The 72,089-nt window shown below is 40.7% G+C and overlaps 4 protein-coding genes and 1 pseudogene across 4 annotated transcripts; all 5 read left to right on the top strand.

Annotated features, from left to right (window-relative positions):
* The first annotated feature begins 7,723 nt into the window (after positions 1 to 7,723).
* LOC136747325 (odorant receptor 131-2-like) lies at positions 7,724 to 8,526 on the top strand. The gene has a single exon (XM_066700263.1). The coding sequence runs from the start codon at positions 7,848 to 7,850 to the stop codon at positions 8,346 to 8,348; it is 501 nt and encodes a 166-aa protein (XP_066556360.1). The 5' UTR covers positions 7,724 to 7,847; the 3' UTR covers positions 8,349 to 8,526.
* A 2,383-nt stretch (positions 8,527 to 10,909) lies between these two features.
* Positions 10,910 to 12,319, top strand: LOC136747130 (odorant receptor 131-2-like; annotated as a pseudogene).
* A 16,475-nt stretch (positions 12,320 to 28,794) lies between these two features.
* On the top strand, positions 28,795 to 29,748 carry LOC136747128 (odorant receptor 131-2-like). The gene has a single exon (XM_066700084.1). It carries the CDS (start codon positions 28,795 to 28,797, stop codon positions 29,746 to 29,748), a length of 954 nt encoding a protein of 317 aa, XP_066556181.1.
* A 9,317-nt stretch (positions 29,749 to 39,065) lies between these two features.
* Positions 39,066 to 39,929, top strand: LOC136747127 (odorant receptor 131-2-like). Its single transcript, XM_066700083.1, has one exon. The coding sequence runs from the start codon at positions 39,066 to 39,068 to the stop codon at positions 39,927 to 39,929; it is 864 nt and encodes a 287-aa protein (XP_066556180.1).
* A 22,973-nt stretch (positions 39,930 to 62,902) lies between these two features.
* Positions 62,903 to 63,901, top strand: LOC136747324 (odorant receptor 131-2-like). The gene has a single exon (XM_066700262.1). It carries the CDS (start codon positions 62,907 to 62,909, stop codon positions 63,861 to 63,863), a length of 957 nt encoding a protein of 318 aa, XP_066556359.1. The 5' UTR covers positions 62,903 to 62,906; the 3' UTR covers positions 63,864 to 63,901.
* The last annotated feature ends 8,188 nt before the right edge of the window (positions 63,902 to 72,089 follow it).

Genomic DNA, 72,089 nt, shown 5'->3' with positions numbered 1-72,089 from the left:
TGTCCCCTCGTTGAGTACGCTGAAATGTGTTCAGGCATGGGAACATTGTGTCCGCCACCCAGTGTGCCAGTCGCTGTTTTGAAACCGCCCGCCCTCTGGTGGTGAAACCTTAGCAGACAAACAGCTGGTCGGATTTGCGGCTCTGCGCAGTCCTCTGCATAAAGTATCTCAAAGCCCGGACAGGGCAGAGTGTGTGTAGTCTGCAGTCCTCAACTGATTCGTGTGGAGGGGGATGGAAAGACTCCAGGACAACAGGCTGTTTTTTGTGGAATGCCGACACAAACTTAGGCAGGAAGGCTGGGTTTGTCCTGAGAGTGACTCTGTCGTTGCTTCCCGAGAAGATCAGACAGCCTTAATCCACAGACAAGGGGAAGGCATACAGCAGTTCCTGCAGCCATTGGTGAGCAAAAGCGTCCATGCCCAGCGGGCCACCTCCCATCTTCAGGCAGAACCACAGTGGACAGTGGGTCGTTGCCTGTGTGGTAAAGAGGTCAACCCGAGCTCGTCCCAGCCTCTTCCAGATCTGCTCCACCACCTGAGGATTCAGTCTCCACTCCGAGCTGTCCGGACCTCCCCTGGAGAGAATGTCCGCCGCTGTATTGGACACGCCCGGCAGGTGTATCGACCGTATGGAGCGGAGATTGTCTTGCGCAAACAGGAGAAGTCTGCACGCCACATGATGTAGTCTGGGGGAGTGTAGGCCCACCTGGTGGCTGATATAAGCCACCACCGACGAGTTGTCCATCCGAACCAGGACTTGTCTGTATGCCAGACCATGGTGAAAGTGGTGCAGCGCCAGTCGCACCACTTACAGCTCCTGTATATTGATGTGTGCGACTGACCAGAGGCCACTCCACACTGCTTTGACTCACATCCCATTCCAGACAGCACCCCAGCCTGTTCCGGAGACGTCTGTGATGATGACTTCCTGTCTGTGCGGGCATCCGAGGGGATTGTTCCGGCACGCCGCAGTCACTGTCAGTGGGTGGTATTTGTGTCTCGCTGGGTGTAGCTTCTGGGCGTTTAGGGGAGAATATTCGAGGCGACCGCCATCAGCCCAAACAGTTTTTGAAAGTTGACCAGCCGGAGAGTCAATACCCTTCTGAATTACACCAGGTATTTCTCCAACTACTCGATTCTGTCTCTGGACAGGTAGGCAAGCATTTCTTGAGAGTCCAGTTTCATTCCCAAGACACCCACCATCTGTGCGGGATCAAGGGAGCTTTTCTCTATGTGAACTGTGAGACCCAGAGCAGTCACGTGACATATGACCTCAGCTGTATGTTCCTCTGCCTGAAGCCTGGAGTCTGCGCACACCAGCCAGTCATCCAGGTAGTTCAGAATCCTTATTGTCCTGAGGGGGGCCAAGGCTACGTTCATGCACTTCGAGAATGTGCGGGGAGCCAGTGAAAGGCCGAACAGCAGTACATTGAACTCGTACGCCTGGTCATGGAAGGCAAAGCATAGATATTTCCTGTGCGCCAGGAGGATGGGGACGTGGAAGTAAGCGTCCCTGAGGTCTATTGACGTGAACCCAGTCGCCCAGACGGACTGGAGGATACGCTGCACCGTCAACATGCAGAAGTGTCTTTTCTTCAGAAACATGTTGAGACCCCTCAGATCGAGAATTGGCCGGAAGCCTCTGTTGTTCTTTGGCACCAGGAATTACCCCGAGTAGAAGCCTGCTCGAGAGTCTTCGTCGGCCACTAGTCATATCGCTCGCTTCTCCCGCATCACCGCAATCTCCTGAGAGAGCATGAGCCCTTTCGGGACATCCGACAGTAGTGGGCAGCACCCCTCTGAAGGGGGGGCGGGCAGAGTGGAATTGGAGGGCATATCCGTAGGTCATCGTGGTTCACACCCAGGAGTCCTGGGTGGAGGCTTGCCATTGGTCGAGTCCGGTTGGTCTGCTGGTGGGGGGGTGGTGTTGGCAATGGTGGGCGTGTCCCTTCAGGGATGATCCTGCGGCTTCGCAGGGGGCTGTCGGGTGTCTGTCTTGCCCTTAGGCTTCCAGCTGGGGAACCTGTTTTTCCCCCTCGTCTGCAGCTGGCTTCTGCGGTGTTCAGGCTGCCAGCCACTAGACTGTTGTTGCCTGAGTTGAGGCCTCCCCTGCCTCGGCCATGGCCTGACAGGTTGCTGGGATCCCCAAAGGCGCTGCTGTGGCTGCTGTCTAGCCTGTTGGAGATCAGCATATTTGGACGGTGTCTCCTTTGCCTTTGCTGACTGCTTGATAGAGAGCTCCACTGTCTCCCGAACGTCTAACCTGGGGTGATGGGAGCATCGTGGAGGACGGACTTCTCCTTGTCCTGGAGCTTCACCTGTGTCAGCCACAGATGACGTCTGGCTGCAACCATAGCTGAGAGGGATCTCCCCATGGCCTTCGCCCCTTCTCGCAGCAAGTCAGTCATATAGGCGCTGACTAGTTCCATCTCCTCTACATCTGTCATAGACCGGTGCTCCCTCAGGCGTCCCATCAGGTAACCCATGTATAGGATTAAGATGGCCTGTGCGTTATTGGCCCGGACCGCTGAAGTTTCCGCAGAATACGCTTTCTTCAGCATAGCGTCCGTTGTTCTGCATTGTTTATTAGGGCAAAGCGGTTCTTTGCCTAATATGGCGTTCGCCTGAACCAGCCTGGACACCAAGTCTCCTATTGGAGGAAAAGATCCCAGTCCTTTCGCCTCCGCCTCTGCCCCCGCCGTTGCATACATGGCATCTGCCTGCCTAGAAGTCGTAGGAGCAGATGCCGGCTGGCTCCAAGTGGATTGTACAATGTCCACGTAATCATCAAGGAGGGGAAGGGTCTCCACAGGCTTAGCAGTCTTCTCCCTCATAAACCGGTTTTTCGAAACCTCTTCCTGGGGGCACCAGGGAATGTCCACTGCCATAGCTGCATGTCTCATTAGGGCTTTAAATTCCAAACCCGGCCCTTGAAAATGTTCTGACACGGAACTCGCCACCTCGGTCTCCTCTGTAAAGGATGGAGGATCTGATATGCCCGAGCACCAGTGAAGCTCTGGAGGAAGATGAGCGCCGCCTCCTTGGAGAGACACTCGCTGGGGGTCTGTGCGGAGCTGAGCCCACAGAAGAGCGGTGGGCAGAGCTTCCGCTGCGGCAGCTGGCCGATGGGGAGTTCCTGGCCTTCTTACGGTGCATGGCTTCCGTAAATGCCACGCAATGCATGCAGCCCCCTTTTGCCGTCAGTGTGCTCTGGGCATGCTCCTAACCCAGACGCATGCAAGAGTCGTGTCCATTATCCAAGGGCAGCTTGCCCTGGCACCCGGAACAACGGTGGAAAGCCCCCTTTGGCTTCATCCCGGTTAACAAATCCATGTCTGTGTCTCCTTCATTCAGACTAGGTTACCAGACTAGACTAGGTAAGTAGGTTGACAGCTCTTCTGGCAGATGGACTTTGCCAAACTCCTCAGCTCTGATACTGCCCCCTTCGATGTTAAGTTGAGATTGTCGACGTTGAGGTCCAAGAGTTCGACACGGGCGTCCAGAGGTCAAGAGCAGGTTGTGTTGTTGAGAGGTCGATGGGACACAAAGATCGACGAGGTCGGTCGAGGTCGACATGGGATGGACACAGGGAGGAATTCCACGGTCGATATCGACAGAAGGTCGAGGGATCGACAGGGTAGTCTATATCGACAAGTGAGTTGAGGGATCGACAGTTCATTTTCGACAAGGTGTTCGTCGAGCGTTGCTCAGGACGTATCGAGCGGTTTAAAATCCGCCGACAGAGGTCGAGAGAATCTGGAGGAAATAGCAGGGCGGTCGCCGACCAGCCACAGGGAGGCTGCTCCAGTGGAGTAGTCTTCGTCTCTGTCCTCTCCTATACCACTCGAATCTGTAAGAAGGAAAAATGGTACAAGAAGGTAAAATCCGTGTGATAGACCTCCGTGGAGGGACCGAGGCTGGCTCCGATCGCAACTCCTACCACACACTTACCTCCCAAGAGAAGCAATTAATAATAATAATAATAATAATAATAATAATAATAATAATAATAATAATAATACAATAATAATAAGGAGGACCGTAGTCCAAGCTCCGAAGAGACAGGAATATTATAATACACTCGGAAGAGGAAGCAAGAATTCAACCGCAATCTGAAGAACAGGTGAGCACACTTCTCAAGCCTTAAGGCAATCACAAGTGAATAGCAGTAAAGCACATTTACTGACAGGTGAAAGAAGAAATGCAGTCAGGAGGAGACTTTTCACAGACGCCAGGATCGGGTCTCCCTCCTGCCAGCAGGGCCCCTATTGGGCAGCTTTGGTACATACTTTCACTGATTGACAGGTCAGAAGGCTCTTCCCATTTGGTAATGGCCATTCGGTAATGGCTGTCTTTTGATTTGAAAGGGAAGACGGTCTTACTTGACAATGTTTTATAAATAAAGAAAAGGGGAATCGATACAGTTTCTAAAGATGCATTAAAACATTTGAAAGAACCTTCCACAACATATTTACGGAAATAAGTATGTAAAAGCCGGACACAATAAACAGGCAGAGAGTCTTGATTACCGGCGGTTGGCAATAGTCCAAAACAAAAGAAAACAAAAAGGGAAACCAAGGCAAATGTTTACACACACACACAAAAAAAACAGGGTGCTCCGGGCAGTCCAAAGGTATGGTCTCCAGTGTCCTTCATAACGGTTAGCTCCTACACTCATTGACAGAGAAAGACTAAATAGCCGACGCACAGCTCCCCAGTGCACATTGCCTGCAGCACATCAGCGCCTAATCAGCGAGGGTCAGCAGCAGCCGTGCCGTGACAGACAGCATCCTGTCACCATTTATTTTTAGTTTTTGCATCTTTCTTTTTTTCAGTAAATATATATATTCCATCCATCCATCCATTTTCGAAACCACTTATCCTGGTGAGGGTGAAAATATATATATATACTGTATATTAATTTAAAGAAAACACTATCACATGTTTTTATTAATTTATTTCTCACTTTAAGTGTGTGTATATATATATATATATATATATATATATATATATATATATATATATATATATATATATATATATATATACATATACTGCTGTATATTTGTATTGCTGTTAATTGTAGTGATTGAACTAACTGTCAATTGGGACATAAAGTATAATGTTGTGGTTTGGTTTAAAGCATATTTCCACAGTTTTGTTGAAGTGCTTTTTGTTTTTTGTTTATTTAGCGAGAGTTCACAGTATATCAAATCATAGACTGCTTACAGAATTACCGGTGTCTTGTTTACAATCCAGTGTATAGTTCACCACACATTGAATGTGATTTGTTTGCATCTTTGGAAAGTGAATTAATAAAAAATAATAATAATTTCTAAAATAAATAACTAAAAGCCAGGCCTATTAGCCTACTTCTACAATGAAGCAATGTTTCCAGGCTCTTCTTACCCTGCATGAGTCCACAATGTCTTTATATTTATGATTGTTTAATACAAACACTGGTCTCCTACAATCGCCGGTCTCCAATTGATGCAGGGGCGTTTAATTGAAGTTTTATGGTATATATATATATATATACACTCACCTAAAGGATTATTAGGAACACCATACTAATACTGTGTTTGACCCCCTTTCGCCTTCAGAACTGCCTTAATTCTACGTGGCATTGATTCAACAAGGTGCTGAAAGCATTCTTTAGAAATGTTGGCCCATATTGATAGGATAGCATCTTGCAGTTGATGGAGATTTGTGGGATGCACATCCAGGGCACGAAGCTCCCGTTCCACCACATCCCAAAGATGCTCTATTGGGTTGAGATCTGGTGACTGTGGGGGCCAGTTTAGTACAGTGAACTCATTGTCATGTTCAAGAAACCAATTTGAAATGATTCGACCTTTGTGACATGGTGCATTATCCTGCTGGAAGTAGCCATCAGAGGATGGGTACATGGTGGTCATAAAGGGATGGACATGGTCAGAAACAATGCTCAGGTAGGCCGTGGCATTTAAACGATGCCCAATTGGCACTAAGGGGCCTAAAGTGTGCCAAGAAAACATCCCCCACACCATTACACCACCACCACCAGCCTGCACAGTGGTAACAAGGCATGATGGATCCATGTTCTCATTCTGTTTACGCCAAATTCTGACTCTACCATCTGAATGTCTCCACAGAAATCGAGACTCATCAGACCAGGCAACATTTTTCCAGTCTTCAACTGTCCAATGTTGCTGAGCTTGTGCAAATTGTAGCCTCTTTTTCCTATTTGTAGTGGACATGAGTGGTACCCGGTGGGGTCTTCTGCTGTTATAGCCCATCCGCCTCAAGGTTGTACGTGTTGTGGCTTCACAAATGCTTTGCTGCATACCTCGGTTGTAACGAGTGGTTATTTCAGTCAAAGTTGCTCTTCTATCAGCTTGAATCAGTCGGCCCATTCTCCTCTGACCTCTAGCATCAACAAGGCATTTTCGCCCACAGGACTGCCGCATACTGGATGTTTTTCCCTTTTCACACCATTCTTTGTAAACCCTTGAAATGGTTGTGCGTGAAAATCCCAGTAACTGAGCAGATTGTGAAATACTCAGACCGGCCCGTCTGGCACCAACAACCATGCCACGCTCAAAATTGCTTAAATCACCTTTCTTTCCCATTCAGACATTCAGTTTGGAGTTCAGGAGATTGTCTTGACCAGGACCACACCCCTAAATGCATTGAAGCAACTGCCATGTGATTGGTTGGTTAGATAATTGCATTAATGAGAAATTGAACAGGTGTTCCTAATAATCCTTTAGGTGAGTGTATAAACTTATCACTCAGAGAAATGGTCTGGAACGTCAGTTCAATACAGTATATCAATGTTGGTGCTTCTTTAGCAGGTATATTGTCTCAGAGCATAACAAGAACATTCATTAAAGGTAATGTTTTACATCATTTTACAACATTTGTGGCTGTTTCTACAGAACTTGATTAGCAATAGTCTAGGTTGACCTGCTCTACCTAAAATAATATTTATTAGTCCATGACTACTGCTAATCTGGGTCTATGAAACCAGCCCGTGACTTTAGATTGAAAAGCTCACTAAAACATTAACTTCATTCACTAATATCACTAGCTCTGAATTTTACAAATTACCTTATGCACTCGCAGAATAATAATTTTAAATGGACAAAAATACATTGCCATCGACTATTGTGTTGTGTCATATTCAGTGTATGTGTAGAACAAGTTGCAGTACCAGCCAGTAAAATGTATCTTCTGCATTATCCTTTGAGAAGGTTAATTTTTTCAAATTAACAGTTAATTTTTCATTTGCATTTCACCTGCTGTGTCTATCAAAATTAATATGTTTACATAAATGTATTTTAATTAATCATCTCTTCATATGCCTTTTTTAATACACAAAACAGTAATGTTATCATTCCAGCAAAACAATGCACTGTCAGTCTTAAGTCTATAATGTGGATTCTAAACTTTCCTACTTTTTGTTCAGAAGACCATGCAAAACAATGCATTAGTCAAGAAAAAGGAGTGAGTTCAAGTCTCTCAGTGCTGAATGTGAAGATGGTGATTGTGCAGATCCTGGTTGGAGTCTTCCTCTATGTGGACAGTCTGCAGATTTTCACTTTCTTCAAGGCAGAAGCTTTCCGGACAAACACGCGCTACATTCTGTTCGCCCACACACTGGTTGTTGTCTGCATGGTCCTGATGCTGACTGATTTAGTGCTTCTCTGGACTTACTTCTATGTCCTAGTGCCTGTAGCTCTTGGTATTTGCCTCTGTTTGATTATGAGAATTCTCACTTATGCCACCCCGCTGACTCTCACTGCAATGTGTTTGGAGCATTATGTGGCTATCTGTCTGCCACTGAGTCCACAGCACAGAGGGCAATGTCTTGTATTCTGATTATTTTGGCTCTTGCTTCCATACCTTCTTTAATCAATATTATGATTTTCATGTCTTCAGTACCACTTTGTTTTTATACACAATTACATTTCTGCAATGCTGAGATGCTGATCCGACACCAGTGGCAGGCTTACCTCAGGTCCTCACCGTCTCAGCTCTATTTTCTCTTCATGACAATCATCATTGCATTTACCTATGTTAAGGTATGGGCTGCAGCTAAGGCTGCTTCAATGGATAATACCAAATCTATGTCCAAAGGTCACAGGACAGTGATTCTGCATGCCGTGCAGTTGCTCCTGTGTTTAATTGAGATGTGGTGTCCATTCATAGAGACGGCTGTTTATGAGATCGACATGAACCTGTTTATTCATCTGAGATACTTTGATTACATTGCTTTTATTTTAGCTCCTCAATGTCTAAATCCACTCGTTAATGGTTTAAGAAATGAGACATTCTTCCTTGTTTTAAAAGATTATACGGATTAAATGGATTAAATAAAAAAATCTCCTCAGTTTTAAGACATCTCTGGTGATCAAGTCATGAACTTTGTAATATTTTTAAAGAGTAAAATACAAGATGAAGCAATACTAAAACAAATGTGTTGAAGTTTTGAATCCTTGAAAATGAATGGTATCATTTGTAAAGTATATGACAAATAAAATATGAAATATACAATCAGAACAAGAAAATAATAATCTTGATACAGTAAATGATTTGTTTAATAAATAAACAAACGAATGAATAAATAGCCTACTTTAAACACATATAAGTAACAAATATTGCAATCAAATGTTTGACCTAATACTACCCTTTTATAGTAATTTAGAGCACTTAGGTACACAGAATAGTGAGGGAAATCATGCAGTGTTCCCCTATATATTTATTATAGTCTTGAGTTTTATGATATTATATGTTACTGCACTGTATTGAAATGCATTTCCAATTAAATGAACCTGAAGCCAGTTTGGAGTGTGTATGTGTGTGTAGACATTCCTTGCAATCTCCAGGGTTCTGTTTTGTTTTATTTCATTATTTTTATTCCAGTGCAATTTATTTTCTCTTCGTATTTGTCCTGAAAAGTTATGGATCATATGACTGGCTTTTGAGAGTTTATAATGTTTTGGCTTAAGAATGCAAATGAAGAAATATTTAGGAAAAATAACAGTTTGTAAATGAACTTTCTCCATTTGTCAGAACAACCGATCAACGATCAGCCCCTCTCTGTACAGCTGCCTGAGAGGTGAACATTAGAGCAGCTCTGGGCCCACCAGCCCCTCACCTCCTCTCTCTGTTCCCACAGCACTGTGTCTGCTGCTCTACCATCTCCCACAATAAAGTGTGCTCTTAATGAGCCACAACCTGTCAGGTCTGAGTTAGTTAAACTGAGGTCTGCTCTAAAGGAGAGTACTTTCTGCAAGAGCTGTAACCCTAATTTTAGGCCCACTCCACCAATATGTTATTAAAGTCAACCTAACTAAAGTGCCAGTTTGCTTAAATAAAGGCTTAGTACCATAAATTGATTACAATTTTAAGCTAAATATAAAAACAATAGTGGGGAAGCATTACTAAAAAAGGTAGAATTAAATCATTTATAAATATACTCTGAAAGTTAGATAATACACATCAGTAAGCCTTCTATGAAGCCTTATGAGAAATAAAATAAACTAGCAGAGCTGATTAAGCTAATTGACATTATCCTCAATGGCCACAGCAGGGTTGTTCCCTATGAGCGCTGTACAAGTTTCATTTGGCAATGATCTCACTGTGCACATGCTACTGATGGGGCCGCACTGCTCTCCCTGCCGCAGTGTACCTGATGTGCGCTTCAAAACAAAGCAGCCACTGAAAAACATCGTCTAGATCCAGGAAAACAAACAAGACACCTCAATTAAAGACACAGCTAATGACTCTGTGGTTAATAATTAATGAAACTTAACAGCGTGGCAGGGGCATAGAGGCTTCACTTTGCACAGCACTCTTGGGCCTTCCACCTACATGCAGAAAATCAGTGACTGGTTATGACATCAGGCTGTTGCAATCTTCCCTGGGCTTTTCATCACCCAGGACCAGTGCCAGACACAGCTCTCTGAACCTTTAAGATACTTGATAATAAGAATATGAGTCTAATCTCAGGAACTCCCTACATCGCATTAATTCTCATATTGTTCCAATAGAAAACCACAGATTTTATGCATCAAACACTTGTATGAACTTAAACAATGTAATACATTTATGTGGTCTCTAGATCTACAGAATCAACTTGCCATTTTATTACTTAATCCTCAATCTGATCAGTACACTAGACTGATCGTGCTGATCGTGCTGTACAATGTAGCCTTGCCAGAAGCTGATACCCAGTGTTGAACAGTTTAGCTGCTGTGTTCATATGTGCAGTGAAGTGGAGGGATGCATCTGAGGCAGGCCTCTGGGAAGACACAGGGAGACCCTCCTAGAGCAGCTTTCAACAAGCCAGCGGGTCTTGCTTCATTCTCTGGGAAACATTGTGAAAACGCACTGAATGACAGACCCAGACAAACCTGCTTTACACAGATTAAAGAATTCCCCAAAGGAGAACACACAACTGCACAGTGGAACAGCCCAGTACCTTCACAATAGACAAGGCTCTGCAGATGCTCGTGATCTTTCAGACAATACATCAGTTCCCCTTGAATTGTCCCAGGATCAGAACATTATTCATTCCTTGTATGTGGTCAAAAGTGTCCCCTCCTAATTAAATTATGATATATGTATACAATTGTATAAAATAATGTAAACTGTACAGCACATCTAAAAAGGTGCAATAACCATCCCACTGAGTATTAAAAAAATATATGCTTTAGTGCAAACAGAGTCTCTGAGAGTCAAGACACTAACAAGACATGGAGAGATGAATGCAGTTCACTGCAGAACAGACCTTCATTGTTGCCTCATACACACTGTCTGAGGGGGCTTTCCCCTTGGCCTCCACCAGTAACTCCCTACATTGAAAATGTAAATGACCAGATCATCATAATTCGTCTGACTGCACATACGTTCCTCTGCTACAATGGTAATCACTGCTTTTTGGTCAGTTGCATTGGTCTTATGGTAAAGAATAATAACGGGAAATTGAAATGCTGAAAAAAAGATTTTCAACAAGAAAATTATTACTTCACATGACTTTATAATACAGTGGAGTATAATTATCGTTTTAGGAAAAAAGCTTTTAATGGAACAGAAATCATACATCAAACATTTTAGTTTTCAGTAAAACAAGATTTAAGAAGTTAACAGGGAGCAAGAGCATGCTATAATGATGACTGAGTTATTGTCAATTATGTACTGCAACATGTAGTTATTTTTATCAACCTGAAGTTTAAAAGGACTGTATAATGGAAATATTATTCCTTAAAATTACACATTCAAATGAAGAGCCTATTAAAGATAATATACACAATTACTATGCCTTGATTTTGTTACATTATCTTAAGAATTAAAATATATTAAAATTTTGCTAAATATAATTCTGAAATGTGAATATTTATTTTCAAGTATCTTACTGAAATGCATGCAGATGATAATACATGTTATGGGGATGTGGGAGTGTTGATAGAAGTGGTTCTACACACCCAGTTTAAAGAGCTTTAGAAAATGGACATTTGAACGCCCATAAACTTCTCGCCGGTAGTTCTGGGACAATTCCTTGCTACATCCTGTTCGCCTACATGCTGATCAACGACACTCTCCAGCTGTTGTTCACGGTGCTCCTCTTCCTGTTTACCTGGCCATCGTCTTCTGTGGGCCGCTGTTGTTCATCTCCAGCACCACCTACTAGAACACACCCTTCATCCTGGCCACCATGTCTCTGGAGCGCTACATCGCCATCTGTTACCCCCTGAGGCACAAGGAGATCTGCCGAGTGGACAGGACCTGGGTCGTCATCCTGGCACTGTGGCTGACGAGCTGTATCATTCCCACCATCAATTTTGCTTTGGTGGGCTCTTACTCCATTGATGTGTACTCCACCCCGGTTACTTGCATGACAAAGCTCCTCAACTCCTCCCACATTCAAAAGCTCTTCAAAGTCTCGGTGAATGCCTTGTTTCTTGCTCTGGTCGCCACCGTGATCCTGTCCACCTATGTCAGGATACTGCTCAAGGCCAAGAGGATGCGGTCTGACAAGGCCCCTGTGAACAAAGCCCTGCACACTGTCATTCTGCACGGCGTCCAGCTGCTGCTCTGCATGATGTCTTACACTTATCCAGTCACAGAGGGCCTCATAGTGGTTCAAGTGGGGTGGCTCAGGGAACACATCTCCTTCTTCAACTACTTCTGTTTCATTCTCCTGCCCCGTTTCCTCAGCCCCCTGATCTATGGCCTGCGAGACGAGAACCTGAGAGTTCACATGAAGGGGTCCATACAGTGCTGCTCCACCAAAATTAATCCTAATGCATCTGGGAACAAGTTCATCAAATGATAATGACTGCCAAACTTTTTAATGCTGAATCCTGACAAGACTGAGGTGATGCTGATTGGCTGGACCCATCAGTTAAAATGAAAATCTTAAAGCACTTGTAGATGGTCTTGAGACCCACTGCACTAGTCTAGACTCTATAGAACCTAGTCTAGAGAACCTATGCAAAAATGTGTATCCTCACCTGGCTTTTGATGAGCACATCTGTAATATTACAAAAGTTTCATTTTACCTTCTAGGTAATATTGCTCTCATTCAGTCTGGTCTTACTTAGTAAGATGCAGAAAATGCATACATATACACTCACCTAAAGGATTATTAGGAACACCTGTTCAATTTCTCATTAATGCAATTATCTAACCAACCAATCACATGGCAGTTGCTTCAATGCATTTAGGGGTGTGGTCCTGGTCAAGACAATCTCCTGAACTCCAAACTCAATGTCTGAATGGGAAAGAAAGGTGATTTAAGCAATTTTGAGCGTGGCATGTTTGTTTGTTCCAGACGGGCCGGTCTGAGTATTTCACAATCTGCTCAGTTACTGGGATTTTCACGCACAACCATTTCAAGGGTTTACAAAGAATGGTGTGAAAAGGGAAAAACATCCAGTATGCGGCAGTCCTGTGGGCGAAAATGCCTTGTTGATGCTAGAGGTCAGAGGAGAATGGGCCGACTGATTCAAGCTGATAGAAGAGCAACTTTGACTGAAATAACCACTCGTTACAACCGAGGTATGCAGCAAAGCATTTGTGAAGCCACAACACGTACAACCTTGAGGCGGATGGGCTATAACAGCAGAAGACCCCACCGGGTACCACTCATGTCCACTACAAATAGGAAAAAGAGGCTACAATTTGCACAAGCTCAGCAACATTGGACAGTTGAAGACTGGAAAAATGTTGCCTGGTCTGATGAGTCTCGATTTCTGTTGAGACATTCAGATGGTAGAGTCAGAATTTGGCGTAAACAGAATGAGAACATGGATCCATCATGCCTTGTTACCACTGTGCAGGCTGGTGGTGGTGGTGTAATGGTGTGGGGGATGTTTTCTTGGCACACTTTAGGCCCCTTAGTGCCAATTGGGCATCGTTTAAATGCCACGGCCTACCTGAGCATTGTTTCTGACCATGTCCATCCCTTTATGACCACCATGTACCCATCCTCTGATGGCTACTTCCAGCAGGATAATGCACCATGTCACAAAGGTCGAATCATTTCAAATTGGTTTCTTGAACATGACAATGAGTTCACTGTACTAAACTGGCCCCCACAGTCACTAGATCTCAACCCAATAGAGCATCTTTGGGATGTGGTGGAACGGGAGCTTCGTGCCCTGGATGTGCATCCCACAAATCTCCATCAACTGCAAGATGCTATCCTATCAATATGGGCCAACATTTCTAAAGAATGCTTTCAGCACCTTGTTGAATCAATGCCACGTAGAATTAAGGCAGTTCTGAAGGCGAAAGGGGGTCAAACACAGTATTAGTATGGTGTTCCTAATAATCATTTAGGTGAGTGTAGAATAGGAATGATAATAATTAGGTAAGTCTTCTTCATTCGTTATTTGTGCTGCTGATTTTATGTCTGTGCGACCTTAATTGGAAATTACCTCCTTGTAAAGTATATATATAACAATAAATACCAAGAGCATATTGTCACAGCATGAAATTCCTCTGGCCTTCGGTTTTTCTATCATAAAGGTGCCATAAAATGTGATTCTCCCTGTTTGAAATTCATACAGCAATACTGTGCAAACTACCAGCCAGCTTCAGAAGAGTAATACAGCATTCCCACTCAGACCACTTACTGAGAAAGCAAGCAAACACCAGTTAAGCTGTGAATCTACAGGTGTATGCTTAATCAACTTTTGAATTACATTGCAGGAGAACAAATGCTACCTTTCCAGTAACACGTTTAAGTGTATCTTCATCTCCTAGAAACAAGGACAACACTTTATTCTACAACTGAGTCAATACAATAAAAAGAGATGTGATTCCTCCACATCTTCTTATTTCTGTTTTGTTGTGTAATATGTAGGAGGTGCACTTTTATTTTAGTTGTAGTTTTTCTCTCAAATCCCTTACACAGATGATCATACTTAATCATCCAGACTGGGATCGAAAAAAGCTGAACTGCAGTTTTTCTGCAAAATATCTAAAATACAAATTAACCATTCTGATGCCATGTAATCATAAAACACATATTCAAAGCGGTCTTGCAGTAGGAGTATTTTCAAAGGAACCAATATTTACTTATTTTCAAAAGATTAGTCATTTATCTGAGGCGCTTATATAATTTAATGTGGAGATATATTTTCCTAAGCCAAAAGGAGAAAAAAAAGTCAGGGGAATTACTAGATTTTACAGTTAATTATATTTCCATCTCCCAGGGTGCAGCTTAAGATTCGTCCCAAATAGACTGCTGGCAATTATATAAAAGCTTTGAAGGAACTGGCAATCAGAGATTATAATTATACCCAAAGCACTGAAGTTTAAAGCTCACAGTACTACCACTTGCATACTTTTTGTATTGTAGAGTCACATTTTATCTTAAGTTAAGCAACGTTTGCAAATAGGAAGACAGTAATAATGTACCACCTTGCACCACAAGAGGGCAGTAAATTTTGGGATGAAGTTGGGATATTGGGAGGCTGTAGGGGTTTAGCCTACTACAATTTGGCCATAATTTGTGCATAATTAATCTTAGGATATAAGAGTAACCCCTTTTACAATATAAAATGGTAATTAGGGAAACATGAAGCAAATTGATAAATTACAATTAGCATTCTAGTACTATACCTGAAATCCACCTATGAAAATACATACATTTCACATACATTTATTCTGTGACCAATAAGTATAGTGTCTTGTGTATTTATGCACATTTCAAGGTTATTCCACAGTAATATGTTGGTACCCCATTGCATTCCTCTGCAATGGAAATACTACACACCCTGCATGTGTAATGTTGAGTTAATGCCAACCATCTCGAGGAAAACTTTATTATGTATTTTCAAATATGATAGTGAAGTATGTAAGTTGAAGCTGAACTATTTGGGAAAGAAGTTTAAAAACAAAACAATAACGGGTGGAACTCAGTTTCATTCCTGTCTCTCTCCTTGAGGACAGGTTAGCACACAGGGCTGGATTAACAAATTCTGAGCCCCTGGGCAAGAATGCCTTGGGGCCCCCTCCCACCTGCTAGTTTATATATATGTATGTATATATATATATACATATAAACAGAAACTAAGAGACTGAAAAAAATAATATTTAGAAGCATGTGGCCACTACAGTGTCAGGTTTGCAGAAAGATTGCCTTCCTGGATGAACTCATCTGGGTTACAGTGGGTCGTAACTAGCGACCAGGGGACCTGGGAGCTCTGACAATGGGAGATGTTCCTCTAAGGAAAACCAAGGGAAACTGCCAGTAGGAAAGTCCTGAAATGTTTGTACCTGAATGCCAGGAGTATAAGGAACAAGATGTTAGACTTGGAAGCCACAGTGCTAGCATGTGACTATGATGTTGTAGGAGTGACAGAAACATGGCTTACAGAAAATGATGGGGATGAATACAAGTTGGAAGGATACGCACAGTTTAGGAGAGACAGACAAAATCGAAGAGGGGGTGGGGTAGCATTATATGTGAAAAATGACATTGAGGCAGAAGAACTTGTATTAGATCCCAGTAACGGAACAGAATCTTTGTGGGTGAAACTTTTGAACAAGAGATCTGGAGGATTAGTGGTAGGAGTGTGTTACAGGCCGCCAAACTCAGATATTCAGAAAGATGCTGCATTGTACAGTATAATCAGGACTGCATGTAGTAAGGATGTGGCTGGATTTCAATTTCCCAAACTTAGACTGGGAAAGCCCAGTGGGGACTACAGAAGCAGAAATATAAATGGTTGAGATGGTAAATTACTGTTTTCTAACTCAATTTGTCAGGGAACCAACCAGGGAGAGTGCATGTATTGACTTGATCTTTTCAAATGACCAAGATAGAGTCAGGGGGACAGTAGTTAGTAGACGGGCTACTGGCCAAAGCCGGGGGGAATCCACTGGTCATGGTCCACATTGGAACCAATGACATATGAAAAGGTAAGACAAATTTAAAGAGTTAGGGAAGAAACTAAAGAGCAGAACCTCCATGGTAGTTTTCTCCGAAATATTTCTGGTACCACGTGCATGGCCAGGGAGACAGGCAGAGATTAGAAAGTTTAACACATGATTGAAATCTTGGTGTAGGGAAGAGGGGTTTTGATTTATAAGCACATAAGAAAGTTTACAAGTGAGAGGAGGCCATCCGACCCATCGTGCTTGTTTGGTGTCCATTAGTATCTAAGTGATCCAAGGATCCTATCCAGTCTGATTTTAAATGTTCCCAAATGTTCAGCTTCAACCACATTGCTGAGGAGTTTGTTCCAGATTGTAACAACTAGGTCAGGTTCTTGTGCGCAGATTTTCGCAGTTATGTGCAGAACTACAGAATTCTCCGCTCCCATTGGTGTAGCTGTGCAGAATCACGCAGAACTGCGAATATCTGCACTTCATAAACAAGATGTTAATGTTATGACTGTTTATGCTGCTGTGCTGCACTCTGAGAGCAGGAGGAGGATGGCAAAAACTAAGTCTGTCCTGTTATGATTAATTGTGGTCAGCAATGGACGTGTTTGTTGAACACACGGGGGGATAGCATTTTGTTTACCGTTATCTCCTGTATCAAATGGAAATGGCCACAATCATTCATATTTAAATTTAAAGTTGGCAAAAAAAGCTGTAAAATCTCAAAAATAAATAAATTATACCTACATTACACGATTATACACATTTGTGCACACTCATACTCATGGTAGATTGATACCACTGCATTATTTTTGTCTTAAAACATAAGTGCCACACAATGTATATTAATCTACCAGTTTTAGTTATTTTACAGAATGTAAAGGCAGTAGATATTAAGTAATTATATGTTGAGAAAATGTGCATTTGTAATGACAATGCAAGTGCAAACAAAACACAAACAATATGGAAGGGTTACTAATGCAGCCAAATTAACAACCTTCTACTTCTTGTATGCAACGGCAGGGCAGAATCTGTGGGACTTTTTACATGTATTTTAGCATTATAATCCTCAAACTTAATGCGTGATGAAATGGGATTCATGTATTTTACTGCACTGTAGCAATACTGTAACATTTAAATGATGTATTCATTGTATGATGTACTTATTTATTCTTTAATGGTGTGACATGCTTTAGCATGGTGTTCCACTATATACAATTAAGATTGTTTGATTTGATTTAATTTGAATGAGGATTAAAGATTCTCCTTGTCCAAAATTAAAAGGGACATATTCCAAAAATGATCAAGCTAGTGAAGTGCTATTACTATTGCTCTTTTATATTTGTAAATTGACAATCTGTGAGCAAAAATGGAACCTGCATTATTATATATTTTTGGGGGGAAGAAGATGGGCCTCACTTCATTCAGCTTGATATTATTATTATTATTATTATTATTATTATTATTATTATTATTATTATTATTATTTCTTGGCAGTATACAGTAAGTCCCATTAGCAGACTGGAGCTGCACTTGCTCTCCAGACTACAGAGGGATAAGGAGTTGGGTTCAAGGTGGGGGGAAGTTGGCAGTAGATGTAGGTGGGTGGGTGGGTGGGATGATTCTAACTGTCCATATTTAGGGAAGATTTTAGATTTTTAGATTTTTCTGTATTGTGGTTTGTTTTGTTGGCATGTTTGCTTAATAACTTAATTAAAACATAAATATTGGTAAAAAAATGCAGTTTAGCCCCTGTATAAAAACTTTTATATACCTAATTTATCATTGGCACGCTCTGGCACTTGGCAAGGTATACAAAACCAGACTTTGGGCACTCCATTCAAAAAGGCTCACCATCCTTGGCCTACACTCTCCCTAATTAGGTTCATGTCTCCGACCTTAACAGTTAAATAAAATTAGTAAGAATTGCATTCTTCTAAAGCGCTTGTCCTGCGTCAGACATGAATATAAAGTGTGTTGGTGCTACACACTGGACACGAGCTGCCTGTATTTCAATAGGAGCTCCACACTGCTTTAAGGATAATGGGCAATTAGCATCGTGAAATATAAACTGTTTACTTTCTTGATTATTGCGCCGCAACTGGAAAGAATCTGACCAATCAGAAATGACGTCAACCCACTTGGAAACACGCACACGCCCCATAACAAACCGTGTGGACGACGAGAAGTTAATTAATGAGCTCCAGCAATATCCATTACTGTATCATTGTAAATTAAAAGACATACACATCCATTCAAAAGACAATGCATGGGTGAACATCACAGCAGCTCTACTTTAATGACAGCTGTGCCTAAAAAAAACAATATTAATAAATAATTACATTTGATTTTTATTTTACATATTAACTTTATTATTCACTTTATGATTTAAATAATACAGTTGTATATGAGAAAAGGTCCCAAAATCATGTCCATGGTGATGTTTACACTTTATATAAAACAAAAGTTTTTTAAGATGGCGTACATAACGACATCAAGTTTTATATTTATTATATATCATGAAAAAGTGATTTTGTAGTCGCTTATTAGGTATTTATAGCCCTGATGGAGACACAGTAGTGTCAAAAGGCGTTGTTGCTCAATAAAATGAAACTTTTGTAATACAAGAGTTCTTATTTGGGCCAGCACCTCCTGGGAGGGAAGACGCTGCAGTGCACGGATGCTTTTAAGTTATATTCAGATATAGGGACGTATCGAGGCACCACCCCTTTTCATTCCCCTGTCGTTTTTTCCAATGTGCCCAATTTGTCCCCTCCACAATCCATGCCCAGATCCGCAACTGGGAAGAGTTGGACTGCACTTTGCCAGCACCCCCACCCCCACCCCCCACTGGGACCGAAGACACTCTGGCCAGAGGGTGCAAAAAATTGTTTCAGCCACTGCCCCCCTCGCTAGGCTGTGCATGTTACTGTTCAGAGATATCATTTTGAGTTTTGAGATTCAAACCCAGTCTTCTGCAGCATAGTGCAATAGATTACATTATAACAAATGTGATCACTCCAGAGGTACATATTTTGTGTTGTTTATTTTGTTTTGTGCTTTATTATACAACTGTTTGGGATATATATGTGTGTGTGTGTGTGTGTGTGTGTGAGAACAGTGAGTTTGCTAAGAAAACTCAAAATTATTTATATAAATCCCCCAATGTTACCCTTTGTTAATACTGAATACACATGAAAGTAATATCCAGATATGTGCCTAAACAACATTTAGTCACAGGAACAGACTTAAGAGGTCAAAACACAGGAGGACATAGATAATAATAACAATAAGTGAAGGAAACTGAAGGACATATATACACTCACCTAAAGGATTATTAGGAACACCTGTTCAATTTCTCATTAATGCAATTATCTAACCAACCAATCACATGGCAGTTGCTTCAATGCATTTAGGGGTGTGGTCCTGGTCAAGACAATCTCCTGAACTCCAAACTGAATGTCTGAATGGGAAAGAAAGGTGATTTAAGCAATTTTGAGCGTGGCATGGTTGTTGGTGCCAGACGGGCCGGTCTGAGTATTTCACAATCTGCTCAGTTACTGGGATTTTCACGCACAACCATTTCTAGGGTTTACAAAGAATGGTGTGAAAAGGGAAAAACATCCAGTATGCGGCAGTCCTGTGGGCGAAAATGCCTTGTTGATGCTAGAGGTCAGAGGAAAATGGGCCGACTGATTCAAGCTGATAGAAGAGCAACTTTGACTGAAATAACCACTCGTTACAACCGAGGTATGCAGCAAAGCATTTGTGAAGCCACAACACGTACAACCTTGAGGCGGATGGGCTATAACAGCAGAAGACCCCACCGGGTACCACTCATGTCCACTACAAATAGGAAAAAGAGGCTACAATTTGCACAAGCTCAGCAACATTGGACAGTTGAAGACTGGAAAAATGTTGCCTGGTCTGATGAGTCTCGATTTCTGTTGAGACATTCAGATGGTAGAGTCAGAATTTGGCGTAAACAGAATGAGAACATGGATCCATCATGCCTTGTTACCACTGTGCAGGCTGGTGGTGGTGGTGTAATGGTGTGGGGGATGTTTTCTTGGCACACTTTAGGCCCCTTAGTGCCAATTGGGCATCGTTTAAATGCCACGGCCTACCTGAGCATTGTTTCTGACCATGTCCATCCCTTTATGACCACCATGTACCCATCCTCTGATGGCTACTTCCAGCAGGATAATGCACCATGTCACAAAGGTCGGATCATTTCAAATTGGTTTCTTGAACATGACAATGAGTTCACTGTACTAAACTGGCCCCCACAGTCACCAGATCTCAACCCAATAGAGCATCTTTGGGATGTGGTGGAACGGGAGCTTCGTGCCCTGGATGTGCATCCCACAAATCTCCATCAACTGCAAGATGCTATCCTATCAATATGGGCCAACATTTCTAAAGAATGCTTTCAGCACCTTGTTGAATCAATGCCACGTAGAATTAAGGCAGTTCTGAAGGCGAAAGGGGGTCAAACACAGTATTAGTATGGTGTTCCTAATAATCCTTTAGGTGAGTGTATATGTGGGGTTTCAATTGGTAACACTAACAGTTTTCAACAGTTATGGAAATTCAAGTGGCAGCGATCGACAAGTTTGTACATCATATACATCACAAACCAAGTGTCTACTAACTACAGATCCAGTAACACATATTATAGAGTTTAAATGAGGATAACATAAATGGATACTATTATAGCAGTTTCTACATCTAAGTCAGATTATCAACATTCAGAACAAATTTTAGGCTAGCAATTCCCATAATGGTTATGGAGTCTCATGGTTGTTTGTAAACTATTGCAGCATCAATGACAACCCCCAGGAAACCAACGAGGAACAGCATCATGGTCTCCATTTTCTCTCAGGAACACCTGAAAGATCAAGGGTAGCAGTGATTACTTAACAGTTTTTATCTGATTGATGTGAAACTATTTAAGAGTATCTTTGCCTTTTTCCTGAATTTTGACTTTGTACACTGCTGGACTTAATTTGTCCAGAATGAGGAATGGTCCATACCAATCGGCTTCTAAGGTATGGCGTTTGTGTTTGTAATTTCAAACCGTACATCTGTCACCAATCTGCAGTTCTTCTTCATGAACTTTGGTGTCAAAATATTTCTTAATTTGTCTCTGTTTGTGGCCTAATTGTTTAGCTACAAAGCGTTGCATTTGATCTACAGACACTAGGCAATTTTGTAACCAAGTTACATTAGCAGCTTGCAAAAGAACAGGTTGTTCTTCCAAAGGAAGCAAACAATGTCCTGGGACAGGCATAAGACGTCCAGTCATCGCTTGATGTGGTGTAATTCTGGTAGTGGAGTGTGTTGTTGACCGCATTGCCATTAGGCACAGATGTAAAGCCTCAGTCCACCTTTTTGGATTGTCTTGACACATTTTTTTCAAAAGTGTTTTTAGAGTGCGGTTTCCACGCTCGACTACTCCTGACGATTGAGGGTGGAATGGAATGTGTAATTTCTGAGTGATGCCTAATGCTTGACACATAACTTTCACTACACTGCTTGTGAAATGTGTTCCTCGATCACTATCAGTCACCTTCGGTAGTCCCCACCTAGTGAACACATTTTGTATGAGAGTTTTCGCTACAGTGGCAGCAGTGGCACACCTGCAAGGAAAAGCCTCAATCCACTTTGTGAATTTGTCAAGGATAACCAAAATATACTGGTAACCCTGTGATGTTTTGGCTAAAGGACCAATGAAATCAATTTGAATATGAGTCATGGGACCTTCCGGCGGAGTTGATAGTCTGAGATTGGATTTGTGTGTGAAAGGTGCAGGATTCACCTGTAAGCAGACAAGACAGTGATTACATGCAGTGGTCATGTCAGCTTTCATCGTCGGCCACCAGTAGTACTGTGTAATCTTCTCTAGTGTCTTTTCTACAGAAAAATTACCTCCTACTGGTGAGTTGTGAAATAGGTCAAAAATATCTGGAGCTAACTGTGAGGGAACACAGACTACAGGGTATTCAGATTGTGGAATGTTTACCATGAGGACCTTTTCAGAATCACCCGCACCCACTAGAGTAGTTTTGTGAGACCAAAACGTAGGTTGTGGAAGCGGTTTCTCCTGCAAATGGCAGTGAATATTAGTCTGGATGTCTGAATCTAATTTTTGAATCTCAAAAAGAGACTGTGAGTTAGCCAAGGCAGAGACATTTTCATTGGTAGGCAATGGATCTGGCAAATGCCACGGACCACAGTGTCTAGCAGCAAATTTAGCACACCGATCAGCTTCATCATTTCTGATATGATGTTCACCTCTATGATCCTTTCTCACATGGGCCTTAACTTTCAAAACAGCAATTTCGCCTGGTCTCGACTGAATAGAAGACCAGATATGTTGTAGTAAGGTAGTATGTTTCAAGGGACAATCATCTGATGATCGGAAATTGTTTTTGGCATAGAGAGGTAGCAAGGTACATGCAGTAACAACATAAGCACTATCTGTATAAATATCTGCAGAATCATCAGTTATCCTAAGGGTTTCAAACAAAGCTGCCAATTCAGAATATTGTGACGATTGTCCTGGACAAGAAAATTTAACAGTGTACTCAGGGAACAATACTGCAAAACCTGCTAGCGATCTACCAGAGTTCTTACAAATGTATGTTGATCCATCAATATACACATTCGGAACCTGTGAACGCGGCTCAAAAACAAAAGGATTAGGCAAAATATCAGTGTCAGGCAATGGACACTCATGTGGTTTACCCTGCATATGCAACATTTGTGGAATCAATGTGGTTCATTTACTATCAAGGTCTAAGTCACGTTGCAACATTAACAAAGTCCAATGTGAAAGTCTCTGTGATGAAACTAAAGTATCTGTGGGCTTCAATAACAAGTTCAGTGGAGTATGCGGTGTGTGCAGCACCACTTTGTTCAGTCCTGTAATGTAAGTGAAATGTTTCACTGCCCAAAAAGTCAATAACAAGTGTCTAGTGCACGTATCATACTGTCTCTCAACACCCTGAAGACACCGGGAAGCGAAGGCTACTGGTTTCAGCACACTGTGGCGTTCTTGACAAAGCACGGCAGTCAGTGCTTCTTTGGAGGAGCCCACCTCTAGGTGAAAAGGTAGTTTAGGGTTTGGAGTTAGCAGCACAGTAGCTTGCACCAATGCTTGTTTTAACTGTTCAACAGCTTTAGTGTGATTCTCTGTCCAAGTTTCAGTACTGTAGAAATCTTCAGGCACCTCTTTTCGCAAAAGTTTGTATAGTGGCTTTACAAAAGTAGCAAACTCTGGAATAAAGTCTCTTTGGTATCACATCAAACCTAGGAAAGAACGCAATGCAGTTTTAGTGACAGGCAAAGGCAACTTTGTGATTAGCTGAACCTTGGCATTGTCAGGTGATTTCCCCTCTGGAGTGAGAGTAACACCTAGATATGAAACAGAGTCTCAAAACAATTGCACTGTCTTTGGGTTGATTTTCAAACCTGCTTATAAAAGGAGATTTAAGAGTTCATCAAGGAGCTGAAGATTTTCTTCTTCTGTAGTTGTAGCAATCAGTAGATCATCGACGTATTGGACAAGGCACTCAGGTCTGGAAAAACCTTTTATAGCCTCAGCCATCTGCTTGTGAAAAATGGTTGGAGAATTATGCAAACCTTGCAATAAGCGAGTTCATGTGTATTGCTGATTGTCAAAAGTGAAAGCAAATTTGTATTGGCAATTTTGAGCAAGTGGAATGCTCCAGAAACCATTGGAAATGTCCAGTACTGTGAAGACTTTACTGTCAGTTGGGACACGGGACAGTAGAGTGGCAGTGTCTCTTCCAATCGGTGCACAGGTAGGTGTCACAGCGTTGAGTCGCCTGTAGTCCACAGTCAATCTCCAGGATCCGTCTGGCTTCCGCACAAGCCAAATAGGAGAGTTTGTTGTAGAAGTACAATGTCTTATGACTCTTTGCTGTAACAGACAACTAATAACAGTTGCAACAGATTCGTGAATTTCATTGGGGATCCCATATTGTTTTTGAAATTTATGAGGAGGACCATTGATGTCTTCCTCATGACCCACATTACCACAATCATGCTTATGCCTGGCAAACACATCAGAGTATTTTGCTATTATTTGCCTCACTGCATAATTTTCATTGAATGGAAGTGGTAATTCACCTGGTGACTTAATAGTGCATACTGCATGTGAATCACTAACAGTGTACACAACATTTCTGCCTCTGTTAAACCAAATCTGATTATTAGCGTAATCAAGTATTACACCTTCTCTTCTCAAGACATCCAAACCAATAATTGACTGACCCTCAGGTAAAGGCATTAATATAGGAGACCAAGTTGTTTGACAATCACCTATTTTCAAATTACATTTTATACCCTTCATAGCAGTAGTCATGTCTCCCTTAAACCCAGATACTTTAGCTGTAATACCTGTAGATAATGTGTGTGTGTGTGTGTGTGTGTGGAGATTGAGCATGTAGGACAGATACAGAAGCACCAGTGTCTAAGAGCATGCATTGCTGTGGGCCTCCGTCAACAGCTGCTTTTATGATTGGCCTATTCCATCTGTCCCGGTAGAGCTTCGTTTCTACCTTCAGGGAGGCCACGCACCCCTATGCTTGCTGTGCATGGGCTGCTTTCCCTATGAGATCTGCGTCAGGAAGTGCAACAACTGCGCACTGGAGCTGTAGCTCATTCTGCTGATACAGGGGAGGAGCTGAGTACTGAGGAGGAGCCGGTGCTGCCTTTGACTCATCGTAGATGGGAGGAGTCACGTTAGACTCCGCCCCCTCGGGGTGTCCTGGCCTGTCTGTTTAACTTGGGGTCAGTGTGAGTCTGATCTCCAGCGCGGTCACTTACGATTGTAACCAGAGTTGTGTTTCTTTTCCCAGTGTGGATTATAAGGGGGACAACGCCCATAGTCAGGCTCAGTGTTTAAGAAAACATGAGGCCCCTCGACCTGGAATAATTTTTCACGGGATTCTTTTTCAGTGTTCCCCTTATTATCAATTTTAACACATTTCCAAGCTCCTTGTTTCACTAATTCCTGTGATCTGCAAATTGTAGGAAACAAATTCTCCCAATCCTCGGTTGCATCAGCTGAGATGCCCAGGATTGCTTTCAAATCAGGGTGTAATTCATGTAAAAAGGACTTCTTAAACTGTTCATCATATATATCATCCTCAATTGTATCCAGAAACAAATAGAGAGCTCGTTTTCTCAGAGCATATGCCCTTACATGTTCGCCTTTTCTCTGTGTTGCAGAATAAAATTTACTTCCCCAATCTGCTGCATTCCAGCCACAAGCTTCGCTTATTAACTCTAAGACCTCAGTCCACGAAGTCGCTCTCCCCACTTCATCAACACTTAACAGGGATCTTAAAGTCGGAGAACATGCAGCTAAAACTATTGTTTTCCAATGCAGGTCGTTCAGTTGTGGGTGTAACTGAATAAAAGTTGAATTATTAATTCCTCTAAATCTGTCTCTAGAGTAATTGGACCCAAATCATCTTTGAATGCTCTCAGTTCCAGAGCAGTCAGAGGCTTAGTTGTCTGAGGCTCATTACTGACTTGAGGATCTTCAGAGCTGTCTGTGTTTTCTGAATGACTTCGTCTTCTCGTACTGTCATGTATTGGACTCGGCTCTGTGTCGCTCGTCCTTAACATGCGCTTCACTGCAGCCCGAGTGCGAAGCGCACAGACGGGAGCGGATTCAGGATTGAATTCACAGTCCCACGCCTCTCTCTCTAGCTCTTCCCAATATTCATCATCATCAGAGTCCAGTTCAGGACACGGACCTCCGACAGCTGCAATGATAGCAGTTTTCATGCCTAGTTTGGTTTTTAAGCACATTACTAGCTGTTTACATGCGGTGTGATTACTTTGGGAAACTTTGGTCGCAGTGTGTCTGAGAGCTGCCTGGCAATCATTGAACTTTTGCTGTAAAGTGCGATTCTCTTTTCTCAGACTCTCATTGTCAGATCTGCGCTGCTCTTCATCGAAACAGGCAGCAGCTGCGATCACAGCATTATTACTCACTGTCTGCATCTGAAGTTTCAACTCTGCATTTTGTAAAATCAGGGCACATTTCTCATCGTTAACAAGTTTACATTTAGTTTCTACCTCGGCAGAATGATCAGATAAGATCTTAACACACTGAGCTAACCCATAAAGAGCAGATCATTTCAGTTGTGACTTCTTCACTTTTTCGTTTGTTAACTCCGCTAAACAGGACTCTAAGTTGATATGCATTTCTAAAAATGTGTGTCTCCCACTGAACGATCCCTCTCAGTTTATATGTCCAAAGCAGAGAACACGGGTGCAGGGGAAGGTGATTGGGAGAGATTATGCAGGTAGGTTCAAGTGAGAATGTATCTGGTGGCGTGTACTGGGCCGGACAAACAATAAAACAATTAAAAACCCAATAACCCAATTAAACACAGAAAATAATACACCAAAAATAGGAAGTAAAGAACATACTTCATAAATGAAAATAAACGTAATCAATTTGAAGTGCACACAACAATATAAAAGTGAAAGAAAAATACAATAATTAACTAATCAGTGATTAAATTGCCCGTCACACACCGCATGTGACACTAGCAGTATAGACCTCTTGAGGAAGTCTAACTTACACTTTAAAAACACTGAACATTTTGTCTAAGATGATTCACTTCTATTTCCTTTACGCATTTTTATTATTATTATTATTATTATTCACAAAAGCTGTCTCCTACGATCATATATATGCTGTATTCATACCTGCAATTAAGTGACAGGACAAATCTGAAACAGGGCCCTGGACAGACACAGAAACCAACTTTCAACATGCCAGCTGGTCATGCTCCATTGTGAAACATTGAGAAAGACACCGAGTTATGAAACTAAATACATTAATGCTGTTCTCAGCTTTAAAAATTCCATGGATATCAGATCTCACAAACCTAGTCCATGGAACAATTAAGTAGCTGAATATCTTTCACAATAGAAAGGCTGGGGAGGAGCTAGTGCTTTTTCAAATTACATATCAGTTCACCTTTCATTGGCTTCGATTTTAAAGAACAGTCCTCTTTTGGTGTATTTTTGTGGCTGAATGTGTCCCCTACAAGTGATTTTTGATATATAAATAAATATATACAGCACTGAGTATAACAAAAACTACATTCATAACTCTGTTCATAAATAAAAAATTGAAGAGACATTCAAATGCTTGCACTGGTAGATAAAGTGAAGTAGTAGTAGGTCCTTCTGGTTTTAATTGCAGCCAACCTCATTTCCCCTAATTTATCAATTTTTACTTAATTAGTTAACTAACACAATCGTGAAGCACTGTGGCTTTCCCAGACGTATAATATGCTCTGAGGGGTGTACAGTATTTCACCCACAATTCAACAGTACGGCCATCCTTCACCTACCGTAACTACCATATCTCCAAGTTGTTGTTTTTTCCATTAGTACTAATTAAGAAAATGATGCATTATGACTATAGCAAGAAATTAATCCTTGAGGAAATCAAACGACCACATTTAAAGCATTAAACCATTTTCCTAATAGGACTCACTTCCTGGTGCTCTTTTTGGGAACTATCATATAAAAGTTGAAAAAGACCAGATCACCATCATTCGTCTGACTGCACATGAAGGTACGTTCCTCTGCTACAATGGTAATCACTGCTTTTTGGTATTTTTTTGGAGTCAGTTGCATTGGTCTTATGCTAAAGAATAATAGTGGGAAATTGAAATGCTGAAAATAATATTTTCAACAAGAAAATTATTACTTCACATGACTTTATAATATAGTGGACTATAATTATAGTTTTAGGAAAAAAAGCTTTTAACTGAACAAAAATCATATATCAAACATTTAAGTTTTCAGTAAAACAAGATTTAAGTTAAAACAGGAAGCAAGAGCAAGAGTTATTGTCAATTATGTACTGCAACATGTATGTATATAGTTATTTTTATCAACCTGAAGTTTGAAAGGACTGTATAATGGAAATATTATTCCTTGTTAAAAAGTACACATTCAAATGATAATACACACAGCTACTATGCCTTTATTTTGTTACATTAACTTAAGAATTAAAATATATTAAAATTTTGCTAAATATAATTCTGAAATGTGAATATTTCTTTTCAAGTATCTTACTGAAACGCATGCAGATGATAATACATGTTATGGGGATGTGGGAGTGTTGATGGAAGTGGTTCTACACACCCAGTTTAAAGAGCTTTAGAAAATGGACATTTGAACACAATAAACTTCAGCAAAGTTGCTGACAAATCTTCCAAAACTACAAATCCTGATGCATTCAATTAGGTAATGACTGATCCCTTATTTTCTAGGTCTTGCAGGTCACTGAAACCATAAGCAGCCTACAGTGGGTACAGCTCCATTGGCTGTGCCACTTAAACAATGAATAACTCAACAACCCTCCCAGCAAATACTACCTCTACTGCCAGCAGTGTGTCGGTGGTGCTGAGGATCTGCGTGGTCACTCCGCTTTTCGGCATCTTCCTGTGCTTCATCATCCTGATGCTGTACACAATGGCCTCTCGCCGGCAGTTCTGGGACAATTCCCGTTACATCCTGTTCACCTACATGCTGATCAACGACACTCTCCAGCTGCTGTTCACGGTGCTCCTCTTCCTGTTTACCATGACCGGCGTGCGCATGGCCATCGTCTTCTGTGGGCCGCTGTTGTTCATTTCCAGCGCCACCTACCAGAACACACCCTTCATCCTGGCCACCATGTCTCTGGAGCGCTACATCGCCATCTGTTACCCCCTGAGGCACCAGGAGATCTGCCGAGTGGACAGGACCTGGGTCGTCATCCTGGCGCTGTGGCTGACGAGCTGTATTATTCCCACCATCGATTTTGCTTTAGTGGGCTCTTACTCCATTGATGTGTACTCCACCCCGGTCACCTGCGTGACAAAGCTCCTCAACTCCTCCCACATTCAAACGCTCTTCAAAGTCACAGTGAATGCCTTGTTTCTTGCTCTGGTCGCCACCGTGATCCTGTCCACCTATGTCAGGATACTGCTCAAGGCCAAGAGGATGCGGTCTGACAAGGCCCCTGCGAACAAAGCCCTGCACACTGTCATTCTGCACGGCGTCCAGCTGCTGCTCTGCATGATGTCTTACACTTATCCTGTCACAGAGGGCCTCATAGTGGTTCAGGTGGGGTGGCTCAGGGAACACATCTCCTTCTTCAACTACTTCTGTTTCATTCTCCTGCCCCGTTTCCTCAGCCCCCTGATCTACGGCCTGCGAGACGAGAACCTGAGAGTTCACATGAAGGGGTCCATACAGTGCTGCTCCACCAAAATTAATCCTAATGCATCTGGGAACAAGTTCATCAAATGATAATGACTGCCAAACTTTTTAATGCTGAATCCTGACAAGACTGAGGTGATGCTGATTGGCTGGACCCATCAGTTAAAATAAAATTAAAATCTTAAACCACTTGTAGATGGTCTTGAGACCCACTGCACTAGTCTAGAGAACCTATGCAAAAATGTGTATCCTCACCTGGCTTTTGATGAGCACATCTGTAATATTACAAAAGTTTCATTTTACCTTCTAGGTAATATTGTTCTCATTCAGTCTGGTCTTACTTAGGAAGATGCAGAAAATGCATACATATAGAATAGGAGTTACCTTATTATTGTAATTCTTCTTCATTTGTTATTTGTGTTACTGATTTTATGTCTGTGTGACCTTAATTGGAACTGACCTCCTTATATATATATATATATATATAACAATAAATACCAAGAGCATGTTGTCACAGCATGAAATTCCTCTGGCCTTTGGTTTTTCTATCATAAAGGTGCCATAAAATGTGATTCTCCCTGTTTGAAATTCATACAGCAATACTGTGCAAACTACCAGCCAGCTTCAGAAGAGTAATACAGCATTCCCACTCAGGAATTGTGTATATCAGTAATATTCAAATGCAACACTGTTTAATCCTGGGCTATAAATACATGAATTAAATTATAATGGAATGGGTCTTTTTTCATTTTAACAATAAAATAATCACTGACTCAGCATTAATGTAGGAGGTGCACTTTTATTTTAGTTGTAGTTTTTCTCTCAAATCCCTTACACAGATGATCATACTTAATCATCCAGACTGGGATCGAAAAAAGCTGAACTGCAGTTTTTCTGCAAAATATCTAAAATACAAATTAACCATTCTGATGCCATGTAATCATAAAACACATATTCAAAGCGGTCTTGCAGTAGGAGTATTTTCAAAGGAACCAATATTTACTTATTTTCAAAAGATTAGTTATTTATCTGAGGAGCTTATATAATTTAATGTGGAGATATATTTTCCTAAGCCAAAAGGAGAAAAAAAAGTCAGGGGAATTACTAGATTTTACAGTTAATTATATTTCCATCTCCCAGGGTGCAGCTTAAGATTCGTCCCAAATAGACTGCTGGCAATTATATAAAAGCTTTGAAGGAACTGGCAATCAGAGATTATAATTATACCCAAAGCACTGAAGTTTAAAGCTCACAGCACTACCACTTGCATACTTTTTGTATTGTAGAGTCACATTTTATCTTAAGTTAAGCAACGTTTGCAAATAGGAAGACAGTAATAATGTACCACCTTGCACCACAAGAGGGCAGTAAATTTTGGGATGAAGTTGGGATATTGGGAGGCTGTAGGGAGTAGCCTACTACAATTTGGCCATAATTTGTGCATAATTAATCTTAGGATATAAGAGTAACCCCTTTTACAATATAAAATGGTAATTAAAGAAACATGAAGCAATTTGATTAATTACAATTAGCATTCTAGTACTATACCTGATACCCACCTATGAAAATACATACATTTCACATACTTTTATTCTGTGACTAATAAGGATAGTGTCTTGTGTATTTATGCAAATTTCACAGTTATTCCACAGTAATATGTTGGTACCCCATTGCATTCCTCTGCAATGGAAATACTACATACCCTGCATGTGTAATGTTGAGTTAATGCCAACCATCTACAGGAAAACTTTATTATATATTATTTTCAAGTATGATAGTGAATCATGTTTAAGTTAAAGCTTAACTATTTGGGAAAATTTAAAAACAAAACAATAACGGGTGGAACTCAGTTTCATTCCTGTCTCTCTCCTTGAGGACAGGTCAGCACACAGGGCTGGATTGACAAATTCTGAGCCCCTGGGCACAAATGCCTTGGGGCCCCCTCCCCCCTGCTAGTTTATATATATAAAATGTGTGTGTGCCATACATGGGTCAAAAACATAGTTTCTGTATTTCCAATTGGAACAGAAGTAAATACAAATTGCCACAGCCAGACCCAAGACAGTACAGGTGAGAGGCAGCCATCTTGTTGTTTTCCTAGTTTCAGACCTGTCTTAGCATTCCTCATTTTGTTTTAATTTTGCCTTAATCTTGTCTGTAGTTTGCCTTAATTGAAGTCAATTCAGTACAGCTGCTGAGTTGGTGAAAGTAAATAGGTTGAAGAAAGGGGATTTAGTCAAGGACTAGCAGGAATTCTGTTCCAGGTGGAGCCAGTTAGGTATGAATTGGTGGGAGGTAGACAAAAGCTACTTAAAGCAGGTGTTGAGAAAGAGCTGTGCTGTTTCTCGGTGAAAAAAGTCAAGCAGTTGACCAGGGGACAGAAACTAAGAGACTGAAAAAACTGTAACATTTAGAAGCATGTGGCCACTACAGTGTCAGGTTTGCAGAATGATTGCCTTCCTGGATTATTATTATTATTATTTTTTTCTTTGGCAGACGCCCTTATCCAGGGCGACTTACAACATAAGTGCAAAAATACAGAGAAGTACAAGGCATCAATCATTACAAGTTCAACTTAGCTAAAACATAGCAATTCAAAATACATTTTACAGATTCCAATTTACAATTTACACAAGTACAGTAAGAGACTTCCTACATCCTGGACGGTGAAAGCTAAGTGCTGTCAAGATGTAGGGTTACAGGCTAGGGCTACGGGAAAGGGAGCAAGGAGGAAAACAATCAAGAACGCGAGGAGCATAATAAGCTGAAGTGCTATCTAGCAGGGATAAGGGACTAATATACAAGTGCTGTCAGAAGAGATGCGTCTTGAGTAAGCGCCGGAATGAGGTCAATGATGAACTCATGGATGAACTCATCTGGGTTACAGTGGGTCGTAACAACAGAAAAGGGCGCACACATCCCTTAGAGACATCCCAAGACCTAGAAATGCCCGACAGGTTCCAACTGCTGGACATCGAGTTGGACAGTGACAGCTCAGAGGGTGATGGGAGGGCAGTTGAGCACCAGAGCACTGTAAAATGACAGAGTGTAGGCAGTTTCTTTATAGAACTCCATAGTTTTATTAACAACCTACTGCATCAGCTCTCTGTACCTTTTGTGAGTTCCTGTATATCACGTGGTGTCATCTTTTGTGATTTCATTCTCTCACGGTCATAAAGACTTAGTTACATTGTTAAACAATGAACAATATCTTCACAACAAGCACCATGGTGCCCACTCCCCCTCAGAACAGGGAGGTAGTTATAGTAGGAGACTCGATCCTTAGAGGTGTAGATCAAACAGTTTGTTCCAGTGATAAGGAGACCCGCATGATATCTTGCCCGCCTGGTGCTCAGGTTGCAGATCTCCCTAAACTAGTAGATGGGCTACTGGCCAAGCCAGGGGGAATCCACTGGTCATGGTCCACATTGGAACCAATGACATAGGAAAAGGTAGGACAGAGGTTCTGCAAGACAAATTTGAGGAGTTAGGAAAGAGACTAAAGAGCAGAACCTCCAAGGTAGTTTTCTCTGAAATACTTCTGGTACCATGTGCATGGCCAGGGAGACAGGCAGAGATTAGAAATCAGATACAGGGATGTATTGAGCCGCTGCCCCTTTTCATTCCCCTGTCATTTTTTTTCCTAAGTGCCCCCTTTGTCCCGATCGCCCCTCACCTATCCATGCCGAGATCCACAAGTGGGAAGAGTTGGACTGCACTTCGCCAGCACCCCCATCCCCCCCCACCGGGACTGAAGACGCTCTGGCCAGTGGGTGCCAATGATAAATTGTTTCCGCCACTGCCCCCCCCTGCTAGGCTGTGTGTATTACTGTAGAGAGATATCATTTTGAGATTCAAACCCAGTCTTCTGCAGCCTAGTGCAATAGATTACATTATAACAAATGTGATCACTCCAGGGGTACATATTTTGTGTTGTTTATTTTGTTTTGTGTTTTATTATACAACTGTTTGGGATATATGTATATGTGTGAACAGTGAGTTTGCCAAGAAAACTCAATTATTTATATAAATCCCCCAATGTTACCCTTTGTTAATACTGAATACACATGAAAGTAATATCCAGATGTGCCTAAATAACATTTCTTTTTGTTGGACATGGTTGTCACGCTTACCAGGTATGGGCAATGGGGACCCATGCACAGCTGTGAGGCAGGGCAAATAATCCAAAAGTGGCAAATCCAGAAGTCAGAAAGATACAACAACTCAGAGCTTAGGCTTCAGCCCCCCGAACATTAAAAAGCAGGGCTCAGCAGCCCCTGGAATTTTGATGAGCTACTTAATCATTAAAGGAAGAAAATTAAAACAACGAACCCCCAACCCCCACTCTTACTAGGGCAAACACCCCCAGCTCTTATTTCAAAATTTAAAAACTCAGCATCTATGGCTCAGAGGTCAATCAAGGAAGCAAACAGACAAAACCAGGGAATCCAGAAGAGTAGTCACAGGAACAGACTTAAGAGGTCAACACACAGGCAGCCATAGATAATAATGCTCAGCATTAACTATCTAGGATAAGGTAAAACTTCACAATAAGTGAAGGAAACTGAGGGACATATATACAGGGGCAGAGGGAAGAAAGAGCCTAAGGTAGGGAGTGAGAACCAATGGGAGAGGAGAGTGATGGAAGAAGTGCACATGGTGACTTGGAATGTTAATTGGGTGATTGAGGGATGACAGAAGCTGAGTTCAGTATTCAAGGGATGATGACCTCTGGAGGTGAGCTGGGGAATAGGACAGAGGAGAAGTGAGAGAAGGTGTGAGAGGAGATATTTGACAATGATTTTCTTCAAGATAAAATTGAGGAATCGTAAAAATACCTTGATAATTTATGGAAAATAAAATGTTGGATTAAAAGATCAAATGAATCGCTTGTGTGCCCCCTTTATAAGGCTTATACACAAACACATCCACATTCACTTTATTACTAAAATCACAATTTATGTTTACGTTTGGTACTTGAGTACTCTTAAAAGTAGCTACTCAAGACATTTTACTCAAGTACTGTTTGAATGGGAGACTTTTTACTTTTACTGGGGTCAGTTTTTGATAGAATATTTTTACTTTTACTCAAGTATGACTTCCGAATACTTTTTACACCTCTGGTAGTATGGTAGTATGCGGTTTCGAATACAGCCTTAGAATAACCTTCCACTTCAGAAATATACTGTCACTTTCATATTCATTACCAAAAGTATTGTATCCCTTTTATCAAACAGTTTATCTAACTGCCTATTTAATCTATTTTAGTCATGTTGCATAGTCAATGTACCTTAGTAAAGAGTTGTTTGTATCTTTTGAACTTGTGCTTGTGTCTGATCTATTCAAATGAATTGAGCTCTACTAGTCAAATGTCTTATAAGAGTTACTGAATTAGGGAAAAACAAGTTTATAGATAATTCCTATCCATAAACATGAAGTAAACTTTTGAGATATAGTCACATTTTAGTTATACACATTTCTTTATCTTTAGTCCACTAAAATTTACCAAAATCTTTGTTAGTATTAGTCGACTAAAATGACATTTTAGTCACATTTTAGTCATGCTATTTAATTTGTAATATTGACCTAAAACCTGCATACATTTTATTCAATGTAATAATTGGAATATTAAACAAATTACAGTAATGTGCATTTATTTAAGCAATTAACACATTAATAAAACAGATAAGGAATCTTAACTCAGAATATATAAGAATCATGGACTGACTTACATTTAAAATCATTATTTTACCTCCTGAGCCTTCACATGATTGTTTAAGAAATAAATAAACACACAAATCTCACAAATGAATTTTGATTGATTTCTATCTTCACATGTCGCTTCCAATTTCCAGTCATATTGTAGCCACATTTGGTTTTGTTTCCTGCATTTAATATCTTACAAGATGCTTTCTTCATTTTCTCATTGTATTTAAAGTGCTGCCAGACTGCAGGTTTCTTTTGCAAGTATTGAACGGTTACTCGCAATTTAGGAAAATACCAGTTGTATTGACAGTGCTCGGTATCCCGTCTACTTTTTACAAATCAGCTTGTATATAATGATAGTATTAACAGCAACATTATAGATAGCGTAACTAGCTTTTATCGATCACTGTCTTTTTGATCAAATATTTGTATTTATTTTGGAGGAATCGATCGCACTCTCAAAACTCTAGCGCAGATTTCCTTCTCCGCCAATGGGATTGCTGGAATTGTGCAGATCTGCGCAGAACAGTGGAAATGTGTGCTACACGAGCACGACTGTGATCGTCTGTAACTTCCCGCTCCTCGATCCGCAGCCCGTGCTGTAGATCCCAGTTGTGTTCAGCCCGTTATAAGCTGCTCTGCATGGCAACAACGATGCTGGGATTGGGTGCTGCTATATGACAGACAGACAGGCGATAAAAGCACAAATAGTGAGTTTTAGTCAAGTTTTCTCAGACGAAAATGCAAAAACATTTAATCATCATCCTCGTCATTTTGGATAATTGTAGTCAGATTTTCGTCTTTGTTATCTAAAATGAAAAACAGTTAGTTGACCAACATTTTGGTCATCGATTTTGTCAACGAAATTAACACTGATCGTACCTTTCTCGGAGATGATTAACACCCCTCCAAAGAGTCTCTGTACTCCTCTGTATCAGTAGTCTTCTGATATACTACTGATACAAGCCTGGCGGCCAAACTGTCTCCTCACCAACCTATTGTTATGCTATTGATACCAGAAACCCTCTGCCATTCTGTGAATCAGCACACCACTCAAGAACATGTAGGGAGAACTGACATGTCCCAAACTATCAAATATTACCAGAGTGGATTTTTCCCAGTTTCAGAGTTTTATTCCTTATAAGGGGACTCCATTTTGTATGGGGGTGGAGTTGTGGCTGCTAGGTAAGACATTTCATGTGGGACAACTGTTAAATGGTCAATTCTGGTGGCTTAAAAAATGAATGCTGAACATGAATCAACTACAATTTGATTGACATGTTGGCTGGTATACATCAAAACAGTTTGAATAAGTGGCCCTACAAACATGTATAACATGGAAAATAAAGTCTACAAAATGTAAGATGATTTTATTTGTGTGTGCACTCTCATTTCTACCTAGCTAGTGAGTGAGCTAATGCTTCCCAAGTAGCAAATAACAAAATGGGACACTTACATCAGAGTATGAATCTCATAAGCAATGCTCGTGTACAATAAAAGACTAATTGGCCAGTATACAAAGATACAAAATAAACATAACACATTGAAGAAAAACACTTTAAACCTGCATACATTAGACTTTTGTGGAGTCACCTGTGTGACCAGCAGCACTATGCATCATTTCCTTATCGCTGTTATTTCTTAACATTATTATATCCATCCATTTTTGAAACCACTTATCCGGGCGAGGGTCACAGGGAAGCCAGAGTCAATCCCAGCAGGTATAGGGCAGGAATACAACCAGGACAGGACACCAGTCCATTGCTGGGCAACACACACACACACACATACAGTGCAATTTAGATTTAGAACCGTAGTGCCTGGAGAAAACCCACACGGACACAGGGAGAACATGCAAACTCTACACAGACAGGCACCCTGAGACAGAACTTGAAGCTGGGACCCTGGAGCTGTGAGGCAACAACACCAACCACCATGCCACCGTGCCACACAACATTATTATATATTATAATTTATTAATTATATGTTAATCATTCTAATTAGATCCCTACCAGTTCTGTATCCATCATGCCCACTCGAGTCACTGCCTCTGACTGAAGTCTGATTAGATTCTAGGTTAAATCTCGATCTAGTTGAACATTCATGCCAATCATGTTAAATAAGGTGAGGGACTAAATCATCTGGGTCTTTCTCGGCTCGTCACTAACAAGCAACCCCTGCTGGCTACATGGGTACCTGCAGGGTTGCCGTTCCACCAAGAAGGACGTGCCTCTCCTCCAATAGGTGCTGAACCACTAATGCGGGCTCTATAGCCTGCAGTGTGTAAAATGACGGTTGGTTCGAGTGTGGCTGGGATTGGAGGAGCCAAGTTGTACTTCCTCATCCTCCCCAAGTGTAGTGGCGGGGGATGGTGCCTAGATAATCTGTTAGGGTGCATTAAGGCTATTCAAGTTAGAGCTATATCTATATATCTATGTCATATAGAGTATATTGTAGCGATCAAGGACTGTATGTGTGGGGACTGCGGTGTGTGTTAGTCTGTCAAAGCTGTGGCTTTACTCTCTGACTCTCATTATATGTTTTGTGCTGGTGAATCCACGTAGCAAAAGGGCTTAAACGCTACAATATGATGAGCTTGAATTAACGATGGTTCAAACACTGACTAGTTCAAGGTTTGCCTTTGTATTTGGGTCAGTAACCCCCATCAATTCATGATTTATATTATGGGTGATGCTGCATTGGGCTTCTTAAGTCAGATTTATCTGTAGATTGAACAGAACCTTAATGTTGTGCGTATCCAAAAATACCATGTTCCAAAATAACTGAATCACAGTGTAAAAGCTGGATGCAAGTAGCAGAGACAGAGAGAATCGGGATCCGGCGATGTCAAAAAAACACAAAAAAATGGGGAAACAAGGCAACACCAGCACACAACACGTCCACACAACCACGTGTACTCGACAGTTCTGTGTCTCCGTGGTTAACTCTCTTCCCCAGGGAGGGAGCGAGATTAAATAGATGGGGCACCGCTGCCGCTGACGTCACCGTCGCCACGGTGCTCATTGCCCGCAGCCGTGAGTCTGCAGCCTGGTTGCGAGGCAGCGGACAACACGGCTGCAGCACATGAGCACCTAATTAGCGTGCTTTAGCAGCAGTCATGCCGAGACAGACAGCATCCTGTCACACACAGATTAATAAGAAAGCACTGTGCTTTCCCTCCAGCAATTTCCAGTGTTCCCAGTCCCTCCTGACTTCCCTACTCTGGGGCCGCTGGGGCTGATTAAAGCAGGCCTGTCACCTGTCAGCTCAGGCTCCTCATCGTGCTGCTCTTCCAGGGCCCTGTAGGCCTTTGATAATTAATCCCCCTCACCCGTCATTTTCATTATGACAGAAGAGTCTGAGCACAGATATATTGCCTGGTTGCAGAGCTGATATCAGTAGAATGGCAGAAGATGTTCTTAGACCTGCTTCTATGATCCACAATCACTCCAAAGACAACTGAGGAAACTCACAGGTATTTCCTTATAAACATATTTGTTTTGTTTCCCTTTAACACTGGAAATGTTTGGATGTGGTTTCAGTTGGGTTAATCTGTGAAATATTGATGTTTATGGTTATTATTTGTCTCAACAGGAAAGCTAACCCCTGAGATGGGAACCATGACAGAATATTTGAACAACACTGTACCACAGCGAGCACTGGAGCTAAACACAGGGATTCTGGTGAAAGTAATCTTTTCCATGACACTGTGTCTCATCTTCCTCTATGTGAACGGCATCATGCTCTTCACCCTGAGCATAAGAAGCACCTTCAGAGAGACATCGCGCTACATCCTGTTTGCTCACATGCTCTTCAATGACTCTATACAGCTGCTGACCAGTACACTGCTGTACATCTTTTCATCAGTAAACCTGTATCTTCTCACTGGTGTGTGTGCCATTCTTTTTTTAATTGCAAGCATCACTTACTGCAACTCACCACTGAATCTTGCTATGATGGCTCTTGAAAGGTACATAGCAATCTGCTTCCCTCTGAGACACAGTGAAATAGCTACTCCAACAAGAACTGGAACTGCCATAGGTGTGATGTGGTTCTTTAGCAGCTTGAAAGACATAATTTGCATCTTGAACATTTTAGTAAATGAACCCTTATACTTCTTGACTTCTGTGCATTGCACAAGCAACATCATTTTCAGGAGAAAAATACTGTTTGATGTGAGCACAGCATTCACAGCACTCTATTTTGTGGCAGTGACTCTAATTATCATATACACATATGTGGCAATAATGTTGGAGGCCAGGTCTGTCTCCTCTGGAAAAGTTTCAGTAACGAAGGCACGAAACACAGTGCTGCTGCATTTTTTTCAGCTTGCACTGTGTCTCACATCATTCCTATATGGTGTGCTGGAAAGTCTGGCATCAAACTTGGATGGCTCTGTGTTTCTTACCATACAGTACATCCTCTTCATTGTGCTTATCATATTTCCAAGGTGCTTAAGTCCACTGATATATGGTCTAAGAGATGAGAGCTTCAGACCACTTGTGAAATACTATTTTATGTTTGCTTTGAGCAACAGAGTAAAACACCATTCAGACACTATTTAGAGGGCTTGTGCATGGGAGAAAAGGTCTGCCATGTTTCCTGTGGGAATGTAAGAGATTGCTAGCATATACAGCAGTCAGAACTGAGGGACAGATGAATTCCAAAGAATACCAAGATAGTTTAGCAGAAAAGGTGATGCATGCTACGTCTCAATGCTCAAGCTTGGTGAGAAATGGAATACGATTGAACACTGTATTTTACTATTACTATACTATACTATTACTATAGTTACTATTTCTGAGAGATACATCTTGATACACACAATACTGATAGTTATGCAATTTGTGTTTTTTCTCATTTGTATTGAAAAATACTGAAAGTAATGTTCTTGTGCAATTTATGTTTTAGAAACAATATGTAACAGGAAGTGACAGAAAAGGCTCACAGTTCGGCTGATGTTATTAATTTCAGTTATACTTCACCAATTATCAATATAAGTGTCTTATATAAGGTGTCAATATAAGGTGCTTCTCACCCAAAAGTTTACTAAGTTTACTATTCACGGTACATACAGGTTAATTGAAAGAGGCTGCACATGAGCCATTCCTCATAAATTTTACAGTTCATTCAAACCTTTAGTCATGTTAGAAATATTGTAGTTGGCTTGCTTTTGCCTAATAACATGTATTACTTTTAATCTTGTAGTGCTAAAGGAGTGTGTGCCTTTTCTTTTCCTTTGAGAAATACTGTAGGAAATTGAAATTTGTGTAACACACTAAATGTATACAGCGCAATATGTTTTAAAGAATGGCAAAACTATCTAAGCTGATCATTGTCACAATTTAATTTGCATATGAATAGGAATCATGGCACTGATTAACATTAAAATATAGCTTGCAGGTTATTTTTCTTCTTCTAAATGCTATTTGCACTGGGTGACCACTTCCTTGATCCTGCACATTAAACTGAGTCCTAATATGCATATGGATACATTGCTCTAAAATAGAATTACATTAGCAAACATGTAAATAAGTTAAAACAGGGCAGTACTGTGGTGCTGTGGTTAGCACTGTTGTCTCAGCTCCTGTGACCCAGGTTCAATTCTGGCCTTAGGTGTCTGTCTGTGAGGAGTTTGCATGTTCTCCTGTATCTTTGTGGCTTTGTCTATGGGGGCTCCAGTTTCTCTGCTACTTAGGTTGATTGGCTACTCTAATCACGTTGTGCATACTGGGTGAGGCTGTACTGGACAACATGGTTATTGATAATGAATAAATTAAAACATAAGGAAATAAATAATTGCTATAGAAGTGAAGTGATGAATGTGTCAGTGGTACTACAATTTCAATGTCAGGTCTCATGGGTGCTCTGCTTTTTCCTGACAATCATAACCCTCATTCATTGTGCTGGAAATTGTGTGCTGTGATAGTTAATAAAAACCTGCTTTAATATTTCAATTAATGATGATAAATCACTGTCTCTCTCATAGTGCAGGTGAGCAGTGAGTGCACTGTTAGAGACACACAGCAGTCACACGGCCCCTCTCTGTACAGATGCCTGAGAGGTGAACATTAGAGCAGCTCTGGGCTCACAAGCTCCTCACCTCCTCTCTCTGTTCCCACAGCACTGTCTGCTGCTCTGTACCAACACCTTCTCCCACAATAAAGTGTGCTCCACAACCTGTCTGGACTACTGTCTTTCAATACATCAAATTATATACAATTTATTCAAATATAAAGTGTCCGTAGGTTTAAGTGTATTGGTGTACAACTCCAATGTTATTGACAACTCTACTGTACCACAAATGTGGCATCAGGCTTTAATTGAGGTCACTGCTAGGTAGCATATTTTTAAGCAACGTGAACCCTCAACATTTTGTGTGTGGTGGTGAAAGGATGAGAAACTGAGCTTTCTCAGGGTACTGGGTAAAATAATATATCATTGTGGCTCAGTTTACTCATGTATTACATCAGACCAGCTTCTCTATGGAGCCTGCTCTCCTGGTATGAGTGCAACGCTGAGTTGTTAATCAGTTCCTGTGCAGTGTTTTAAATTCTCTAATGAGGCCACTGGAATCCAAAGAAACAACAACAAAAGAGACGCAATTAAGCATTACAATTGATCTTAATAATTAATGAAGCTGTTGATGCCATTTCAGAAAAATAAATTAAACACTTGGGAGTTCAAGCAACGAGTCTTCCTTGCAGTGATGAAAGTCTGAAGTTCTTGACTTTTTAGGTTAGGTTTCTAGCCCTTTGATGATTAGTTTTACTGTTTTTACTGTATTTTACAACATCAAAAATAAAAACATTTAAATTTGTAGTACTAATAAAAATTAAAATCTGTTTCTTAAAAACATTTCAAAACTTTAAAATCCTAAAAGTGTTTAACAAACCAAAATACTAAATCAACTGAACATAAGATGAACATGTGCATTCAAGGAAAAATAATTCAATTTGTGATAAGATGGCAAATTGCCAATATAACAAAATTATAATAAAACACTCTAATGCATTGAAATAAACGGGTAATGCATCAGACAAACCAACAAAAGTAAAAACAAAAACAAACCAAAACAGTCTGATGCATTCTTAACATAACATAGCCAATGCATTAGAGAAATCAAACAAAACAAAATGCTCCCACCCTCAAAACAAGAAAATCATGAAAATCAAGTGTTTTTAAAAACAAATTATTTCTTTAAAACCATTAATATTAATTAAAATACATTTTCATCAATAAAATATTAAAAGCACTTGGACTTGGGCTCCAGCAGGGGCAGTGTCCGTCCCCGGAGGTGGGATCCCATCATTGCACTTTCCAGTTCTTAAAGGCTTCCTCCATGCCCCTCTGATGGATCTCCAGATTGACATGGTCTTTCACCAGGTTCATGCCCTTCTGTGCGATGGCTTTTGGGTCCGGCTCCTGCTTATTAAACAAGCAGATGTTCTGTCCCTCCCACAGGGCCTGCTTCACCACACGGACGACACGCCACCAGCATCTCAGAGGTGTAGATATGAGTCCTCTGGCTGCACAGTACATGATCTGCTGGGCAGTCATCTGCACATGAATGGCAAACCTGTGGAGGAATTGGAGACAAGGGGCATTCCTTAAAAATGTGAGCCTCCATCTCCTTTCTCAGGCAACCCTTGTAGGGGCAGGTGTCAATCAGGGCTAAGCCCCTTCTGTACATGAACACTCGAGTGGGGATACACCAACTCACAGCCAGCAGGATACATCTTTCTATGTATTCATGAGACAAACATGCGTAGCGTTAGCACAGATATTTCTGCAGGTTTCAGGAGGAAACCTGCAAATCTTCTATTCTGCTGGTCTCCTGGGTAGATCTCATCTGGCTACAGAAGGTCTTGTAGTCCTAGGAGACCAGCAAGGCTTTGTCGAGGCCTTCTTCGAGTGCGAATATTCAGAGCACGAGTGTGGCCTGGTGTATCCATGGCGCAGAGGCTGAATGGTCTCAGACTGCTGGAAAGGAAAAAGTGGTTAATAAAACTCACTTTCTTGCCAGCAGCCTGTATGTTCTTAACCACATATGCCAGCCCCTGCGCCTTAATGAGCCGCACAACATCAGGGACCCCCCTACCTTCATCCAGGGCACCCTTCAACATCAGTACTCTTTTCAGCCTCTCCATTTCACTCCCCCAGATAAACCGAAATATAATTCTCATAATTAGTTTACTTGTATGCGGACCCCAGCCGACAGGCCATGCCTGGGAGAGGTAGACCTTGTTCTTGGCCATGTCAACAGCAGCCCCCGTCGCTCTGCAGAAGCCGTCCATGCATACCACAGCCACATCATCCTTGTAGGCCATGGCTTTCAGTTACTCTCCGCTAGGGATGGGGATCGTTAATTTTTATTGATATTGGTACCATTTTCGAGATTGCTTAACGATCCGAGTCTTTATCGATAACATTATCGATACTTTTCTATTATTTGGTGGAAAGACGAGACGACAATAAATTCTTAACAGAACTGTTATTGCTATTATTGCAAAAACTGTGAGTCTTTAATTTCTGATTTCAACATAACGTATAACTATGAGAACAGTAAAATAATATATCTGCAGCAAAATGTCCAACACGTTTTTTCCAACAACAAAGAAAATAAATAATATACATAAATAGAATAAATATTATGCTTTACACAAAAAGAAAAAAGAATCGACAGCTCTTCTTGACAGCTCTTCACACACTGTCCTCGTAAATTATTTTTCCCGTTAATGCACGTATCTAATTTTAGGGGGATATCCTAGCTGATCAGGACCAGGGGAAGCCTTCTCTCACTCATGTAGACCATGACATCCCTGAGCAGCATGACGTTGTCGGCCGCCGATCTCCCCCGGGCCCCACAGACCTGGTCGGGACCCATGACTTGAGGGAGTGGCCGCTGTAGCCAAAGCATGAGTGCTTTGGCCAGTATCTTTTAGTCGGTGCACAGGAGGCTGACCGGCCACCAGTTCTTCAGTTCTTTGGATATCACTCAATTAATCAATCAATTTTTATTTGTATAGCACCCTTCACAGGGTAGCCACAGAGCGCTTTACTACGGTGGCCCTGAAGTGCAAAACACAAGAGAAATATTTTTTGAACACAAAAAATAATTTGAGAGCACAAAAAATAAATTCCACAACACACACAACGGAAATGACATCACTCATGACAAGGCAGTCTGGAGCAGGAGGAGCGGAAGAGAAACGGCTGGAAATCGGTAAGGAGTTTGTTTTTAATCTGAAATGCGCTTATTATTGTAACATGTCACTCGACACATGCTGTCCAGCAGGACCGGCAACCTCTTACACACGGAGGGACAGCGAGTCTCATCACAGTGTTTTCTCCGGTGTGAGGGGGGGTGACGGTGCGTATTTTATGAATGAAAGTCGGCTCCTCTCTCGCCGGTGCTGCGGGCCGTGATCACCCCACGCGTGTACAGGTTGCCGAGCCCCGCTGTGCGGCTGCGCAGTGAGAGAAATGCGTTTAACAGCTCTAGCTTTAGGGGTCACTTTCCAACAGCAGTGTAACGACACTTGAGTAGTAGGACACGTGTATTAATTAAGTTACATTACATTATGTGCATAACTGTATCAAAAGATCAAAAACAACATGAACGTAAATGGTCAACTGAAAATAAACATAAAAAGGATTTGAAATATACAGTTGAGGTATGCTTTTATTTTAAAAATCTGTCCTTTCTGTTTGGAAGTCAATATATATTATCAGTAAGGTGTTTGTTTCTAAACGTCTCCATGGATTATTCACATTAAGCAATCAGTGATGGCAATACATTTGTTGCACTTGCATTACAAATATTGGAATTCTAAATAGAAAAGTTTATGTAGTTTTTACCGTGTTGGTTGTTTAATCCAAAACAGTAGACTGTAGGCACTTACTGTAAGGAGTAGTATGAAATCAGTAAATGTACCTGATTATTCAAATATCTACATAAAGTTTTCAATATAGCTTAGTATATTTCTCTAAACATGCTATACTTTTTTAATGACTTGTTTTTACTGTTCATGGCTGTATTGTAAAACATTTGTAGAGAATGTGAATTGGATTTAAATATATACTTGTTGTCAGTGTTTAATTTTTTAAAACCCATGGTTTTGATAAGTTGTTGGTATATATTTTTTTGCCAGTATTTAAGATTTCTTTTGTATGTTTTCAGGTTAATGTTGGGATCATGACCGAGTGTGATGGCATTTTGAAAAAGGAGAGACGAAAAACCCTGCCTCTTTGTATTTCTCCTGAAGCTTCTGAAGGAATAAAAAAGATTCTGAAAGGATCACATACAAGTTTTATTTGTTATACTGCAATGCAAAAAACATGAGTAATTACAGTACAAATTACACTAAAGACCAAATGGCAATACCATGTAAAAAGATTTATGCAACTCAGTTTTCCATCTTTGTTATTATACTGGGTTTTGGCAGTGAGGTGGAAAAGGTAATTGATTCAAGGGAATCTGATAGAAAGGTATACAAAACAGAAGAACAATACATATACATGAGGTAGTTGGACAGGTAAATTAAGCAGATGCAAATTATGTGCATGTCATACTTTACATTTTGTTACATATCATTAATATTGTTGTACTGCAAAGTTGTCACGTTTACAGGTGAGTTTGATTGAATCAGTGGCAATTGGTAGAAGTTTGATTAAGTCTCACCTAGATTAAGTTACAGACTTGGGCTGGGACCTCATCAAATCTCAGGGCACCTGTCCATCACACTTTACCAAACGGAATGTTATTGCCTTTTGTTTTTGTAAGCATCTAATTTCTCCTACTCAAATAAACAAAAAGTGATAATATTGTTTTGTAAAGTGTGACTAGCATGTCCCATGAGATTTTACCACCACCCTATCAAATGTTTAGAACAGTAATGAAATGCATTTGAAACAAAAATATTGTCCAGTACATTTTACAAGTAGCATTAACAAATGCAAACAGCAATTGCAAATGTCAATTACAGCATGCAAAGTGCAAATGCTTGTAATTTGTAATTGAAATACAAGTTTGTTTGTTTTTTCTTTCAACCCTTGTCTGTTAGTATGGCCCTTACACTAATTCCTAGAAACTATAGCTTCTATGTAATCTTTACACAGTAACTATTTCTTTCAATTTCAAATACAAGTCAAGGGCAAATTCACGTGTCAGTGGGGTTAGGAAGTGTTTTTTTTTTCTATTACTGAGTTCAAATAGTTCAGAATGTTTTAATCTCCACAGAAGCAAATCTCTTCACAGTGAGCTGAAAGTTGCTGAAGCCGTTCGTCAGACACTCCACTGCCACAATCCCTCAATTGAAACCTAAACAAGATATTACAATTACACCAATGATTCACTGTCCCCGTGCACAATTGCACTGCTACACAAGATAAGTCTATTTCATGTTCAAATATAAGCTAAAACAAAATAAGTAACAAAATAAAATTTGGATGTACTCATTAATATTTAAAAAACTACAACAGAACATTGCTATGGCAGTGTGTTTTCAGTTGGTTTGTTATAAGAAGCTAATATTAGAAATAGTTTCCCCGCTCGTTTAGTCAAGTCTTATAAAAAATAAACTTGACCTGTGCAGCAGGTTGAATATCTTATTAGGAATTCCGGAAGGACAAGCTGACATTCTCTAAGGTCTAATTCTATACTGGTTGCAGAGCAGCTTGTATTCATTTAAATCCTTTTGGAGGATGTTAACAAAAGCAAAGCACAGAAAACACTCCTGTTCATGGCTGCCATTGAAATAACCTGCATCCTTCAAGTCTAGGAGCTCCATCCAAAACTGGGTGTTGAAGATATGATGACATTTAGTTACTCAACATAACTCACTTGTATGACACATTGTTTTAAACATATTGTGTGAAAGGTATTTGAATTTTAATAAATTATATGCAAAGTTTATTTTAAAATACAAAAACAAGGAAAGGGTAATCTACAGTACCGAAGTTCATATAAATGCATTTATGCATTTTAATAACAATCGTGTGCACGACTACTGCACAATGTAATCATATTTATCTCTTATTTAAACGTGACTTGAAAAGTGGTCAGTGTGCTTTGGATTGTGTGGGACAACAGTTTACTCATAAAATCTTTCTCGAAAATCCATCCATGCATCCACTTACCAATAAGGTTTTAATTAGTCGTTTCCAAATGCGTGACGAACATAATGTGGCCCAATAGACTGATAGCTGATCTACAGAACCGTCTCCTCTGCTGACAGATGTGCAGGACATACTCATTTCAGATACAGCTTCATTACATCACGTCTCCTCACACGCAACTGGTGTTTGTGCTGTGAAGAATCCCCTTTTAATTACTCTCAGAAAAATCAGACTGTAGAGTAGATTGAATCAGAGTATTTATTCAAGCTGCTTGGAGAAAAGTAATACACACAGACACGCAGGTCTCTGTCCTTACTTCTCTAAAATCATAGAGCTTACATGATGTTATATACATACTGCGATATCCTGGACAGGGTGAGTTTGAACCAATAAGGGGGAGACAACTCCCTATCTTATGATATCCTCACTATCTTCCTGATTAAGCTTAAACACAATGTTTTCTATTTTATGCAACAAATATGGAGACATATGTGCCCATTTCGTTATTTATATTCCACACGTATCTAATGCATGTCTAGATAGGCAAAGGTGGGTTGTGTGCCCACTTCCCCATCTTCTTGTGGTTTTACTAGAACGTACGTTCTGTACTAAATTTGTATTGTGTGTCTGCAGAGAGATGCATCTGATACAAACCGGTAGAAGCTGGTCTCATTATGTGCTCTTTGGTAACCTCATGTACGGGTGATGTATTTGGGGCCTCTTCATGCTGTAACACCTGAAACACCGTCCTGTATTATATTTGGACGTCCTTCATTATAATATAATAAAAATTATATTTGCTTTACTTCTCAGTGACTTCTCCACTTCATTAAAGAAAGGTTCTTCATCCTGCATGATGGGCTTTTAGAAAATCCAACATTATATCATAGCATCATAGGTGTAGCCTTTTCTGAAATACTCCCTTATTATATCCAATTGAGTCAGGCCATCTCAGGTCATACCTAAAATCGTACAAATGAATAATTAACACATACGGTAATGATCACAATTGGTAGAAATGCTATTATCTAAGTGTCACAGGCGGGGCGTGATTGGCCATTAGCGCTAATTGCTCAGTTATTATTTATTTGTTAATTATCACTCTTTTCATTTAATTATTGTGTTGTGCACTGTTTATTATTCACGATTGTTTTATTTATGAAGTATGTTCTTTTTTACTTCCTTATTGTTTCTATTTTTATGGTTAATTTGGTATTTGGGTTGATTATTGGTTTAATTAATTAATTGCTTTTGTTGCCAAGAGCAAGCTGCCGGATTACATTCTCACATCGACTAACCTGCACGCTTTCTCATTGGTCGCTTTTTCCTGTGCCCCTATTTCTCTATTTAGTATTTAAGCCCGGGAAATGGTCATTTAATGGAGAGCAATGGACTAGTGAGCAGGACATCAGGAGTGGAGTGGAGTGGAGTGGAGTGGAGTGGAGTGGAGTGGAGTGGAGTGGAGTGGAGTGGAGTGCAGTGCAGTGCAGTGGAGTGCAGTGGACGAGGACGAGGACGAGGACGAGGACGAGGAGTGAAGCGAAGCGAAGCGAAGCAAAGCAAAGCAACCGGCAGAGTGAGTGAAGACTGGGAAAGCAGTGAACGGTGAGGATTTCTCTAAGCATGGATTATAAAGGAAGCTTTGGAAACAACGGACATTGGATTGCTGGAGATGACAGCGCAGGCTACGGAGCGTTAAGTACCCGGTTGTAATTCTTTAGAAGGGGAATAATTAGAGAAGCCATATGTTGCAGAGGTTGAACTTTCTTTATTAAGTCTTTGTTGAGATCTCCTCTGCCGGTTTACTTTGTGGAGAGTGTTCCCTGTCCTGGGGCTAGAGACTTACCTGGTGTGATTTATTTTTCGGTCTTTGTGATGCAGATGGTTGACTGCGGGATAGAAGAAAAGACATTCGTTAATTACATTTGAATTCGTGCAATCTGAGACTTGCTAATACTTGTTCCTACCTGCAGTTGCTGGGGTCCCGGTTGGCCGACGGGGTTCCAACCCAGCTGCAAAGAGACTTGTTTCCTCCGAGAGGAAGGGGGATTCTTTGGTGTGGTGTCCCCTATTGTTAACAGAAGAGACTGTGAAACTGGCATTGCTTTCTGTGTTTTATATTAGGAAATTGGGTTTTATTTATTCTACTTAGTCTTTTCTTTGTTATTCTGGGTAGGGTTTTTAGTGTTTTATGTGCCCGTTTTTATTAAAGGCATTTTAATATAGGTTTTAGAATTATAGGTAGGCCAACGTCCTAGGGTTCTGAGCTAGTACAGTCTTCATGCCCTGATCTAGCTATATATAATAACAAGTTACTTTTTTGTGAACTTGCCTTCTGTGTGGTGGTGTTCTGGGGTCCGGTCAAGCCTGCCTGGGAGAGAGAATTGACGGGGGTGAACGAGGTCCTCTCTCGTCAAACAAAAGAGGTGGCGTGGTCGTGAGTGTGTCGCCCCTACGCACCCCATAGGCGGTGACATAAGTTATATCCAAAAAGTATTGGTCACATCCTAAATATGAGTTAGACAGTAAAGCCTGGCCTGCGCTGCCCGCTCACTGCACTGCGGGACTCCAGAGCCCAGAGATCCGCCCCAGCGGCACCATGTCTCAGGTCATGCTAGTGGAGGTCGAGCCGACCTGGACAAAACATGACCTGGGTTGAGAAACGTGACTTAACTTATTCTATGTCCTGGTTTCCAAAAAAAAAAAAAAGATAATGGCGCATTAATAAAACACTATTATACACATAGTGTAAATTAATACACGTGTCCTTACACTGCTGTTGGAAAGCGACCCCTAAAGCTAGAGCTGTTAAACACATTTCTCTCACTGCGCAGCTGCACAGCGGGGCTCGGCAACCTGTACACGCGTGGGGTGATCACGGCCCGCAGCACCGGCGAGAGAGGAGCCGACTTTCATTCATATAAAATACGTACCGTCACCGTCACATCCGTTGTGAGAATTGTGTATGTTGTGGAATTTATTTTTTGTGCTCTCAAAATATTTTTGGTGTTCTCAAATTATTTTTCTTGTGTTTTGCACTTCAGGGCCACCGTACTTTACAGACTGGAAAACACACAACAAAGTACAGCAAAATAAAGTACATAAATACAATAAAGTAAAATAAATGTAGACCTGTACACAGTTTGCATGATCTAAAATAAAGTGAGTGAACATTTAAATAAACCATTTAGGCATGGAGGAGATAAAAACAAAAAAACTCCTATGTATGGCATATAGGAGAAAAATGAATCTCTGGGGGTCCACAGCTTAAGGCCTAGGCCTAATGGTTGCCTTCCCTCCAGGCAGTATAGTTGTTACAGCGGCAAGGAGATCAGAAAGTTCTTGATCGGTGTTGCTGGCTGTGGTTTTCCCTCTGGAGGAGGCCTCTCGCCGGCCATCGGGGGGGTAGGGGGGTTGGACCATCAACAGCCTTTGGGTGGCGATGGCTCATCAGACCTTGGGTGTGGATGCCCTGCTGGCCCTCCGTGATGGGGTGCCTCAGAGGAGGGTTGTACCTCATCAGACTTCCATAGTGGGGGATGAGGTGCCTCGTAGGACCCTCAGTGGGGTGTTGCTGGAAGACGAGACGACAGTTGTGCTCAGATACTGGTCATGCAGTGCAGGACATTTCCAAAAACAGTTGTGCAATTGCATGTCCATGGCACACCGGCGGCACTATTGGCTAGAAAAACCGAGACTAAACAGATGAGTCTTCAGCCATGATTTAAAGGTTAAGACGGAGGGGGCATCTCTTACGTTGTCTGGAAGATCGTTCCACAGTTTCGGGGCCCTATAACTAAATGCTCGACCACCTGCGGTTTTCTTGTATATTTTACAGACCACTAAGTAACCAGCTTCCTGTGATCTCAATGGCCAACCTGGAGTGTATTCGATAAAGAGATATTTTAAGTAGGGAGGTGCCAGTCCCTTTAGTGCTTTAAATGCTAGTAAGAGAACTTTAAAGTCTATCCTGTAGTGCACGGGCAGCCAGTGAAGAGAAGCCAATACTGGAGTGATGTGTTCATGTTTTTTTGTTTTTGTAAGAATTCTTGCAGCAGCATTTTGGATTAACTGAAGTGCAGAAATAGCTCTATTTGTGCTGCCTGACAGAATGGCATTACAGTAATACAATCTAGATGTAACAAATGCGTGTATCAGTTTCTCAGTGTCCTGTAACGAGAGGAATTGTCTCAGTCTAGTAATGTTTCTAAGCTGGAGGAATGAAGATTCCTCATACACATTCTGAATATGTGGTTCAAAGGATAGATTTAGAGCACAGATGACACCCAAGTTTCATGCCATCTCCTTAGGGGAGAAATTAAAGTTATCATTACTCAGATTTGTCAGTGCATGATGAACAGTTAGATTTTTGTCCCCTAAAATTAGGACTTCTGTTTTGTCAGAATTAAGCATAAGAATTTCTTGTCCTCCATGTTTTAATCTCGGACAGACATCAGATTAGTTTTTCTAGATCTATGGTATTGTTAGGATGTACTGACAAATATAATTGTGTGTCGTCTGCATAACTGTGGAAGTTAGTATTATGTCGTCAAATTATATCACCTAAAGGGAGCATGTACAGTGAAATAAGTCAGAGGACTGAACCTTGTGGCACTCCGTACTTAACCTCAGTTATGTTTGAGTGGTTCTCATTAATCTGTACATATTGAAGTCTGTTTGAGAGATATGATTTAAACCATGACGGCACATTGTGAGACAGGCCAACAAGGTTTTCTAAGCGGTGTAACAAGATTTTATGGTCGATTGTGTCAAAATCCGCACTTAAGTCTAATAAAATAATAACAGTGGCTTGCCCTAAGTTGGTGGACTGAAACACGTTGTTTAATACTTTTAACAGGGCTGTTTCTGTACTAAGGCTGGAACGGAAGCCTGATTGAAATTTTTCATAAAGATAATTATCAGTTAAAAAAGCTTGCAATTGGTTTGCAACTACTTTCTCTAGAACCTTAGAAAGGGCGATTAGTGTTTTCGTAGGTTAGGGTCGGCACTGGATTTCTTAAGAAGTGGTTTAAGTACAGCTTTTTTAAACTATTCGGGAACAGATCCTGAGGATAAAGAGGCATTAATAATATTGTGTATTAGGTGAATAATTAATTTCAGAGATTGTTTTAGCAGTTTAGTGGGTATAGGGTCTAGTGCGCAGGTTGTAGTTTTCATTTTAGTAATTAAGGAGACCAATTCCTGGTGATTTACTGCGTTAAACGAGTCCAAGGTAGGCAGGGGCTGAGAAGGACTGCAGGCATCAGGTATCTTATCAGGTATCTTATTATACTGTCATTCCATGCCATATGGAAGACCTCTAGTTTTGTTGCTCTCCATTTACGCTCATATCTACGGCATTCTGTTCTAAGTGAGCGAGTGTGCTCCTTAAACCTTGGTGACTAAAGCAGTGCTTAGTTTATTATTGAAATTATTTAATTAATCTGTAGATCCTGTTTTGATAAAGGTACATTTGGCAAAAGAGTAGTACATTTATTAATACTAGTAGGATTTAGGCAATGAGTTTCTATGTTCCTTTCCTGTGTGTCTGATTCTACTCCAGGCAGCTCAAATGTAATAAGGCAGTGGTCAAAAATCATCTGCTTTTGTGATGATATTAGGTTGTGAATCTGTACCCCGCGGGTAATAACTAGATCTAGTGTGTGATTGTGACGATGTGTGGGTCCTGACACATGCTGAGTGAAGCCTACAGACTCCAATAGGGACAAGAAACTAACAGTGAGGGGGTTGTCTTTAAGGTCAATATGTATGTTAAAGTCCCCCAAAATAATGAGTTTATCATAATGTATGGCTAAATTAGATAAGATCACCTACATTCGGTCATACAAATGGAATAGGGGCCTGGTGGCCTATAAACGGCTATAAACTGAAGAGCTGGATTAAGCCTAAATTCTACCTGGTGAATTTCAAAAGATGTGAAGCTGTCTAATGGCTTAATAGATAGGCGCAGGTCTGTGCGGTAGATGGTGGCTAGCCTGTTTGTTACCTGTTTGTTAGCGTCTTAGTGCATCCACTTCAATGGAATTAGCATTAATTACCATATTAGTCTTCCTGTTTTAACTACGTTGTTGGTAGAGATAAATTGTAGGTAATAGAGGTGCAAGATGCATTTTACCTCTACCCATAGTAATTTATGTAATATAGGTGTAATTTACATTACTGTGGATAGAGGTTTAATGTATGTAATATAGGTGCAGAAAATGTGTGTGCTTTTACAATGCAGTTTTGAGTAGTTTATGGAACTTTGTATTTTATTTTTGGCAACAAAGAAATGTTGACTGACTTTGTATTGAGAAAACGTTAAATAAACGAGTTGGGACTTGAGTAACGCCTAACTGAAAAGAAGCCAGCGCTGTTGCGTCTCATCCGTTCTCCTGTTTCACAGGATTATCATCTGTTAACATGGTCCAATTCCTGGGACCTGTAACACTACTAATAATCTTAATCATAATAAAAACATTTTTAGAACGTTGCCATAACGTTTTGTATAACACAACCAAACTAGAACCTTTCAGCAACGTTCTGTGTTGGTTGATACAACTTTTACAGAACGTGATTCTTTCATATTGCTAGAACGTTCATAGAACATATGTAACGTTCTAAGAACGTTTTAACGACTTTGTGTTTGTCACAACCAAATGGGAACCTTCCAGGAACGTTCGGAAAACGTTTTGTGTTAGCTGGAAATATCGTTAGTGCCAGCGTGAATAACCAGATTAGAAACGTTACCGCTAGGCAGCTCGTCTAATTTAGCTGCGATGTCAGAGACTCTGGCTTGCGGGAGGCATTTGACTTCTACTGCTGGTGACACAATCTTTATATTTGTGAATATGGAGTCTCAATAATGAGCCCCTTCTCCGCAGACGCGCCGCCGAGGGGCTGCACTCTGTTTGCAGTCCGGATGGGAGACCAGTGCGCCGGAGCTCTACTTCTTGAGTTCGTGCTTCTGGAGCCTCTTTTTACCGAGACCCAGCGACCCTGCTGTGACTGCGCAGCCGCCGGTGTGGCCTCTCGCTGCTATACAGGACGGATCCGTGTTTCTACAGACCGAGTCCAGCCAATTTTCTGCCGCTTTTATTTTTCTAAGAGCATCTACGTGCTCCTCCAACACACGTACTCGTTCCGCCAACTCCTTATTAACTACGCATTTTGTGCAAGTAAAATTACCATTATGGTCGGCGGATCTAACCATGGTAAACATGCTGCACGACAAACAGTAAATGGCGTTAGAAAAACACGTATTAGCAGTACTGCCCTCTGTGTGCGCTGTTTTGCGCTATTTTGCTGCACTTGATGGAGGTAGATCCACAGTACAGTCACTCCTGTGTGGGTCGCTGTTGTTGCTGCTCTTGCTTCACTCCCGGTCACGTCCGCACGTCTGCTGTCTCGCTCGATGCAATAAGGTGCAATAACTATCTGACTGAGTATTAAAAAAAGATGCTTTATTGCCAGCAGAGTCCCAGAGAGTCAAGACACTAGCAAGACATGGAGAGATGAATGCAGTTCACTGCAGAACAGGCCTCTGTTGGTGCCTCATACACGCTGTCTGAGGGGGCTTTCCCTTGACCTCCACCAGTTACTCCCTACATGTCCACATTCATTTCCAACAGAGACACTTCCTGTTTGTAAATATTTCACAGCAGCAAACCCTTTATTTAAAATTACATATAGATTATACAAAAAAAAAATCCTTCCTAATCCAAACCGCTATAGATCCCATTTAAATTAGCCGGTGTGTTGTTGTCGTTTGCCACTGGACAGTCAGGCAAGCCAGCAGAGGAGTCGCCTAGCTCACCCCAGTTATGTATCGTTTTTTCACGTTTGCTAGTTTAGTTACGAGATGCATCGATTGTTTACGTGGTTACTTGTTTCGCTAGATATACACTCACCTAAAGGATTATTAGGAACACCATACTAATACTGTGTTTGACCCCCTTTCGCCTTCAGAACTGCCTTAATTCTACGTGGCATTGATTCAACAAGGTGCTGAAAGCATTCTTTAGAAATGTTGGCCCATATTGATAGGATAGCATCTTGCAGTTGAAGGACATTTGTGGGATGCACATCCAGGGCACGAAGCTCCCGTTCCACCACATCCCAAAGATGCTCTATTGGGTTGAGATCTGGTGACTGTGGGGGCCAGTTTAGTACAGTGAACTCATTGTCATGTTCAAGAAACCAATTTGAAATGATTCGACCTTTGTGACATGGTGCATTATCCTGCTGGAAGTAGCCATCAGAGGATGGGTACATGGTGGTCATAAAGGGATGGACATGGTCAGAAACAATGCTCAGGTAGGCCGTGGCATTTAAACGATGCCCAATTGGCACTAAGGGGCCTAAAGTGTGCCAAGAAAACATCCCCCACACCATTACACCACCACCACCAGCCTGCACAGTGGTAACAAGGCATGATGGATCCATGTTCTCATTCTGTTTACGCCAAATTCTGACTCTACCATCTGAATGTCTCAACAGAAATCGAGACTCATCAGACCAGGCAACATTTTTCCAGTCTTCAGCTGTCCAATTTTGGTGAGCTTGTGCAAATTGTAGCCCCTTTTTCCTATTTGTAGTGGAGATGAGTGGAACACGGTGGGGTCTTCTGCTGTTGTAGCCCATCCGCCTCAAGGTTGTACATGTTGTGGCTTCACAAATGCTTTGCTGCATACCTCGGTTGTAACGAGTGGTTATTTCAGTCAAAGTTGCGCTTCTATCAGCTTGAATCAGTCGGCCCATTCTCCTCTGACCTCTAGCATCAACAAGGCATTTTCGCCCACAGGACTGCCGCATACTGGATGTTTTTCCCTTTTCACACCATTCTTTGTAAACCCTAGAAATGGTTGTGCGTGAAAATCCCAGTAACTGAGCAGATTGTGAAATACTCAGACCGGCCCGTCTGGCACCAATAACCATGCCACGCTCAAAATTGCTTAAATCACCTTTCTTTCCCATTCAGACATTCAGTTTGGAGTTCAGGAGATTGTCTTGACCAGGACCACACCCCTAAATGCATTGAAGCAACTGCCATGTGATTGGTTGGTTAGATAATTGCATTAATGAGAAATTAAACAGGTGTTCCTAATAATCCTTTAGGTGAGTGTATTTTGCACCTGTATTGTAGTAACAGCTGCGACTGTTTGCTAGTTCATTAGCAACTGACTTAGGGCACTTTGTTACGGAAGCCGAGGAGTGCAAAAGCAAAACAAACTCGTTAACGGGACGTTGCAGCGACCACAGAAGAGAAAGGGCTGTAACATTTGAAACGCGTCAGCAGCGTCAGAAGAAGAAACACGCACGGACGTGGACATGTACAGGTCCCGTTCGTTTAGTGCAGATGTCCGCAGTCATGCGCAGATCTGCGCTGCTGCACCAATGGGATCAGTGGATTTCTGCAGATCTGCGCAAAACTGCGGAAATCTGCGCAACAAGAACACGACCACAAACTGCAGTGGCTGTTCATTTTCGTGTGTCGGACGAACACAGAAAGCGGAGAGAAAAGAGGATGAGTGTGGAGACATGGCCGTGAGAGCTGCAGCTGCGCAACACACCGGCTCTGTCCATCCCACATAGTGAGCATCGCATTGTAGGGTCGATATTGTGCGCAGACCTGGGTCAATTACAGATACGAATTGGTATTTGAAAATATTTTCCCTGTATTGGAGTATTTTAAATAACCTGCGCCGAAACAACCATTGGTATTTGAAGTATTTTAATAAATACGTATGAAAATCTTATTCTCCTGTCATGTTTATTCTTCCGTTTCTTTTCTTCAGTCAACTCGGCTCTCATTGGCTGCTGATCACGTCACTCTCCACGATCGGTGCCGATCCAGTCGTAAATCTGAAACCTGTTTAATAAAGTCGTAGCGGCTGCGACCAGCTTACGATCAGCCCGTCTCTCACTGCACGACCAGCTGCTTGTGACGATCAGTGCCGATCTGTCGTGAGGGCCAAATCGGGCTCAAATCGGCTTAAAATCGTGTAGTGTGACCCAGCATTAATCGGAGGACGTGAGTGCGAACGGGATTGGGACTAAATTGAACTACATTCATGTGTAAATTAACCATTTAAATAAATAATAAACTCTTATTTAAGAGTATTATTAAGCTAATAGCCCATTACCAGGATACAGCTCTGCAATTAAATACATCAGTAGGGCTACCATATGGCTCCAGATAATGGTGGAATTGCTGCAGAACACAGTGATGTTGCTTTGATCGTATTTGCATACTGGCTAATTAAATATTAACAAAATAGAAAGTAAATGGCAACCCGTTGATTTAGTTCTTTGTATAATACAATTCATTGCTGTTGATGGTAATAGCACTTTATTCACTTTAGTTAAATGGTTAATTTACACATTCATGTAGTTCAAGTTACTCCCAATCCCGTTCGGTCTCGCGTCCTCCGATTTTTGGAGCCACGGTGACCCTAAACATAGCAGAGATTGTGCACAAACACCGAGAGCGATGCGTCACAATGGCAGAAATGGGGAAACTAGGTGAGCGTCTGGGAATGTGTCTTTGCCGCCACAGAATCCTATTTCGCAGTTTTCTATAAAGCGGAAGTGGTTACATTGTAGGCTGTTATTATTTCGCATTGTTCCGAGCTATTGATCAGTGTAACTGTGCGTCTCTCGCAAGGTCTTTGTCTGTATTTAAATTTAAAGCATTTTAAATTTTTAGACTCCTGCCCTCCTGCCTGGGAGGGATTGTGCCATACCGACAGCCTTGTGTCATTCAACACTACACAAGTGTGTACCGTCCTAATTAGCTACAGGTGGAGTATTTAACAGCCCCCTGAAGCTGTGCGCCAGCGGTCAGCGCCACATTTCCAAAGGGCAGTGACTCTAGCTGCGGGGACTCCAGCGAGGAGACACCACACAGCAACAGCAGGCAGCCATGAAGATTTCTCCGATTCCAGTCCTGCTCTCTTCTTCCTCTCAAAGACCAGACCTATCAAGTGACATGGCGAGGTTCCTCATCCACCCCCCCAACCTCTCCTTACAGGCATACCCCCCTCCTGTTCTCTCGAATCCCATGGTTTCTGTTACCATTTCTACACAGATGATGCCCAGATTCTTCCTGAGCAACATACGCCAAGTCTGACTCTTCCTCACCGACTACTTGACTCAGCTGCTCATCCAGTCACTGGTCCTCTCCTGCCTGGACTACTGCAACTCCCTCCTGGCCGGCCTGCCTGCATCTACTACCCACCGCTCCAGCTCGTCCAGAACTCTGCAGCTTGTCTGGTATTCTCTCAGCCCCGATTCACACGCGCTACTCCACTGCTCCGCTCCCTCCACTGGCTCCCGATACCGGCACGCATTCAGTTCAAGACATTGACCCTCACCTACCGCTGTCTCGAACAGACTGCACCGAGTTACCTACAGTCACTCGTCTCCCCATACATCCCCTCCAGACCACAGACTAACTCTACCTCCTCTCCACTCCCCTTCCTTCAAAGCCCACTCCGTCTCATCCCTGGCCTCTAAATGGTGGAACGACCTTCCTACTGAAGTCAAAACAGCTGGACCTTCTTCCGGCGTTATTCAAAAATCTTTTCAGACAGTACTTCTAATTGAGTCATTTACTCTGCTGTAAGATAGCACTTACACAATGTTTTATCATACTACTTGCTTACTACTTACTACTTGCTTACTACTTACTACTTATTGTGATTTCCCCTATGCTCCCTTTCCCTTGGCCCTCGACTGTGACCTAACATCTTGTCTGCACTCAGCTTTTACAATCCAGGATGTAAGACCTCATATATTGTATACACTTGTGTAAATTGGAATTTGTAAAATGTATTATGCCTTGAACTGCACTGTATTTTTGCACTTTGTATTGCGGTTATATTTTGTAAGTCTCCCTGGATAAGGGCATCTGCTAAGAAATAAATAATAAAAATAATAAGATAGATATTTGGGAAGCCAAGCTTTTACTGAGCGCCAAATGAGAATCCCCATTGCCCTCCTTTGCCTCCAGCTGATTCAGGTGCTCCCAGTAAGCCCTGCTTTCCCAGACGATGGGCTGCTGGGGCTGATTATGGCAGCCCTGTCACCTGTCTGCTCTGACTCCTCATTGTGCTGCTCTTTCCAGGGACACCTTAGTCTTTGATAATTAATCTCCCTCACCTGTCACTTCACTGCCAGAGACACTGCTCATCTACTTCATTAGTGACACACACAACTTTGTACACACTCACAATTACTTCATGATGTCATGTGTTTGTCTATCCTATATCTACAGCATGAACAGAGTTTCTCATTTGAAGCTTAGACCACTGCTGGACGAACTCACAGGTATTTGCCTGTATATTATGGTTTTTCACTCTCATTTGAAAGCAGGAACAAAATTCACCATCGTTTCCTTCATTTGGTAGGTAACTTGATTTTAAAATAATATTAGTCAGTGGATCTAAAAGTTAATCTAATAAGGCTTATTGTAAAATAATACATTTTGATAAGTCCATTTCCTATATAATCACAAGGGAGATATCACTGTTTTATAAATATGTTGTCCTAAAATATACAGCTGTAGAAGGAAGTCTACCTCTAGAGCAGCTGGTTTATTTCATCAGGCCACACTGGGTACACATTGTAACAACTGATTGTAAAGAATGGCTTCCTATTCACACATCTTTACATTCAGAAATCAAAAAGAAGTGCAGATCTGTTATCAATAAGATAATGTGGTTTAGTCCTGTATCTGTCTTATCAAAGCATTTCAGCAATGAAACCTGATGTGGATTGATGTAGACCTAAGGTTTTCTTTTTCCCCTACAGGTTTCACTTCCTCCTGAACCAGACAACAACAAAAAAAGAATTTTAAATCATTCATATGAATTAGGCTAGTTGAGGATTTCCTATAGAAAATGTTCACTAGCCTTGTATTTGATACCTTAAAATTTTATATTCATATATCAGGGGTGTCATGCAGCTCCATGTTTTGTAATTACGATTGTTAAAGATGGTTGGTATTTCATGCTTTTAACTACATCTATTGGGTATCCTAAATTATTTTAAATGTAAGTGACCTTTATTGTACTGCTCTACATACATACTCAATAGTATTGTTCTGCTGTTTTTGTTGTATTCTAGCCACTGGTATTTCTGATATCAGTTACTGTTAAAACATCTTCACTTGGTTCCAAACAAAGTGTAAGGGTAGGCATTGAACACTGGTGGAGTGGGAGCCTCTCTTATATATTCATCTATATTCATATTTCATCTCTTGCCAGACATTTCTTGGCACAGTTAAACTAGTTGTTTCTGATTTTATATATACTGCTCAAACAAATTAAGGGAACACTTCAAGTTCAGAAATCAATGTTAAGTGTTCCCTTAATTGTTTTGAGCAGTATATATAAGTCATTACCTTAAAAATGATGTGCATAATGCATTGTACAAAATATAAGAACAATTACACTACTGGTCAAATTTTTTAGAACACCCCCATTTTTCCAGTTTTTATTGAAATTTAAGCAGTTCAAGTCTAGTGAATAACCTGAAATGGTACAAAGGTAAGCGGTAAACTGACAGAGGTTAAAAAATGGAAAAATAATGTACATTACAGAGTTATATACTGTGTTACTACACCCTCTTAAGCATTATTTGGCAGTGTTACACGCAGCTCCTGTGCACAGAAGTTACACTGTATTCCAACAATGCCCACTACCAGTGCGGGGGGGGGAGGGTCTCATTCAGATGGTCACAGATCACTCAGTTTCAATCAGATTTCTTTGCAAATAGGCTCATTTTGTTCAGAACAACCTCATGATTAATCCTATTTGATGTTCTGACAAACACAGAGAAGTTCAGACCCAATTATGTAAAATCGTGCATTAGTACACTGTAAACAGAGTTTTCCATCTTGACATTTGGAGCTCTCGGTTGTGTGTTGCTTCTACCAAAACATGGATGGTCTTGTTTTGATCAGTAAACTGTCTAGTTCCAGAATGTCATAATTGTCAATATTGTCTGACATATTGTTTGTATTCCTACTTAGACCAAGTATCCCCCCACCCCCCCCTTCAGAATGCGTGGGGGGTATAAAAAACTTTTTTTCACATCAGAGAATTCACATTCATCATGGGATACCAAACATTTGGCAAACAATACAGCAGTGAAGAGTAGACATAGGATTAAAGAGAAGCACATCTTAAGGGTTTACATTTTGTTAAACAAAACGATTCCATGATTTATTTTTTATCTCCAGTTGTTTATTTGTTCTATGCTTTAATTTCAGAGTACGCTGAGACATTAAACAGCATAAATTTCAATAAAAACTGGAAAAAATTAGGTGTTCTAAAACTTCTGAGTGTAGTGTAGATCAATGTGATTGCAACTAAAGCTTTTTACAAAGTTGCACTTTATTACTGAAGTATTTATTTCGCCTTGTTGTACTACTTCAGTTTTAACTTTGTTACCCTAAACAATAATCACCACATCTTACCTTCCCGAACCTCACTGGTGCTGTTACTACAGCTGGCTTCAGGGGAGACTTTAGTTACAAGGGCTTTTCATAAGAAGATAAAAAATAATAATAATAATAATTAAAAAAAAAAAAAATATATATATATATATATATATATATATATATATATATATATATATATATATTCTGCTCTGCATCCTTGCTCAACATATTTTTTTGAAGAGGAAAGGGGCTAAAACAAACAATTATAATAGCTTAATCACATCTACTTGTATTTCTGCATCAACACAAAGAAGCAGATCACATTGTACTAATTGTACATTTACAGTGCCCTCCAGATTTAAATATAACCGATGCAATGTAACAAAAACTTGGTTTTAGCAAGGAAATGCGTAAAGTGATTTTTTTGGTTTTCTTGAACAATACATACACATATAAAACACTGAGACAATCAGTGTTAGATATAGCAAAAACCTTTCAGTTCAAAGTTTACTGGATAATAACTATATTAATACTGTTCAACCTATTTTTTTCAAAAGTACTTTTGTTTTTCCATAAATAAAGGGAATTCTGCTGAACATTTTGTAATAATCAAAGTGCTGATCAGTGTGATGTACTGTACAATGTGCAACAGAAAGACAGGTGACGCCAGGTACACAATCGATGATGTGCATGTGCTGATTAAGGGGCTGTCGCTAAATTGCACAATGTAGCTGAAATGGCGAGGGATCATCTAAGAAAAATTGAATTTACTGAAATGTTTCTACATAGATTTGACATAAAACATATGAACAATGGGTATAGTTTTGGGGGGCAAGTGCCACAATGGCATGACGCAACTGTATATATAAAGAGTATCGTTAAAGGTCAAGAGTCATGAATGACTTAACTATTGTTAAGGATATGTCCATCTTACAATATGCATTTGTTTGTCTTAACAGGATACCTACTTATGGAGATGACAAATGTTTCATTAGTTTGGAACATCTTAACGTACCAACAAGAATCCAAGACCACAATGAATTGGGTGCCAACACTGAAAATGATAATTGTTCTCTCAACTTGCTTTTTCTTCATCTCTGTGAACAGCATGATGCTGTTCGTCCTGAGGAGCAAGCCCTGCTTCAGAGAGACCCCCCGCTACATCCTGTTTGCCCACATGCTCCTCAATGACTCCATTCACCTGCTGATCAGTATGTTGCTGTTCGCCCTTGCCTTGATGTATCTGTACCTCGTCAGGGCTGTGTGTGCGGTCCTTGTACTACTGTCCAGCACCAACTTCTATAACACTCCTCTAAACCTCGCTGTGATGGCTCTTGAGCGCTACATAGCTATCTGCTTCCCACTGCGGCACAGTGAGATGGCTACCCCTCAAAGAACTGGAGTCGCCATAGCCGTGGTTTGGGTTCTTGGCTCTGTAAACCACCTCATTGATGTTTTTGTTCCTCTGATCACAGAACCCTCTATTTTACTGACACCTGTGTATTGCAAATATGAACAGATTTTAATGTTTAAGTGGCAGGCCGATGCCTTTCAAGGATTCACAGCTTTTTATTTTGTGTGCGTGGGACTCATTCTTGTGTTCACGTATGTTGCAATCATGCTGGAGGCCAGGTCTGTCTCCTCTGACAAAGCTTCAGTGACCAAGGCACGCAATACAGTGTTACTGCACACAATCCAGCTGTGCCTGTGCCTCACCTCCTTCCTGTACGGAGTGATAGAAGCCCTGCTGGCAAGGATGGTGGATGTGTCTGTCTTCATTCACCTGCGGTACATGAACTTCATTGTTCTACTCATTCTGCCCAGATGTTTAAGTCCATTAATATACGGTTTAAGAGATGAGAGTTTAAAGACAATTTTTAAATATTACTTTACATGTGGTAGCAAGAAAGTAAAGCCTGTAAGAAAATTTTAATAAAAACAGATTCAGACTTCTCCATCCATAACGGTAATCAGTTGGTTTCATCCATGAACTAAGCTTTGTGAAATGTACTCTGTGAATTGGTTGTTTAATGAAGATATTTTCTTAAAAAAATAAATAATAATAACACTTCTGCTATACATAGCTTTATGTAGATCACATTCTGTTAAAAAAAATTCTCATGTATAAATATATTAAAATGAGAAATTAAGACTAGAATCCACTTTTATTGTGAGAAATAACTAATTTCTGCATATTATCAGGGTTTTTTAAGTTTGTTTTTAAGTACTGGCCCCTTGGGCCACTGAGCTAATGATTTTACGGACCCGGATAAAATTGTACGTGGCCCAATATCCCCCCCCCCCCCCTAACAATCATTGGATCACCAAATTCTACTCATAGCAGTGGTCCCATCCATCAAATCATGCATTTAAACTCTATTTGCTACTAATTTAAACCTTTAAACAAGCTCTATTTTACAAAGTATACAGCATAATCAAAATTAATTTGCCACTCATATTTATACACTAATTTTAATAAACTTAAAATTGAAACTTAAAGGTAGGGTGTGCAATCTTTTCCAGAAACATTTTTGTTATACTGGTTGAAAGTCCCTTCACATCCTGATAGAAATCAATAATTTAAGTGGTCTAAATGTAAGACAATATATATATATATATATATATATATATATATATATATATATATATCTTCTGTGGAAGGGACAGGACTAAAAAAGGTTCGGCCAATCATTGCATTCGGTCCGAATGTAATGATAGGTTGTCCTTCCTGTCTGTCAATCTATATTTGCATACCGCCACGCAACTTGTTTGCGCAAACAATCGCACGTCATTAGCGCGGGAACCTTGACGCTGTGCAGAGCGAGCGCGAGAATGCAAGGCGAACCGCAGCTAATATTTTAAAAAACATAATAACCGTAAATAAGTCGTTTACGTTTGTTATTATTGTAATGTCTAACCTATGAATGAGACATGCGGTAATCGGAAACTGTTGCGATCGATTCCACCCGCACGTCTCTCCTCCTGGCGCTGAGACTCTGCTCTGTGTGCGCATGTGTGATAGAGGGGGCGTGGCTTTGGAGACGCCTCTGAAGCGAGGGCGGCTCTATGCTTTCAAAACAAGCTGCTAACTGCTGGCTTCTCATGATTGCATACCCTAGCTTTAAAAAGACAGCACAACACTCCTTAACTTTTTAAAAACAATAACTTTTTAAATTTCCGAATTCCACACTTAATACACTTAAATTCAATTAGAAAACAGTTCAGTTAGTAACTTATTTTGTTTAAGTGGTACATTTGTTTTGTAGCAATGTGCATTCACAAAATACTGTTCACTTTCAAGACTTAAATGCTAATTGTTACTTTATTTAAATAGTGTTATTGTAGTTCAACACAGCAGTTGAACTATGAAGTTTGCTATGCTTTAAACCACAGTTTAACTGCACTAGATTGGCCATCTAGCCTTTTGACCTCCTAGTATACCAAACAAATTCTTAAAATGTGACTAGTTTAATCTAACAATTATTCATTCAAGCTGTATGAATTGTAAAAGAATCAAACATTTTGATGCTAGTACAATACATACAGTGCATCTGGAAAGTATTCACAGCGCTTCACTTTTTCCACATTTTGTTATGTTACAGCCTTATTCCAAAATGGATTGAATTAATTATTTTCCTCAAAATTCCACAAACAATACCCCATAATGACAACGTGAAAGAAGTTTGTTTGAAATCTTTGCAAATTTATTAAAAATAAAAAACAAAAAAAGCACATGTACATAAGTATTCACAGCCTTTGCCATGACACTGTATTGAGCTCAGGTGCATCCTGTTTCCACTGATCATCCTTGAGATGTTTCTACAACTTGGTTGGAGTCCACCTGTGGTAAATTCAGTTGATTGGACATGATTTGGAAAGGCACACACCTGTCTATATAAGGTCCCACAGTTAACAGTGCATGTCAGAGCACAAACCAAGCCATGAAGTCCAAGGAATTGTCTGTAGACCTCCAAGACAGGATTGTATCGAAGCACAGATCTGGGGAAGGGTACAGAAACATTTCTGCAGCATTGAAGGTCCCAATGAGCACAGTGGCCTCCATCATCCTGTAGTGTATGGTACACTTTCAGTTAAAGAAGTGCATTTAAGTATCACCTTATCAAGAATCCTAGAATCTTGTAGAACTCAATTTATGCAATAACTGGATGCAGACACCAATTCCAAAGATATAAATTCTCAAATTTATTAAAAACAAAGATAAAATGTAGCACCACACTAGTTATACAAAAAGGGGAAAACTAATTAAAATTCACTAAAGATCAACAAATCAAAGACAAATCACTTCCGTGACCAAATCAAAGACCATGGAATCGCATATGATGACACACATAATGTTACACAAAATTACAAACACATTGACCAGTTGGTATAGACGAAGGTGAGTCTCTCATTAGTATTGTTAGTCGGACATTAAATAACTAATGCAAATTAGTATTTAAGTCAAATAACTTCTCGTTACATATATCAGTCTCATTTACGTTTGGGTGCCGAGAAAGATTCTATCATTTCTTGTAACCACAATTCTCCCTAATTGATTACTGTTCAATGATTAAGGATAGGCAGAGCCACCTATAATCTAGTGTCTATTAACATGTGTCCGTTTCAGACTAAACAGTTCAACAGGAATGAGAAGATATTTCTCGGCGTTAACAGATTTTATTTCTAAAATTTCTATTTAAATGACTGAACGCTTTTGTATTGCAGTCGACTTAGTCAATGGTCCAGCTGTAAAACTCCACTGATCAAATGCGTACAGGCGGGCATGCGCAGGTTCTAAAGTTCCTTACTTAGTAAAGTTCTTTAAAGAATTCTTCGTACAGCTCAATCTACTTCTCCCAGTTTAACTCTTCTGTTGCCGGCAAAGACTTAGTTGGTTTCCGGTTTCGGTTCTGGCAACAGAGCTACAAGTTGAGCTGTGGCAGCGGGTTACTGGTTCGGGTGAGAGACAGAAAGAAAAAGTTGCTGTGCATTGCCTTTTAATGCCTGTCAGATCAGTAGATGATTGGTTCTTGAGTTTGTGAGATTGGATTTCGGTTTCAGCCCCCAGTGTCCTATTGGAGGAGGCTCGATTTATTTATCCATGCCATCTTTTGGAAATGTCGGTTGGCCTGGGTTCGTAGCTCTGTGTCGGGATTTCGGCTCTCGTCCACTTCAAAGAGTTTTATGACCTCCACGCCATATTCCCCAGACATTTTCACAGCAGGGATTCCAAGCCATTTGGCCCATTCTCGGTGCCATCCTCCCAAGACTGCCACTTTAATATAGAACAATTCATGTGCCGATGAGCTCAGGAAATCTGATAACTTTGGGGGAGAGGTCTTCATCAGATCAGAGCTTCAGCTCAGAGCTAGAATGCTCTATCAAAATACACCCCCCCTTAACGCTACAATCCGTAAATGGAAGAAGTTTGGAACCACCAGGACTCTTCCTAGAGCTGGCCGCCCGGCCAAACTGAGCGATCGGGGGAGAAGGGCCTTAGTCAGGGAGGTGACCAAGAACCCGATGGTCACTCTGACAGAGCTCCAGCGTGTCTCTGTGGAGAGAGGAGAACCTTCCAGAAGAACAACCATCTCTGCAGCACTCCACCAATCAGGCCTGTATGGACAGAAGCCACTCCTCAGTAAAAGGCACATTACAGCCTGCCTGGAGTTTGCCAAAAGACACCTGAAGGACTCTCAGACCATGAGAAACAAAATTCTCTGGTCTGATGAAACAAAAATTGAACTCATGTCCGGAGGAAACCAGGCACCGCTCATCACCTGGCCAATACCATCCCTACAGTGAAGCATGGTGGTGGCAGCATCATGCTGTGGGGATGTTTTTCAGCGGCAGGAACTGGGAGACTAGTCAGGATCGAGAGAAAGATGAATGCAGCAATGAACAGAGACATCCTTGATGAAAACCTGCTCCAGAGCGCTCTGGACCTCAGACTGGGGCAAAGGTTCATCTTCCAACAGGACAACGACCCTAAGCACACAGCCAAAATAACAAAGGAGTGGCTACAGGACAACTCTGTGAATGTCCTTGAGTGGCCCAGCCAGAGCCCAGACTTGAACACGATTGAACATCTCTGGAGAGATCTGAAAATGGCTGTGTGCACTGACGCTCCCCATCCAACCTGATGGAGCTTGAGAGGTCCTGCAAGAAGAATGAGAAACTGCCCAAAAATAGGTGTGCCAAGCTTGTAGCATCATACTCAAAAAGACTTGAGGCTGTAATTGGTGCCAAAGGTGCTTCAACAAAGTATTGAGCAAAGGCAAACTTCTTTCTCGTTGTCATTATGGGGTATTGTTTGTAGAATTTTGAGGAAAATAATTAATTTAATCCATTTTGGAATAAGGCTGTAACATAACAAAATGTGGAAAAAGTTAAGCGCTGTGAATACTTTCTGGATGAACTGTACAGTACCAGTGCAATGATGGTAGCTGATGACAAGGGTTATTGTTTAAAATATATATATATTTGTACATTTAGGAAATCTTAAATCACATTAGGTCAAAGATGAAAGGAAATAAAATCAGCACTCTCACTAACAAGTAATGTTCTGTCAGTTCACAAAAAAAAACAAAAAACTTTGAATTGTCCACATATTGGTCAAGATTTTAGGTAACCTATGGCAACTGCTTTAATTTTTTACAGTCTTTTAATGCCAACGACTTCTCCTTTAAAAAAGTAAAGCGGCATCTCGTATACTTTTAAAAGCATACATAAAACCAAGGACGTCAGTAGGATTTTAATACATTCAGGGCAGCCCCAGCTCCGTGATTTGCACAAGTGTAAACACCAGAACATACAATTATTTGCAAGTCTGGAATGATTTGTACTGTTATGTTTTACCAGTACAAATGTTTTGTATGTTTTAAAAGTAATTTAATGTTCCAGCAAAATTTGAGTTCAGGTCTCCAACACAAGGTTAGCAAAGGTAGGGCCTACTGATCAGATTTCTAAACAAGGCTTCAGCATCACTATAGTTACACAATGCATGTTTGACACTGCAACACTTGTTAGTTCAGTGGATCGGCAACAGTGAATCTAATTATCTGTAATGGATATTTATTTATTTTATTTGTTTGATACCTGGAATTTATTCTACCAATGAGTTTGAAATTCCTCTTTAGTGCTTTTTCCACGCCGGCCAATATCCCGCACTCTGGGTAGAGAAAATAGTTAATCGCAGAGTTTATATCCCAGAGTTGTGTAATAATACTGATACATATGTGATTAGTTTGCAATTTACCAATTTGGGGCTATAAAGCCCTGGAAGCCCGGTGCGAAAGACTCCACTACATAAAATACCTAAATCCCTACAACACTGGAACACTATAATAATAATAATAATAATAATAATAATAATAATAATAATAATAATAATAATAATAATAAATGTATTTATATAGCACTTATCAAGCTTAAAGCACAAAGTGATGCACAATCAATAAAGTTAAAACAAGGATATACAAAGAAATAAAAAGAATAAGATGCAAGTACATTTAAAATGTAAAAATAAAGCTCATGAAAATAATTTTTGGAAATGCAAGTGTATAAAAATGAGTTTTAAGATGCAATTTTAAAACATGGACTGACTCAAGAGGATCTAACGTTAAAAGATAGGCTATTCCAAAGTCTAGGGTTTTTTTATGGCTAGGGCTGTGCCAGTGACAGATTTTTGGTATCGATATACCATTGAAGAATTCAGCACGGTGATCGGTATTATCGCGGGGGCGGGGCCTGTTGGGCGGGGGCGGGGCTTTGTTACACTATTCTGAAAAAGTAGGAGGTCTCTTCTGTTTTATTGTTCAAACAGTAGACCTACTACACATATACAAAATAAAGGTAATATTAATAAATACACAACACAAACCGAATAAAATAAAGATTTAAATTAACGATGTGCAAATTACATTGTAAATTGTTTTCTTAAGTGTTACGAGTTAAAAAAGCATTTGAAGCAGACTTTTTAGATTGAAATACATATTTTTAATAACTATATGTAAATTAATCAATTTCAATTTTGTTGTTTTTAAGTGTTACAAATGTGTGATTTCAGTTATGTTCCGTGCCAAAAATACCAACATGACTGTCTGTCTGGCTTTAACAATGATCAGAGTTGCAATGTTTCACTATTCGTTTTAAAAACAATGTATAAATGGAGCATAAGGTACATGTCAATTTGTTATGCACTTTTCATCATGAGTTCTTAATCACAAACAATAAGGTAAAAACAAATAGCGCTATAATAAATCATAAATAACAGATTGAGCGTAATGTACAAATAACAGTATGTATTCACATACAAATAACATAAATAAAACCTCAATAGACTATTAATCAATCGCAATTAACAGATACTGTAAGTATTCAATTCAGTAGCTACATAAATAAAACCTGATCACTATTAATTTTAATCTAGGCTACTTCTTAACCCTGCTAACACACAATTTGGGCACAACAATTGTAACAATGTAATTTACGCTGCCACGGCAATTTTGTGTGTTAGCTGGGTAATGTCCTACAACGATTCCAAAACCGCCTTTAATTAAACCAGTTACCCACGGCAGTTCTACTGTTTTCACATTTTTAATTTCACCCCTCTCTATCGATGATTCTGTCTACATGTTGTAATAGAAACATATGTATATAAACTAGACGTAGAGTACCAGACGTCACTCAGTCATTCTGCACAGAATCTGACCATTGAATCACTGAATGCGCAGACTCTGTGGAGCGCGCCGCTGGGGAGAGGGGGTGGCGCATGCGCGTAGCATAGTTTGTTCGAAATGTGTTGTATACGCGTAACTTCAGAGGAATGTACGCAAACACCCACTTCTAGCATAACAAAATTAAATACTGAAACAAAACAAAAATAGCCCACAATGATGAAAAATAGATGACTATAATAGTAAAAAATGTATTTTCTGGTGTTACAGGCTCTGAGGATTTTATGGTTGCAGCACTGGCTCATGGAGCGAATCTCCCGCACTGCGACCTTACCGCATCACTAAACAGAGAGGCTTCGGAATCGCTACACTGTATACAAAATAATAATACCATTTAAAAAAGACGGTATTAACGATACATTATGAGGGCGTGTGAAGAGCTGCTATTCATGTTTTGTATGAACTGTATAATGTTTTATATTAATGTTTGAAATAGTAATATGTCAACAGAGACAATTGTATTAATTATCAAGCAAGCAAATTTTAGCAAGGCTGTTTTTACCAGTGCTGACACTGGAGAAGTCCCTTCCAGCATTTGCTTCAAGGTGTTCTGTGGCTTATCTTAAGGCTGGAGAGGTCACATCATGGTTATTGATTAACAGTTGTTAAAGATGACCATGGGACCTGATCTCTCCCATTATATCAAAGGAAGCCATCTGATTTCCACATCCCACACCCTCCTCCAGGAAGAAAACCACAAACATTACAAGGGCCAGAGACCTGACCTCAAGGCAACACTTCTTTGAAACATGTGACTGACCCTGCCCACAGAACCACATGTCATGCTTCCTGCATGTTAACTTTTGCTGTTCAGAGAGATTCCGCTCAGGTGGAGAGCTTCCATGTCAGGGCCTTCCAGGCTGGGCATATTAAATAAATGCATTATCCTCTGTGCTTGAAGACTTCAGTTCTTTACTGGGTTCAACACTTGGCATCACAAATGAGGATCTGAACTTCCTCCATTCCCGGTACCAAAATGGGTGACTATTTTTATTCAACAGCGTGACAGCGGTGAGGTGGTATACTGTTTACTAGAACAGCCCTATTTACGGTAAAAGCACAATCTCCCTTAGATTTCAACCTGTACTTTGGATCAGCTAAAAATCCCTTATCTGAGGATCTGAGTGGCCTTTTTAGTCTTAATAGGTACTTAGCATCTCAAGAATGTAGGAAGTCGCCAGACCATGCAATGCTTTGTATGCAATTAGTACAATTTTAAAATCTATTATAACATTTACCGGCAACCAGTGTAGAGCAGCTAGTACTGGGGTAACGTGTGAGGAAGTTTTCTAGTCAGTAATCTAGCAGCAGAATTTTGGACAATCTGGAGCCGGGCCAATGTATGGTGATTTAGGCCTGAAAATAAGGCATTGCAGTAATCAAGATGTGAAGAAATAAAAACATGAAAATATTTTCTCTGT

Source organism: Amia ocellicauda, chromosome 3 (genome assembly GCF_036373705.1).
Source record: "Amia ocellicauda isolate fAmiCal2 chromosome 3, fAmiCal2.hap1, whole genome shotgun sequence".
Lineage (NCBI taxonomy): Eukaryota > Metazoa > Chordata > Actinopteri > Amiiformes > Amiidae > Amia > Amia ocellicauda.
The sequence above is the reverse complement of the archived record's forward strand: the minus strand, read 5'-3'. Positions and strand labels throughout refer to the sequence as shown.

Coding starts and splice junctions, on each gene's coding strand:
- LOC136747325 (XM_066700263.1), top strand. CDS start 7,848: ATGTCTTGTATTCTGATTATTTTGGCTCTTGCTTCCATACCTTCTTTA.
- LOC136747128 (XM_066700084.1), top strand. CDS start 28,795: ATGAATAACTCAACAACCCTCCCAGCAAATACTACCTCTACTGCCAGC.
- LOC136747127 (XM_066700083.1), top strand. CDS start 39,066: ATGACACTGTGTCTCATCTTCCTCTATGTGAACGGCATCATGCTCTTC.
- LOC136747324 (XM_066700262.1), top strand. CDS start 62,907: ATGACAAATGTTTCATTAGTTTGGAACATCTTAACGTACCAACAAGAA.